The sequence below is a fragment of the Pinus tabuliformis genome, chromosome 4_1, assembly GCF_031772625.1.
Source record: "Pinus tabuliformis cultivar Carrire ecotype Pingquan chromosome 4_1, CPIR1, whole genome shotgun sequence".
NCBI lineage: Eukaryota > Viridiplantae > Streptophyta > Pinopsida > Pinales > Pinaceae > Pinus > Pinus tabuliformis.
The window spans coordinates 238,609,373-238,681,461 of NC_142303.1; the positions used below are offsets into that span (position 1 = coordinate 238,609,373).

The 72,089-nt window shown below is 35.6% G+C and overlaps 2 pseudogenes; both read right to left on the reverse strand.

Moving 5' to 3' along the window:
- Window positions 1-11,505: 11,505 nt before the first annotated feature.
- Window positions 11,506-56,215, reverse strand: LOC149175143 (pectinesterase 2-like; annotated as a pseudogene).
- LOC149175144 (protein DETOXIFICATION 33-like) lies at window positions 13,099-21,030 on the reverse strand (annotated as a pseudogene).
- Window positions 56,216-72,089: the final 15,874 nt, after the last annotated feature.

Below are 72,089 nucleotides of genomic sequence, written 5' to 3' on the forward strand. Positions count from 1 at the left end.
ATCAATTTTCTAAAAAAACCGCAAAATAAGAATACATTCACTTCAATGAATTCGTCTTGCAGAACTTTCATTTATCTAGGGTATCGGAAAAACACTTTCCCTAGGGCTATGTTAATGTAAATTTATTCACCCTATATCACAACGTTGAATGCCCTAGATATAGCATTCAATGTAAAAATTACACATTTCTAAAAATAGTGAAGTGCTCCAAATTTATAAATTTTAATGTGCAACACTAGTAAATCTGTCAAACTTTGAATTGTCGAAGGGGATGAGAGCCGAGCGACGCAGATAGGGTTCCTGCGTAACCTTGGCGTCCTTCTCCACGGTGCTCACTGCTACCCAGACTCTGTGTCTCTGCTAACGCCGACTCCATGAATCCGCCCTTCGGAGGGGCGGGTAGGACCCCATCTCCCCCCACCAGTCCCTCTTCTGACAAATCGGTAGGAGTAGGAACACAAGCCAGTCCCGGTTCAACCCCACTGGCCGCGCATGACATCGATCCTGCCCTCAACAGTGATGGTGACTTTGCTGCTGGTCCAACGACCGCCAAAGACAAAGGCACTGACCAGAATGCCTCAACGTCAAGGCCCAAAGCGTCCTCTGCAACATGCATCCCCAGGTCTGCAGAAAGAATCAAAATAGATCTCCCCAGTCACCGTATCAATAGCCAAATCCAATATATGAGGGATCATGCACTCATAGGCAAGTTTCTTGGATTCTGGCCAACTAAAAAGGCCTTGCAAGGATGGATTGCCTCCAAGTGGAAGCCTAAAGGACAAGTTACCCTGCAGCTCGGTCCTAAAGGCTTCTTCACTGCTACTTTCAATTGTCTGGAGGACAAAACTCGTATCTTCGAGGGTGGCCCGTACTTCTTCAACTCTGCAGGCCTGTACCTTCATGATTGGATTGAGAGGTTCAATCCAGATAAAGAAGACTTCAACTGGGCTCCAGTATGGATCCGGATGTACTCTCTTCCCCTGGAATACTGGAACGAGGAAACCTTAAAGGACATAGGCAATAGCCTAGGGGTTTTTATCAAGGTCGCTGAGGAAACAAAATTCCGAAGATATACCTCATATGCCAGGATCTATGTACACATGCATCTAGGCAAAGCTCTCACGAACTCGGTAAGTTTATTTCTTGACGATTTTGAATGGGTCCAAACAATAAACTACGAGCATGTTCGAGGTTGGATGGAGATAATATCGGCTTCAAAGACTTCATCCACAGAAATCAGTTAATGGACCTACAGACTTCCAATGGTACATATACATGGACCAATAAAAGAAGGGGATCACAACAAATAGCCTCTAGGCTGGATCGATTCCTTATGTTCGATAATTCCATTCATCTGGGGGGGGGGGGACTTTCATGCCTCCATCATGCCTCAATTGGGCTCTGATCAATGGCCCATAATGTTATAATGGTTGCGTCTGGGTGCTAGGTGCAATAGGCCCTTTCGCTTCCAATCTTTTTGGTTTTCACATCCTAACTTCAAAGATGTTGTTCTCGATGCATGGAAATCTTTCAGTCCCCTAGAAGGATTCAAGATGTTCCAGTTTCAACAAAAGTTAAAACATCTCAAACAAGCTCTCAAATCTTGGAACCGCTCTCAGTTTGGAAACATTTTTTACCATCAGAAAGAGTTGGGGAAGCAAATGAACACATTGCAACAATGCATTGTCACTGAGGGAAGAACTGAAGATTATGCGCAACAGGAGAAGACCCTCCTAACCAAGATTGAATCACGATGGCAACAAGAAGAGACATTGTGGCTTCAAAAATTCAGGGTCAAATGGCTTAAGGATGGGGAGAAAAATACCAAATTCTTTCACATGTCCACTATTCAAAGGAGAATGCACAATTACATTGCCTTCATCAATAATAGGCAAGGAGAGCGTCTGGAGGTGCATGAAGAAATGGAACAAGAATCCAAAGAGTACTTTCAGGACATTCTTCGAGAGCCTCCAGGTTGCAGAACTCAGGCAATACGTTCTATCACGCAGCATATACCAAAGATCATCATGGAGGACCATAACAATATGCTACTCCAATCAATCTCTATGCAGGAAGTGGAGGACATGTTGGCCCAAATTAAGGATGGCAAAGTGCCTGGACCTAATGGCTTCACAGCCAATTTTTTCCACGCTTTCTAGGAGCACATCAAAACAGAGGCTTGGGAACTCGTGCAAGAAGCGAGATCGATGCACTAGATCCTCCCCTCCCTCAATACGACCTTCATAGCGCTGGTACCTAAGGTGGAAGAGTCTAGCACTCCAGACAAATACAGGACCATCGCTCTCTATAACGTAATCTAGAAAATCATCTCTAAAGTCTTGGCGAACAGGCTCAAAGCTCTTCTCCTTCTCCTTATCTCTCTTGAGCAGACATGCTATGTAGAAGGGTACCAGATTCTGGATGGTATTGTTCTTTCATATGAAGTGATCCATTCTCTCAAGGTTCTTAAAAATCTAGGTATGATTCTCAGGTTAAATCTTTTTAAAGCATTCGATAAACTTAGCTGGACCTACATCAATCAAATGCTATTAGCTTTTGGCTTTAGTGCTACTTGGACACGATGGCTCATGAATCTTATTACCTCCCCCTGTTTCTCCGTCATTCTGAATGGTTCTCCTTCCTCACCTTTTCGACCTTCCCGGGGCATTCATCAAGGTGACCCTCTCTCTCCGTTCCTTTTTGTTCTCATGGCAGAAGGTCTCAATCAACTTCTTCATTCTGCCATCTCTTCTCACTCATTAAAAGGAATTTCTCTTCATGGACAACCTCCCATCTCTCACCAAAAATTTGTTGATGACAATATGCTTTTTGGCCACCCTTCAGTTCAATAGACCTCTGCCTTCCTATCCCTACTCAATCTCTTCTCAGAAGCTTCGAGCACCACCATCAATGCCTCTAAATCCCCACTCTTCTTCTTCCACACCCCCATCCTCACTCAGAGAAATATAGCGAGGATCTTGGGCTTCTCGATAGTTGTGCTTCCATCGAAATTTCTTAGAGCTCCCCTGGTAGACTCAATCATCAAACATGCCTCCTAGAGAACCCTCCTTGACAATTAAGAAACCAGGCTCTCTTCCTGGACCTACCGCTCGCTCAACATCGCCAGCAGGCTCATCCTAATCAAATCCGTTCTCCAAGCCATGCCTCTGTATTTATTCTCCATATTGGCAGCTCCCAAATGGGTTCTTAAAAAAATTCACAATCTTCAAAGAAATTTCCTATGGGGTTCTTCGGGTCTCAACAGAAAATGGGCACTTGTCAAATGGACTTAAGTCTATCTTCCGAAGTCAGCTGGTGGGCTTGGTCTAAGGGATCCCCTCCACAACAATAACACCATGGGCACCCGTATCTGGTGGAATTGGGTCTTCAAACCATATTCTCCTTGGGCTCATCTCTGGCAAGCCAAATATGCTCTAGGAGGTCCCCTAGACGAGCTCATCTATATAAGTACTACCACCACTGGCTCATTAATTTGGAATGCAGCCAGGCAGCACAGTGCCTTTATACAAGCGCACAGTTTTTGGGAAATTCATTTGGGCACCACAACAATATTTTGGGAAGACCCCTGGCAGTAGCTTCCCAAACTCGATGCTCTCTTCCACAAACCCGAATGGCAGGCTACTATGCAGCACAATGATCAAATCCATGTTCATCAATTTTGGCAGCAGCAATCCCCTCAAGGCTTTCAACTATGGAGATCAGTCGATACCTGGTAGGCCAGCTGGCAGGAGGAAACTTATGAAGAGATCGATCAAGAGCTCAAACTAAGGAAAATTAAATTCTCTGATCAGAGGGACAAAGTTCGATGGGGATACACTCCCAAATGGATATTCACTACCAAGGAAGCATACCAACTTCTCTATCATCCAGAACAGATAATTAAGGATCAGCTATGGGATAAGGTTTGGCAACCAAGAATCTAGCCTAAAGTCTCTACTTTCCTTTGGCTTTTAAGAAAATAGCGGATCCTCACTTGGGACAATCTTCAAAAGCGAGGATTTATTGGGCCTTCCAGATGTCCCAATTGCAACCTCCACATAGAGACCATCTTGCATCTTTTGGATACCTGTCCATTAGCAGCAGAACTCTGGGAGAGAATAGCACAGTGCAACATAAGAACAGGCAGACGTGTGGGAGACATTATAAACACCATTAAGAACTGGCCTCGGCATCCTTTCCAAAGTCTTGTACTCAATTCCCTCTGGAACCTTCTATCGGGCTTCGTTTATTGGATCATCTGGAAGGAGAGAAATAACAGGATCTTTAAAAATCTCCATTCGCCCCTGGACTCCCTTTGGCTTCTTCTCAAACAGAACCTTCAAGAAACTCTAGCCCTGAAACAATGGCAAAACTCGGACTTGCCTGCATCTCCCCAAGAACACCTCATTCTGGAAAATTGGAATCTGAACCTCACTTTCTCAGCTCACGTCAAGCACAGTCCCTCCATCCATTCTTAGTCCCCCCAATTCTGGTCTCCTCCTCCCTCTTAGTCTTTTAAGCTGAACTTCAATTGTGCTACCAAGGGAAATCCGAGGCCGGCGGGTTATGGTGGTATTTTCATAAATGTTGAAGGCTTAGCTCTGCATATATATCATGGTTCGCTTGGAAGAGACACCAACAATGCTATCGAACTTGAAGGCTTATGAAAGGGCATCTACATAGTAGAAACTGAAATTTTTTTCCCTCTAGTGGTAGAAGGGGACTCACAAATCTTAATAGAGGCAGCTATACAGATCCATTCAGGTACCTCAGCAGGAAAGATCGCTTCGAGCTGGTGGCTTCTAAGTAGACTAGAGAAAATTGAAGAATGGCTCAAGGCTCCCTGCAGCATTACCTTCCAGTACATTCGACAATCAACCAACAAGGTAGCGGACAGACTCGCAAATCAAGGATCTGATCAGCAATTCCCTTTATTCTCCGGTCCACCGAGCAGTTCTAATGATGAGCAACTTAAACAAGACCGCACTCTTCTCGTGCAACAAGATCTATCCCTCCCGGATGCAGGTGTGTAGTACAGATCATGGTACGAAGATGACTGGATGGGCTGGCACATGGTTCACTCCCGACGCCATCTGGCCTCACATGCTGCCAGCCTTCATTCTCTCTGAAAGCTCCTTCAATGTTGCGTTAATGCATCTCGACATCCCACACCGGCATTCTGGCTCTTATGTTATGGCGCTCCTCCAATTCTTCACTGTTCCTCCCCCACGAATGTTTTGCTTCCTCGTTGCCGCAGCGCTCTGCTCTCAAGTCAGTCCAGGAAGTCTGCGCTCAGGAATGTGGTGTTGATTCTCAGCTGAGACTTCTGGCTTTCCAAAGTCCTTCCTGCAACTTTAAGTGCAGCTTGTCCTCTATCATTCTCAGCGCTCCTTCACGCGAGGTTGCTCTCCCCCTTTTAGTCTCTCCCGACCTGCAAAGGTTTGCTGCTTGTTCTGCTCCTTCTGCTCTGTTCAACATGCCTAGACTGCGCCAAAGAATGGGCTGCAAAAGGGGAAGATCCCGTGGGAGACCCTTCCGCCAACCATCCTCCTCAACCACGGACTCCTCTTGTTGCTCCTTAGGCTTTGGCTCTGATCGCCATCCAGCTACTAAGAGAGGTCATGGACGAGGTCGGGGGCAACATGTTTTACCGTCAATCTCTCACAGTACTCATGCTCATATGACCCATTTTAAAATCCTCTGCACTCTCAGTAATCACTCTTTCATTGCTTCTGTTACTATTGAACTATGCAAGGGTACGGTTGGTTTGGTGGCTGCCACTCTAGGAGCGACTACGGAGACCAGGGCGGAAGATTCACCTGGCTCTTCTCAGTTTCACAGCGAGCAGAATAAGGCTCCAGGTGGTATTGCTTCCAAGATATGCAAACTCAAGCGAGTCCAAGTGTTCCAATTGAAGGTAGTTCCTCAAGAAAAGAGGGCCATCCCTCCGACGATGATGATCCCTTCAGTTTTGGATGTCGAATCGTGGAAGAAGTGCCTTCCACCGCTCATGATGCATAACCAGGTCTTCGTTCTTTGGTTGTAGTTTCCATGTTTATTCAAAGTTAAGGGTATAGTTGCTTAATGACTTAGATTACAGATTTGACCTGGGCAGCGCTCCCATGTTCATATGTATAAGCTCAGTCAAGTTGTTTTGGTCCTCTGGTTAGTCTACAGTTTTGACAATGCTGTATTCTGTCTCTATGCACTAGTCATGGTCCTGGTTCTATTCAGTCATTAGCTAGTCTTTTTGGGTCAATTTTCAGCTATGTAATGTGAGTACGCCGCCTCTCTGGGCTAGACTTCTCGAAGTCGCTGCCTCTATGTAAAAATATTTCGTATCAATATAGAAGTAGACTAATTCAGAAGAAAAAAAATCTGTCAAACTTTAGTTTATTTAGGGCATTGTATATGAGTGGGAGTAAATAAATGTGCTCTAATTCAGAATCAGTCACAAATTGTAAACCCTATTGAGCGGATGTGCTCTTTATCTTTTGTCATCTGCGCCAACACCTCCTTATGCTCTTTAGTCTGCCATTCATCTTCACATACTCCAATAGAGTTGAATTTCTCTCATGGAAAAACAAAATGAAACATGACCATGGTTAATCACAGTTTATTTCCATATAGAGACAATATTTGTCACAATGTCATGTTGGACCATGAATGACCATAATTGACCATGGTTGACCTTGATTGACCATGGTTGATAATGGTTGATTTTCAAATTTATATCATCTTTGTCACAAACCCAAGGGATTTATACTATAAACCCAAAGGATTTAAGCCCTAAGAAAAGTATTATAAACTCCAAAAATTAACATCAAACCCTAATGATTAACCATGACTGACCAAAAATGCCTACGATTGACCATGATTAATAATTGTTGATTTTGATACGGAGACAATCATTGTCACAATGAGACGTTGGACCATGGTTGAGCATGATCGAACATGGTTGACAATGTTTGATTTTCATATTGAAATAGTGTTTGTCAGAAACCCAAGGGATCAATATTATAAACCCAAGGGATATAAATCCTAAGATAAATATTATAATCCATAAAATAAAAAATTAAACTCTAACATTAATATGATATACCTTAGCATTAATATTATAAACCAAAAGGATTAATAAACCCAATGGATTAAACCCTATGGTTAATATTATAAACCCAAAGGACTAATTCAACTAAGGGACTAATAAACCCTAGGATTAATGCTATAAACCCTTGTATTAATATTATAAATCCTAGGATTAGTATTATAAACCGAGAGGACTAATAAACCCTAAGATTAACATTATAAACATTATTAATAATACTATATTCTAGGAATATGAAATCTTAGATTAATAGAGCCAAGGGATTGATATTATAAAGCCAAAGGACTAATGAACCCAATAGATTAATACTAAAAACCAAAGGGACTATAAACCGAAGTGAATAATATTAAACCTAAGCAATTAATATTATAAACCCAAGGGATATAAACCGTAAGGTAAACGTTATAAACCCTAATATAAACATCAAACCCTAATATTAATTTAATAAACCCAATGGATTAATATTATAAACACACGAGATTAATATTAAAAACCAAGGGGATTATAAACCCAAGGGAATAACATTAAACCGTAGGATAGATATTAAATCAAAGGGATTAATATTGAAAGCCCAAGGGGTGAATATTAAAAACCCAAGGGATTAAACCCTAGGATTATTATAATAAAGCCTATAACTAATATTATACACCAGCAATATGAGCCTTTAAATTAATAAGCCAAAGGGCTGATATTATAAACCCAAAAGACTAATGAACCGAAGAGATATAAACTATAAGGTAAATATTATAAGCCTAAAAAACATTAAACTATAAGATTAATTTTATAAACCTTTGGATTATTATTATAAACCCAAAGGATAAATAAAACCAAGGGATTAATATTAAAAACCTAAGGGAATAACAATAAAACCTAGGAATATTAACCTTAAGATTCATGAAATGAAGGGATTATAAAGTCAAGAGATTAATATTAAACCGTTCGATTAATATTATAAACCTTTTACTTAATATTAAACCCTAGGAACATAGACCCTACAATTAATGTTATTCCCTTGGTTTTATAGTCCCTTAGGTTTTAATATTAATCCTTTGGGTTTATAATATTAATCACAAGGTTGATAAAAATAATCTTAGGGTTTATAATATTTGTGTTACGACTTATATCCCATGGGTTTAATATTATTCCCTTGCATTTATAATCCCTTGGTTTTTTAGTATTTATCCCTTGGGTTTATTAGTCCTTTAAGTTTATAACATCAATCTGTTGGCTCTATTAATCTAAGGGTTCATATTCCTAGGTTATAATATTATTCATACGGTTTATATTATTAATCCTAGGGTTTATTAGTCTTTTGGGTTTATAATATTAATCAAAGGGTTTATTAGTCGTTTGGGTTTATAATATCAATCCATTGGCTTTATTAATCTCAAAGTTCATAATAATAATTCTAGGACTTACAATAATAATCTAAGAATTTATGATATTAATCTAAAGGTTCATATTCCTATGATATAATATTATTCATAGGGTTTATAGAGAGAGAGAGAGATGTATTTCCCTAAATAATAAGATTATATAATGTTATCCATAATAACACGATGCATGATCAACAATGTGTAGCAGAGTTGAGTTGCCAAGAGAATGATAACTAATGTTTTTACATGCATTTTAAAATGTATATATATGTTTAGCTTTTTTATAATAATAATAATAATAATATAACATAGTTGATTTTATTTAAAATGTATATATATGTTTAGCTTTCTTATTCTTTTATATAATTAATAATAATAATTTAAAATAAAATTATAACATAGTTGATTTTTATGAATTTTTTTATTATCTGAAATGTCAAATCTATCATAGGTTAAGTTTTTTAATATTTATTATGAATTGATAATTATAAATAAAAATGATCACCAACAATTTAATTTATATATTTAAAATAATAAAATAAATTTAATAAAAAACAATACCTAAAATTATTTTTGACTCATATAAAAATAAATAATTAATATAATAAATGATATGAATAATATTATACCCGAAGAATAAGAACCCTTAAATTAATAAGCCAATGGATTGATATTATAAACCCAAAGTACTAATCAACCCAAAGGATTAATATTTTAAATCCAAAGGATATAAACTGTAAGTTAAATATTATATGCTAAAAAAGCATTAAACTATAAGATTAATTTTATAAACCTTAGCAATAATATTATAAACCCAAAGGATAAATAAAACCAAGGGATTAATATTAAAAACATAAGGGAATAAAATTAAACCTAGGAATATTAACCTTAATATTTATGGAACGAAGGGATTATAAAGTCAAGAGATTACTATTAAACTCTCTGATTAATATTATAAACATTTTACTTAATATTAAACCCTAGGAATATAAATCCTGCAATTAATGTTATTCTATAATCCCTTGGATTTTAATATTAATCCCTTGGGTTTATAATATTAATCACAAGGTTGATAAAAATAATCTTAGGGTTTATAATATTTCTGTTATGACTTATATCCCTTGGGTTTAATATTATTACCTTGCATTTATAATCCCTTGGCTTTTTAGTATTAATCCCTTGGGTTTATTAGTCCTTTAAGTTTATAACATCAATCACTTGGCTCTCTTAATCTAAGGGTTCATATTCCTAGGGTATAATATTATTCATAGGGTTTATATTATTAATCCATTAGTATTTTGGATTTATAATATTAATCAAAGGGTTTATTAGTCGTTTGGGTAATATGAGTCCATTGACTTTATTAATCTAAAGGTTCATAATAATAATTCTAGGGTTTACAATAATAATCTAAGAGTTTATAATATTAATCTAAAGGTTCATATTTCTAGGATATAATATTATTCATAGGATTTATATTTATTTTCATATCAATTTCTTTTGAAAAAATAATCCCCTTTGTTTAGAATTGTAAAATGATTTAATCATTCACTTCACTTAATAAAAAAGATATGATATTTCATCTTCTATATAAATATAATATTTTTTTTAAAAACATTATAATTCTCACTTTTATTTTAGAAAAAAATATATTATTTAAGATAAAAATTAAATTGAAAAAATATTTTTAAAGTTACAAAATTCTTATAAATTTATTTTATTTTAATTTCATTCATATATATATATATCCCTAATAATAAGAGTATATAAATTAACTTAATAACTTTATGCATTAATAACACTATGTATCAACAATATGCAGAAAAGTTGAGTTGCCAAAAGAATGATAATTAATATTTTTATATGCATTTTAAAATGTATACATATGTTTAATTTTTTTATTTTTTTTTATATAATTAATAATAATAATTTAAAATAAAATTATAACATAGTTGATTTTTACAAGAAATTTTATTATATGAAATGCCAAATCTATCATAAATTAAGTTTTTTAATGCTTATTAAGTATTGATAATTATAAATGACCAACAATTTAATTTATATAACTAAAATCATAAAAAATCAATACTAAAATTATTTTTTACTGGTATAAAAATATATAATTTATAGATTTAACTGAAATTCTGATCCATTTAAATTTAATTATCATTATAATATTGAAATGAGAATGACCTAGTACATGAAAATAAATAATTATTTTACTTTAAGTTTGTTCGGTTTTCTTGACTTTATATTTCTTTCCAAACTGTTCAAACTCTCAGCACTGTGAAAAACTCCTGGGACTGTTTGATTGTGCAGAAATTATCTATCAAACTTGAGATTTCAATAAATCGCTATCGAATTTTGACCAGAAAAATTCACGAAAAAAAACTTCCAAAAAATCTCTTAAAGACATCACAGTGCCTTAACGCCTCAGCCCTCGATATCGACTAAGACGAAAGATATACCTTCCTTCGATATCGACATATTCATTCTAGGATTTATCGACTAAGACGAAAGATATACCTTCCTTCGATATCGACATATTCATTCTAGGATTTATGTGGACCGTCGATTAAAATAAAAAATGAAAGTCACCGCTTATTTTAATGAATTGGTACGAAAGTCATCGCTTACCAATAATAATACTTATAAAACAAATGCATAACATTACGAGGAAACTTATTTTTAAGTGTCATTGATATCTCTAGATTTTCAACAAGTTTGTAGAGTGCCGCACGACGGTCATGGAATTACGCTGAAGGTTTCGGCCAAGAGAACATGTATGAATAGACTTGAATCAAAGGCTTTAACGTAGATTATTTACGGTTGCATCGCACTCGAATGCTACATTGAAATCAATAAATAATTCTACAGTTGAACTGATAAAGAATGCTACACTTGAAATTAAGAAACAATGAACGTCGGAGATAATTCGAATGCTAGTCTTGCTGTTGCTGAATTTTGCTTCAATCCTGCCAAGCAGCTCTTAGTGACGAGTAGAAGAAAACATTGTCATTCTTGTTAATCTAAGGCTGAATCGAAGGGCACGTCTTCTATCCATGCATCACCAGAAATGAAATTAGCCACTGTGAAATTTTGAGCATTAGAAATATTCATGGTGTGATATCCATGCCATTGAACTCGCTCTGTAGTTCCTGCTCCGGGTCCCGAATTCATATATTCGCCATAACAGAGCGTCGTCAAAGCAAAGTCCCCCGACCATTCCAGCCAACCCGCAGGATCGACGACATCATCTATATATGATTCGATATAAACCGTACGAGAGTAATTTTTCCATGGCCTTCCCAAGAATGTTTGGAAAGAGCTATTCACCGGAGCGAGATCAGGCGCAGCAGAGACGTTGCAGTTTTGAATAGAGATTCTAGTGTTTTGATTTGGATCATCTCTTCCTTCAGCCGTAAAACAATTCTTTTGATTATCCATCGGTTTTCTACCCAATAGATTGCAGTTTTGAAACACAGCTGCAGCGTTGCCGAAGATAAAGTCAACTGTGCCATAAATGTCGCATTCCGTGTAGAACTGTCGAAGAGAGTGTGCGTAGAGAGTATCTTGGTAGCCTTTAAAGCTGCAGCGGTAGAATGCTGATAGATCCGACCCAACTCGGAGGGCGACAGCCTGATGCTTCTCTGGTCCCGCAGTGTTCTCGAAAGTGATGTCCCGAGCGATAAAGCCTTGCCCCACGACAGCTGCGATCACAAATATTTCACGAATCAACGCGACCATAAAAGAAAACTCCAGCCAAAGGGACTGTATAGTAACGGATGAAGACAGCGAAGTTGTAATAAATAAAGAAGAAGCTACACTAAGAATGTTTACAAAAGTGGCATATCCTTCTTAAATTCCATGATACGCAAATTCAAAAATTCTTAACTTTGACCGGATTATGGGAATATTTTAGAATTTGAGAATTTGAAGTTAAGGATGGGTTAATCGTTTGACCCCTAGCGTGACTATCAAATTCTGGGATATTCATCGAATCTACAATCTACATATAAATACCCAACTTATCTAGCTTTTAAGTGTCTAGACAATATTTAGGAAAAGACCTCGTTAAACAATTATGACCTCAGGAAAATATTCTGGAATCTGAAAAAGGTCCAGACTATCAGATTCTAAGAATATCCCAAATTCTAAAAATATCCCAGAATCTGAAATCCACAATTGACCTCTCGAGACAGCCAGATTCTGAATTATTCTGGGATTCTGCAAGGATGTCCATGATGTTATTGAACATAAGCCAGGTAATTCTCAGAGTGATTAATAAAAAATAGTCAGAACAGAAAACGAGGAAATGTAAGGAGGGATTTGTTGGATTCATGCAATATATACATAACACATTTGTCAAAATTAGCAACACCTCAGTCTCACACGAGGGCTACATCGCGACAAAGGAAGAACTAAAAACATAACCAGAGAAACGAGTAAACAGCTTACCAACTGTTGCAGAGCGAAATGTTGTCCATCCGTCCACAACGCTCCTACTTCCAGTGATCACAGTGGAGTTTATGCCATCTCCCACCAAACTGTGGTCTCACTCTTTCTCACAAAACATATATATATCTATGAGCAGGAGGTGATGTTGCGACAAATAACCTATACGACTTTCAACAACTCCGGAACACTGCGCGGATCGATTACCGATGCCATATCAACTGAGGCGGCACGTATCTTACATCGCCTTGGGCGTCTTCCACAGAGGGCCCCCCCAAGGGACAGAAATTGTGGCATCCACGCGACAGAATATTTGCTCTCAAAGTAGAAGATTCTGGCCATATCCACAGCCTTGACGCAGGTGGATGGATGGACGTAACTTGCAGCCTGTGGGGAGTATCTTACGCCTCGTCCAGTTGACCTCTTTTACCTCAACCAAATATGGATTGCGCAGCCTAGCTATTCTAATTCCGTTGAGGTCGTACACTCATCCATTTGACGTTTTAACGCGGCATCGCCGATAGAAATTTCGCGTCTAACGAATTCAATTATAAAATAGATTTTATAACACAATGCAGTACATAGTTTAGAAGGCAGAATTTGCCAAAACCAGACATGAAAATGCAGGGAAAGGGTATCTCTGTAAGTAGCCGCCAACCTACGTTGAATTCTCTCATTCCCTAAAGAACTCTCTAAAGCGACATTAGCCTGCCATTTATTCACCAAATACTTTTATAATAACATGTTGACCACAGTTTTAACCTGCCGAAAAAAGAGGCCACCGAAACATCCCCGAACGATAATCAAAAGTCAAAAAACGCGGAATTTGTGATCACTCCCTGTAGGTATTGAGTCACATGTTAGTCTTTGATCCTACCTTGCCATAAGCATTTTCAAAGATGAGACATTAATTAAGTAATAGCATTTTTAAAGATACACATATTAAGTAATGGAAATATATTAACTAGCAATTGTTCCAAAAGGTGCAAAGAGAGGCGGATAAGATTTTTAAATTGAAAAAAATGTATTTTGGTTTCCATAATCGAGTATTAAATGAACTTTGATTTGGAATACTGAATTTTGAATGATGCAATTTTCTTTGACCTTCACATTGAAGGTAGCAAAGCATATGTGCAGGTGTTCATAGTACATCGTAGATCACTTTACTCAAAATCATAATACAGAATAACAGATAAAGGATTCTATCCATGAGATTAGAGATTGATAATGAAAAATAACACATAAAATATTATATCCAAGAATTTGACAATCTTCTTGACATCTAAACAAGTTTTTCCAACCTAAATTTACTTTTCTTGTTTTGTTCTTTTGGTCGTTCTCTATGTAATCTATGTACATCATAAAGATCATATGCATGTAATTTGTGTACATTTTCTATAATACAATGTCTTCTAAGTTACCAACATAAAACACACTATACAATATAATATAATTGATAATATTTATTTAATTTTACAAAAACATTCTAACGATATGCTTCTTATATACACTAAAGAAATACCAAAATTTTCCACTAAATCCCCATGTAAAAGACAAAAACATAATCAAATTTCAATATAAAAAAGAAAAATATAATACGAATTCAATTTTTCTTCAAATCTTAATTGATTTAATTAATGGAAATATTAAATTTATTCCCTAATTAATTATAATTTTTAATCTTTCTGAGATTCGTAAACTTTAAGCTAAAATCACCTATATAAATTTAATAATATAGAAAAAGTATTTTTACCTTTCTTACCTTCATGGAAAATGAATATTTCCTAATTTAAAAATATATAAAATAAATTTATAATATTTTTACTGTTGGAGCATCTAAATGCAATTGGAGAAAAATCAAGGGATCATTGTAGAAAATTCCTACCCTTATCTATAGAAACATGTTCCAACATAACTCACAAGCACACTAGCGATCAAATACTAGAGTTGTTGAAGAATCCAAGCCATAAATGCTCTTGTAGATCATAAGCTAACTTGCAAAAATCTCATGGAAAACTTTCTAAACTCTTTCCTGGCCACCTCCTAGAGGCTAACTATTTTCAACCTAGAGGGGGTGTTTCCAGTCTTCTAATGTGGGATGCACATAGACCCTACAAACTTAAAAAGCACATTGCTGATAAAAAGAAAGAATCATAAAAAGAAACCCTAAAAGTTATGTTTTGTCTTGCATCTTTGCACCTTTCTTTCAGATTTTAAAATTACAAGTACTACAACCTTGATAGGTGTCACCATGACCTACTGTCACCGTAATCCGTGTACAAGGATAAGTAGCTACATATTCTAGAAGAAATCAACCCCTAATAGTAGTGGAGTTCTAACAAGGTGGGTGGCTTAGACTAAAACTTTCTGAGCATTGTTGGATGCCTTTGATGTATGGTTTGGAAATTTAATATGTTTATAATATATGCGGATTTAATATATAATATTTATACTGTTGGAGCATCTACAAAATGCAGTTGGAGAAAAAGCAAGAGATCATTGTAGCAAATTCCTACCCTTATCTATAGAAACATTTTCCAACGTAACTCACAAGCACACTAGCGATCAAGTACTAGAGTAGTATGCTATATCCATGGTTACAGTTGCTACTTATACAGATTCCAAGGCAAGGAAAATCATATCCACTTCCAATGTCAAAACCCCTTATATATCCGTGTGTAGTTGGAAGGAGTCATTCTGCAACTGCCTTGAGATCTTCGGAACTATATTAGGATTGAATAACAATGGTGCTTGAGACCTATATATTTTGCAGACTTCTTAGTTGTTGGCAACTAAACTGTGTGTACTCCTTTGTAAGTCATAAGACAAGCTATAAATCTAGCCATTTCGATTAAAAATGTGCTTCAAGTAATGTTAAGAATCACGGTGTTAAGAAAGTTAAATATGTATCTCTCTGGAATGATGGTCCTATGGGAAATGAAACTTCAAGTGAAGAGCTTATAAAGGTACGTGGCATATAAGCAGCCCCTAAATAATTTGGTAAGGATGAAGGAACACATGCAAACATTCAGAAGAGCAAAAATGATATCAAATCCAAGAATTCTACGGAATTCAGGAGTCAGTATGATCATATGACAGATCAATGCTTGTCATTGAGTTAATCATGAAAAATTCCACAACTTCAGATCACATGTATATTCCAAATTTTAGACAGCTGAAGAACCTGCAAACCTGTTATTCATTCTCCAAGTCCTAGGAGTTGATTGGTTCTTGACGGCTAACTTACCTAGAGTAATTTACTAAATGAAAAAACTCACGACTCCTATAGATATTGCATCAAGAAAACTTCAAATTCAATTTGGGTAATGCAACACTCATATATGACCAAGCGGGCTTCTATGGTTTAGCATTGTTACTTTTCATAAGGCTCACTAACTAGTTTATATGGTTTTCTCAATAATTATGCTTTAAAGGCAACACCAAGGGAATTAAGAGAGAAGAACAGAAAAAATGCATTGTTTTCATTCAAACGTACAACTACTGAAAAAAAAATTTAAAAATGTAGAGACTCTTTAAGGCACGTGAAATCCCCCAAGAATCTCAGCTATACATATCTTGACAGACAGGATGGCCGAAGCACATTAAAAATGACAAATTTTATGGTGTATCATATATTAGAGCTACAGAAATATTAATCATGCTTTGATTTATCAAGCTTTGATTATATTCCTGGTGAATGGATTTGTTTTAGGGTAGTTTCTAGTCTATTTTATTAGATTCCAACTTTATGGAATCGTGGTGAATATTTTTTTTGCAAGTATTAACAGTTTAAATGTTTCTGCCTGAAGTCTTGGTTGGTCTATCACGTGCTGATAAATAAGTTTTATTTCACAGATGTTTGGGTGTTGGGATTTTGATCATGAGGATGTTTCCATTTGTTTTGCCTAGAAAGGAAAAATTAGAAATGGAGTTTCTTGAAGAGTTTCATGATTTGATTTTCTCAATCAGTGGTGTAGGCTTCTCTAAATCTATGGATGTCATTTTTGGTGCAGTCAATTTTATGGAAAGACCAGCATTTGCTTAAGAAGCACTACCCAGTTGCATGAATTATACAGTTTGCCAGAGCCTCATAGTGACAATGGTATGCACTGTCCATTGTGAAAATGCTGCAGGGATTTACGATTCCAACTGTGAAGGAGAAACTATTTCTGAAGGAAAAGGTGACCCACTTAATAGGGCCAGCCTCATGTATAGGTCCTTCAACAGTTCTCTACATTCAATGGAAGAAGATAGAACTCAGGCATTTGAGGAGGTCAAGGAATCTTACATAGAATTAGCTCACAACCAGAATTTGGCAATATTTGACAAGGATCCCACATAACATGTTGCAGAGGGATCTGAATGAGTTTCCGAAATATATTACTAAAGGTGAGTCTCCCAACAATGATGAGGATAGTTGGGTTGATGTAAAGCTTTCTGATTCCCTTGGTTTGGATTCTTCTTATGAGGCTAGAGCTGCATCTTGTCTTGAAATATTGAATGATAGGAGAACTATTGAAGGTGTAATGAACAAGAAACCAACAATATCAGTTGATGAGGATCATTGGAAGATCAAAGATCTTAATGATAGGACTGGGCATGAACATCCTAATAGTAACATATATTTTCAAGTGCATTCTCTAGTAGAGAACATGGGAATAGTAAGCACAGCTGAATGTTCAAAAGAAAACAAGCGGGTTGAAGAAGCTAGACAAGAGGTTAATTCAGTCCCTCCTTTTTTTTGCAAACAATTTAGGGCCGGAAAAGACATTCTACAAGGCAAAAAGTGAGATATTAAATGCTAAGTCATGAATGTCTCTAACTTTTCGGCTGCCATTTGCTCAAGACAAACATTTTGTTGAAGTTGAAGAAATATGTATCCATGCCATCCCTATTGCAGCAGTCATGGAAGGAATGGAACATATGGGTTTCAGCAGTCAGTTTAATCCTTTTGGTAGCTTAGTTGGAGGATCTTTACTGGCAATGCTTGTTCCAAGTATTTTACAGATGTCACAGGTTTTGGATAAGTGGTGATCAGGTGCGTGGTTAAGGCATTCTTAGATGTTAATTCACCCGTTCAATTCCCAGCCTTATTCGTGTGTTATTTTTAAACATGACTATGATGTAGTCTCACCATTGCCAAAAAGAAAAGAAAGTGATATATCACCACTGAGAAATTCAGTGCACCTAATAAAAATAGAATCAACTCTTAACAATATAATTGATTGTCATGGGATCATAGCTGAGGAAGACCTTGGAGGAAAGAGGTGGGGCATTGGGCAGATTGAGTCATAGTTTGACTAGTGGGGAAAGCTGAAAAAAGGTTCAATGACTCTGAACTAGGAGATTCAGAATAATTTTTCAAACAAGGTAAGTATGATGCAGAGCATCCATCACCATTCTATAAAGCTCTTCGCAATCAGTAGATTACACAATGCATCCCTAAATGCCACATTCTTGCAATGCAATAAGACCCATTTATCAGTATTATTTTTATAAGGGGAGGTAGGTAGTAGTAGTAAGTGGGAGGCTCAAGAACATTGTAAATACACTCAGAGGAGCAAACACTTATTCTCAACCCAATAGTCCCTAAGTTCTATATTATCTCCCTAATTACCATTGAAGCAAGCATAACCCCCAATAAATGGGACCATGAAGGTATTTCAATGTTCATCCATCTTGGTCTCATTGATTACCAGACCTAGCCAATTAGTAGTTAATAGGTACCCACTGGCATTACTGATTGTATAGACATAGCAACAACACCTTGGGATTTATCTTAAGATGTTGTAGCGTGTGAGTCCTCTTCCTTACCACTGTGAGAAACCTAACTATTCTTACTGAACTATGCTTGTAAGTATGTGTTGAACAAAATGACTATTATAGTTTTTCTTCAATATCACTAATATAGATGGGGTCAGGAAAAGGTTTTCTAAAAATGGATCTCATGGCCAGTAATTTTATTATAAAAGCATAGACTACATCTCTGTTATACAGAATGTAAAAAAAATTACTCAGAAAATTAATGATAGGAAAAAACAGAAAATCCTCAATACAGTCTCAAACCAGTGGACTCTGTTCACTTTATACATGTTGCACTATGCAAACAGTATTGTGCAATTCGAACAAGAAGGATAGGAAAATAAATTATTAAAGATCTTACGAGATAGAACTGGCTGCACACTATTGAGAAGCATTGACAATGTAAGCAAAGTTGCTAGCTTGGATATTGCATGCATAACCACCTTGTTATTCGTAAAAGCCACTGGAAATTCCTTTCTGGTACCGAAAATAATGATCATACATGTTATTCCTATCATTAGTGAGGTCAAGGTCACCACTACTACTGCAAACTGTCTAGCCTTTGGGCACCCAACTCCAAGTTCATTCGACACTCTCACACTATAGCAGAACAAACCGAATACAGATAGAGATTGTCATACTCTGGGTTTTGGGCACGACTCAAATGATTTTATTCAATTCAACAGACTATCATAGGGAAGAACTGGAAACACCCAACATACCTGATAGCAACATTGAATCCAAGGGCTATCATCATTTCCCATCCGTTCAAATTCATACTTCAAAGGCATAATGGTTGCCAGTAAGATAATTACTATACTCTGTAACTTTGATGTACCAATAAAGAATATTAGATACAGGAAATGATTTTGCAAATTATCATACCAAATGGAGATTGAGTCTACTGCAATTTCTAGATTTTTCAGGCGCCCAACTAAAACGATCAATATCATAAGATACCAGAACTCCAGGTTGCCAATTAAAGAGTACAGGATCAGAACGAGTATTTTTGCTAAGATTTGAACAAACTAAACAGTATAACCAGAGAGCATAGCAATAAATGATCGAAGAAAAAAAAACGTAGCATCACAGCAGAAGCCAAGGAAAGCCTGATGAAGGCAGGAAAATCCTGGAATGCCAACTGTGACATTCCAGTCCATGAACTAGGAAAGGCACCCAACATTATATATATCATCTACCCCACATCAACTATAACCCATGAAAGGTTGAGAGTTATGGCTACTCTTGGCAAGCCCCATCCCAGCTTCAAAATAAAGAGCCAGCTCAAGAAAATGTGTATGACTAAAGCCACTGCAGCGATTCAGGCCATGGCCATGACCTTTCTCTGCGATTGAAGGAACTTATGCATTGGAAAATTTAGTGCGTAGGCAAATAACTGAGGAAGCATCCAGATGGCAAACTTGCCAGCCAAGTCAAAAATCTCATAAGATTTCCCAAAGAACTTCAATATGGGCGGTGAAAAAATGTAAATGAGGTTTAAGCTTGATGCTGTGACAAGAAGTATAATCCATGACCTCTGCATATACACTCCCAGCATGTGTATCTACCTTGCTCCAAAGGCTTGACCACACAGTGTCTCTAGTGCACTACCCATGCCAAGCTACAATTCAATTCAAGTCAAACTTTACAAAATTGAAACAAACAGAAAAAATACCAATAGAAAATAGTTTTTAGTTTGGCCCACCATAGTTTTGAAGGCTGACCCTGCTATAACAGAGTTCTCGGTAACCTCTACATCTAATTCAATAGTACCCAAATGCCCAGCAAAGGTCTCGGTGATAGCTCCCAGCGAATACTGGCATAGAGCAGTGAAAATCACAGGGCCTGAAACAGCCCATAGCTTTTTGGATTCTATCCAAGTTTCTCGTGCTGACTCGTCATTTACATTTCATCATAATGTAAATGCACTGAACTTGTTGATCGTGCATGGTATAACCAGGTTTTAGAGAGAGCTAAGGAATAATGCCACCAAACCAGACGTGGAGAAACCCAGAAAAATGATGCCTGTGGGAAACAGATGTCAAGCGGATAGAGAAAAAATTGTGCCAGATGTTAAACAGTAGAAGGTCCAAATGTTAATCATAGGATAGAGAAAAAATTGTGCCAAATGTCAAACAACAGAAGATCAAGATGTCAATTATGGAATGAAAGTGTAGACTACTAAACTGATTCAAAGGAAGGCCTATTGACCTAATTAAGTAATAGCATTTTCAACCATACAAACATCAAGTAATGGAAAGACATTAATTAAGTAATAGTAGTTTGGGGATTACACAAAGCTAGAAATTTTTTTTTATTTTTTTATTTTTTGGTTTTTTCTTTATTTTCACATATATCTTGTATTTCATTTTCGGCAAATGATAGATTTTATATGGATTTTACATGCAATTATTCTAGTGTATCTTGTATTTCATGTTCAAGCAATGATAGATTTCATATGGATGTTATATGTGGTTATTTTATTATTATTTGCACTAAAATATTTAAGGACACGCCCATACTATTTTGGGGTTATTTTGACCCTTGGAATATATATACAATAGCATTTGAAATAGAGGCAGAATATATATGAACTCTCTACTTGATATGAGATGAACTTTTGAGTTCATCTTTGAAATTGCATGTTGATTTCCAATCTGTTGTATTGAGTTTATAAACATCTACTCCTACAACATTTGTTCCTCCACAATTATGGATATGGAATCGGAAAATAGAAAATCTTATCCTTGCCATTTATAGACTTTACTCCAATGAAACCACCCACTCATCTATCAAAACGCTCTTCCATGTTCAATCGCAAACCAAAATATCCATGGTTCGGGTCCTTCCCTGATGCTATTGAGTACAAATCAAACCACTTTGACTGATCCTACAAAGATATTCCTGAAATTGTAGTATTTCATTAAAACTTGGTAATGCATCATCATACTACAAACCAGAGATAAGGCAGTGGGGATGACTTTCATACATAATATAACTATAAACTTTTCATCTGTAATACTAAAATCTATTGAAGCTTATTATTTTGGCAAAGAAAATGTTTCGGGAATTCTATGCATGTTCCTTTATTGTTAGCTTACATATTGCAAATTCCTTCATAGCAAGCACAATTTTGGAAACTTTATGTTTCATGCCAACACCATTATAAGGAAACATCACAGAGTGGTGCAAATTTTCCAATGGTGTTGCTAATTAGAAACATGACTACTGCAATAAACTAGTTGCCGCAATCTCCACAATCTCTTCACACTTTACTCCAAGCTCTAGCCTTCCCCCAGATGGAGTAAATTGTGCAACATTGCTTAGAAAGATTCTTGTGTAACACATGCCACAAAACCCTTGAACTAATTTTACTCAAGCTAAACATTGCAATTATGCCAAACAAGACAACACATATCAATAATAAAATATGACAGTCTAGAATGTACCTAATGTTTGAATAACCATGTGCTCATCCCCAATTATGTGGTATGTCATAAGAAGGTTCTAAATCATAGGTTCAATATTCATCTTAAAAGAGATTTTATTATGGAATAAGTGATCCTTCAAGCCACATACCCAAAAAAATCACAACTTGTAGTAAATAAAAATCTTCCATATGGAGCTACAATGACCCATCTTCCCCTTCGCTTGTAGTTATTCACAAGTGCCTCAAATCATTAGGAAAACTTTTGACACTTTCTCATCCAAGTTATTTTACATGTTATTGCACAATTTTTCTAAGATGATAGCCTCTAATTGGCCCATCAATCAACGAGTTGGAATGGGGATTTGACTATGGATGTCTATGGATCAACTCTATTAAACATTTTTTGTAGAATAACTCAAAAATATGTGGCTTGAGCTTATATATTATGTCAATAATTCTTTGTATCTCTTGACCATTGGAGTGGCACAAATAAGAGGGAACCTTTGTGATTGCAATTGCAATTGACATATCCATGCCATAAATATCTCGACATTGGGGCAACCAAAAGTTTGTTTGCATGAATTATTAAGTTAGAATCTATCGTAATTGTCACTCATGCTCACTCCAAAACCCTATAGTACCTAAATATGTTTGACCCTTTACATGAAGGGGACCTCCCATCTCCACTCTCCCTCTCCCCTGATGTAGAGTGGGCCATATATCATCACCATTGTATTTTAAGAGCAAGCTTTAAATTTCTTTAGTTTTCTATAACTCTAATGATACTTTAGCAGAGTACAGGTATGCAGAGGAGCAAAATAGTATATTTAAAAGAAGTACAAATAAATATATAACTAAAACAATTGTTAATGAATATGTGTTAAAATACATGCATTATATAATAAAAGATACAAAGGGACAAGAAGGAAAATATATATTGCCTATCATTTATGTTTTGTCTTTTCTTGAAGCCTGCAATGTAAAACATTGAAACAGAAATGATAGACCCCCATGAGAAATTTGTGCTAATGAGAATTATGACATGGAAGTATTTTAACAATATTACTTAATCGATCTATGGAAAAAAATATTCTCTACCACAGAAGTGACACTGAGAATTACTTTTTACGAAATTATCTTATATTCCGAGAGTCGTGATTTCCCAAAATGTCTGCTGTTGAGAGATCAAAGGTTACCAACGCCTTTTACAAATTCCTTTAATGTGATATATTCTATATATAAATAAATTATAAATAAATATTTAATATAATTGTGTCATTACTAATCTGAACTATTGAAAAGCATGAAAACATTGTGCGAGATATTCAAATTCTGGTGAGGAAACCCTGAGTACTTAGCAAACACATGCCTTAACCACTCGATCAAAGAGACCTTAAAATGTTCATGTTATATAAATACTTTCTTTGATGACACCCCTCATATACTTCCTAAATCAATTTAGAAAAAAGTATAGTAGAGTCTTCTAATGCTAATAAACAAATCATTAATGCTCATTAATGTGTTTTTTACACATCATGTGGCACACGAAAGGGATATTCATGTGAACTAATAATTATTTTCTCATAATAAAACATTTAGACACTATACAAATCAAAAACTTCTAAATCAATTTGGAAAAAAGTATAGTAGAGTCTTCTAATGCTAATAAGTATATTGTTAATGCTCATTAATGTGTTTTCTACCGATCATGTGCATGTGGCACATGAAAGTGAAATTCATGTGAATAAATATGTATGTGATCGTAATAAAACATTTAGATAATATATAAATAAGAAAGGAATGTGAGAAGAAGGGAAGAAAAGCTATTTCACACTAGTAGAATTATTTATGTTCTTCCACTTCTAGGTTGTATGCTAAACCTGTTATATATATCCCATATGCATACACGCTGAGATATAAATTAAAATAAGATCTTCTATGTGATGTTATCATTTTAATCAATTCTTTAACTAACACTTGGATTACGAGATCCGAGGATTTTAATTTCATCCCATATCACAGGTGAACCAATAAAACTGTGAGGTAGTTTCAATCTAACAAAGTAAAATAAATATTGTTTGCCTCATCGATCTTGTTGTAGCTAAATCTCGCACCTGTAGCAGGAGAGAAAGAAAGCTCCCTAGAGACATGCTCCAGATTTATTCTAGACTAGTACCCAGGACATCTTAAATAGAGGAGTGCTTGTAAGGTAGTATGTGAGGGGTTATCAACACTCCAATTGTCACATAAAAATGTAATAGGAGGGGATTGGTTCAATAAGCTTGTTGGCATTATGATATAGGTATGATACAGGTGTTGTCCTTGATGGCAACTCACTCAAATGACAGATCATAGTACAACTAAAATGATCAGAGAGGTATACGCAAGTTCTTTGTGACAAGGATGTGTATACACACGGGTTAACTATATACAAGGGCACGTATAATGTACACATGCACTTTCACAGAAGGAAAGGTGCGTACATGTCGGAAAACTAAGTTTTGGTCCGTGGTATTTGGTCCATGGTATTTGGTTCGAGGTATTGACCCCAGGTATTGGGTCCAAGGTATTGGTCCTACGTGGTTTTGAACCATGGTATTGAGAGAAGCCTAAACCTATATAAGGAGAATAATAACATTAGGCCAAAGTGCAAGGGTGCAAGGATTGAATATCTGATGAAGTGTGAGATCTAGTATGCTGGTTATGGGTTTATGATGCTTTGCTTGATCTGAACCAAGGATGCACCTATGCGGTTGATGATGGATGATGGATCAGGATCATAAGGCTTGGAATGCATTATCATTATGTGGTTTGATCATGGATAGACTAGATCTGAATTATTGATGCATGTTCTATTGTATAAATGTTATGATTTGGGTATGACTGATGTTTGGAATAGCACCAAAGTTATGAGAAAATATTTGCAGATATGTACACGGGTTGACTTTGGTAGAAGCACGTATACACTTTGGTTTGGTTCATCATAGTAGCGTATACATTGTGAGATATGATATTTGAAGTTGCAGTTGGATCTGGTTGTTGTTGCAGAGTTCTGTGTTCTGCTCTGTGTTCTGGTGACTGTGTTTTGTTGACAGGGTTTCAGTGATTCAGTGTTCGGTGATTCAGAAATGAATGATGCAAGTGTAGTTGATGGTTGTATTGCAGTGGTGATTGTATTTGTGCTTCAATTTTGTTGATGGGTCCAATATGAAAATTGGATGAAACGTGGCCTTCATATTATGGTGTTGTGATGAATCAAGAAGGTTGTAGCCTTCAGTAGGCCGGCGCCTATGTACTAGTAAATGGATCAGCTAGTACAAGAGCTAGGGGGTTATAGCTCTGTTCCAGTAGTAGCTGGAGAATGAGAGAAGGTTGTACCCTTCTGCAGGTGGGTGCTTGCGTACTGGTATGAGTCTGCACCAGTACAAGATTGTAAACAGGTTTTTCTTATCTTAAAGAAAATAGCAGCAGGTGGTTTTTGTCCCGCATTGGGTTTCCACCTTATATCATTGTGTTCATGTGTGCTTCCTATGTGTGATGATCTGTTCTATTTTACTACACCTGTTTACTGTTCATATGGTTAATGAAGTTCTGATGCACTAATTAAAGATCAACATATAATGGATTAACTGAATCATAAGTTTACTGGATATACATTAGTTGCATTAAACAAAGTTGCATGTACACGCAGGTTCCCTTAACTGAAGTGGCGTATATGAATCTAAGTATGGAAATGAAAAAGTTAGTGATTTGCTAATACTGATTCAACCACCCCCCCCCCTCTGAGTATTATTTCCAACAAAGCCTTCATTAAGGTAGATTCAAGCCAACTCATGGATCCAAATGTTGGGTGTACATTGGGGTGATCTCTAAGAGAAATGGCATCTTCCTCTGGTGGTCGACACACGGAAATGAGACAACTTAAAATTGAAGTTGTAGTAATGGTGGAGAGAAGGAGAGGAAGGAGGGAAATAGATGCATAGGGTTGTAACAAACATAATCCTAGGCATCAGTGTTCCAACAGAAAGTGGAATTCGATGGATAGGGTTGTAAACAACATAGAATCCTAAACCATGGTTTTCTGATGAAATGATAGAAATAGAGGAGTGCAAAAGAATGTTTCAGATCAAACATGACATGGGTATCATTCTCTACCAAAAGCTAGTGTAGAGCTGGTATGGTTGGTAGTTGTAGGAGTGCTAGGGTATTGATCATCTCTCCTTTGGAAAATGACATATTCAAATAAAAACTTTTGAACATAACATTTAATACCTTTCTAGAATAAGACCTTCTTAATACAATGATAAGTCTTGAAGAACCGTGAATGTCCCCTTGCTGTAAAAATGTGAAATTCCAAAAGGACCTTCTATTTAAGTTGGAATTCTTGAATAATTATATGTGGTCATGATACGGCAACAAATCATTCCTCCACATGAATTTATCTAACACACTTAGATCCTCCTATAGCTGTAAAGTGATTTTGAATTTCTTCTAACATTGCTTCCATTTTGTGCTTACTTTTTCCACCTAGTATAATTATGGAATGGAAATAGTGGATAACAAACCCTCTATGTCTTCCTCTTTTTCTTAAAGTGCATATTTCACAATCTTTTATTTTCCTTGTTTTAGATAAATTTAAAGTCATAACCTAGCATCTTTGTAATTCCTTTTTGTTTCAGTTCAAAAGATAATTATTATTCTAAGAAGTACTTCAAACTATCATGATCTATTTTTACTTTCAAGTATCTCCCTATTAGGTATGTATGTTATTTCTTAACAAAGTATGGTTGTTAACTTAACTTTTTTTGAATTCCTTTCACCTAATTATTAAATAGAACCATAATATTCTGAAGTAACATTATCTCTGTAGGATGTAGTTATTTCTAAAGGCTAATTACTCAATGGCAACTTTTAAAATAATAGGATAACATGCTAGAAGAGTTAATCAAATTTGTCATGTACATAATTACTTAGTTTAACATCCCATGACAACTTTTAATCATATAATACAAATGATGATTTATGTTACAATAAAAAAAAAGTAATTTTTCAATTATAACCATATATCAACTTTCTTGTACCTCTCCTAAAAACCTAAAACAATATTGAAATAAAAAAATTGTAAAGATTCATCAAACCAATTTGTAAACAATAAATACATCAAAGCTACAACATGAACACAAACTACAACACAAATCAATAATTAAGTAAAATTCAATTAAGAAATGAGTATCATTACATAGAGGTCCCTCCCCATTCAGGTTTCATTGTAAGAAACGTTATAGACCCAACTTAACTTAGCACACTTCTTTAGAATTTAAACATATGAAAAACATGAATCATTGTGTTTGTACTAAATTATTCAAGAAACAAAGTAAATAATTTTAACAATACTAAAAATGAATTCCTAGATAGATATATTATCATTAATGTTTAATAATATTTTTCATAAAGCATTAAAGTTCTTTCTAAACAGGTCTATCAATATCATTGTCATCCCAAGCCTACAAATTACAAATTAAACACAACTATAGAACAAAGTATTTCTAAAAATAAAGAAAAATATTTCTTCAATTTCCTTCATAATTGCACAAAATCATTACCTCTGTTATGAAATTTATGATTGGATGATTCAAATCCATAGATAAATCTTTGAGGTGATTCTATAATAAAATCTATGCAGATGTGGTACATTGTATTTCCTTAAATTCCCGTTGTCTTAGGCTACACACAACCATAGAATATAATGAATCTGCCACAGACTATGCTATAAAATAGATGACCACTAGAGAATCACATATTATTGTAGTGACTTACTAGTAATTTTATAACCTAAATTATACATTAAAAGATGAAAAATGTATGGAAATAGACAATTCACCTTGTAATTATTTATTGGTATCTTATCTTGTAAATGGAAGGCATGATGACAAAATGGAGTGAAAATGTGGTATGGAACATTAAATGTTATAGGTTCATAAGACAAAATTGTGGAAAAAAGAGTGATGAAAGTCTTGAAAATGACGACCCAACATCTCCACCATATGGAAGGTGTTTAATTTCCTCATACAACAAAATTTCTTATTTTGTCCCAAAAATACTTTGTCTTTCTCTACAAAACTTTCAAAAATTCATTATATCAAGACTTCAAACATGTTATGAAGAATTAACTATAACTTCCAAGCAAGATGTTTCAACTTTCTTCTTATGTTTTTGTATATTCATCTTAATATTAAGTTTCTTGTTTCCTATCTTTATTTTTTGGATTTTCTTGTACCATTTATTGGCTTATTTAGATAATTATTTCATTTATGCTTCTGGTTGTTCCTTCTCTCTTTATAACATTTCAACATTACTTTTGAGCATTGTGTTTTGATTCTTTAAGTACATGTGTGGTAATTCTAGCTCCTGAGTCTATATTTTCAGTCATTTAATTTTACTTGTTTTATGTACCTCTGATGTAGTGGATAAAAAGTCTTCTTGCTAAATAGGTTCTTCAACTGGAAAATCTCCAACAAGGTCTTCATTTGTAAATTTTTCTAGAAGGTCTACTACTATAAAATGTTTAGGTTCTATTACTCTATTTTCATGAATATGTTAGGTCCCTATAATATTAGTGATCCCCCCATTACTATTGTCGGTGTATCCCTTATTGTTATTATTGTAAACCTATTGTCCCCATATTTTTATTATTGTGCCCCATAGAATCTCTCTATTGTTATTTTTCTGCCTTTATATTATTATTGTTAGGTCAGCTTGGTTATATTGTGACCCCGTAGACTCCTATATGTAGAAAGGAGGTTTTGTCATTTGAATCATACAAGAATTTCTCATTTGTGTAATGTAAAGGAGGTTACCCCGTCGAAGAGTCTTATTCCTAAGGCATTGATCTATCTTTTCTATCTTTTTTTGAGCTGGTTTCATAGCATTTTGTATCAAAGCTTTGGATTCTAGGGTTTCGCTGCTCCGAACAGGTCATCGTGGAATTTTCACTATAACTTTTTTCTGCAATGTTTCAAAGCTACAAAAACAAAACCATTAGAGAATAAATCTTGCTAAAGCTCAGGTCCGAATTTCAGATCATGTCTCACTTTATTTCGAAGATATGATCTGAGGAAGTTACGGTTTTTTCAAGCTCTAGAATTTCATCTAAAACAGGTCATTGTCGACGTTTTGCTATAAATTATTCGCTACGAATTTTCAGAAGTTGAAAAAAACCCATTTGAGAAGAAAGTGGTTTGAACATCAGGTCTGAATTTCAGATCTTGTCTCGCTATATTTTTGGAGATATAATCTGAGACATTTAGGGTTTCTGCAGGCTCTTGAATTACATCCTAAACAGGTGACCTTGGGAAAATCGTCATAGCTTTCTCTGTAAGCATCAAATTGAAATTTCGTAAGAAGTTGTAGAACGAATATGGACTGTAGTTTTCGATGTATTGTTTTCAAATCCTAAGGTTGAAACAGTGACATGTGGCACATCGTACCAGTTCGCTCTACTGAACTATTCTATAATCAAGTCAACGTGGGAGATTTGGCATAACTCTTCGTTGGAAAATCCAATTTCGATCAGACTGGTGGCATTTGAAAGAGGACGTAGAGAGCTACTGCAAGTAATGATTTCATAACTGGGAGATCCAAAATTTAGAGGTACATCAGATTCAATATCGAGCTCCTACAAAGAAAAAAAGAAGGTGTGTAATTTTTTTAAATTTTTGCTTAAGCTTGGTTTGAAAAATTAGTTTGAAAGAATTCAAGGGGCATAGTGAAGCATTATTATCGGTAATTGATGCCTTGAAAAAAAATGGAAACACCTAGTAAGCAACCTGAAAGCTCTAGCATGACTCATGAAGAAGAGGAAGAAATGCAACATGATATATCAATATTATGAAACCAAGTGCAACAAAGTTCACTCACACAAAAGGTAACAAAACATAAGATGGATGGTTTAAAGAAAGGATGGATGGCGTGGAAACTAAGATGGATGGCATGGAAGATAAGATGGATGATGTGGAAGCTAAGAGGGATGATTTAAAGAAAGGCATGGAATATTTGTAAACAAATTTGAAGACAGATTTGACAAAGCTTCTACAAGGAATGCTTACTAATTGTGAAAGGGTAGTAAAGGAAACTCAAGATGAGAACAAAATAAATGTTAATCATGATTTCATAGACTCTAATGTTGGATCGAAGAACCACCATGTTCCAAAGATCGATATGAGGAACTTTGATGGCAAGGATCTCGGAACATGGATACTACAGATGGAGCAATTTTTCGATCTCCATAATGTGCAAAACACACAAAAGGTACGCATTGCAACTTTATATTTGGAACCAAATCAACTTTTATGGTATCGATGGCTTTTCTCTCATAAACAAATTGTCACTTGGGCTATTTTTATGGATGAAATGATAACACATTATGAGGATACAAAAAGAAACACTTTTTTTAGCCAATTGATAAATCTCAAACAAAAGGGTTCAATGATGGAGTACATTGAGGACTTCCAAAAATTGAATATAAGGGTAAAATATATTCCATAGGAGCATAGGATCGATGTGCTCATAGGGACTTTGAAAGATAACATCCAACATGAGGTTCACCTTTGGGAACCAGATTCATTGGAGAAGGCATTTAGGTTGGCAAGAAAAATTGAAAGCAAAATTATGGCAACAAGGAAGCCCACCTGTTAAAATTGGCAACTAGGGCCAAACACCATGTGGGTCATATTATTTATGGCAGCTAATATTTTTATTGGGTCCCTCTCATTGAGAGGTGTAGGATTGATCTAAAGATCATCTGATTTCGATAAGTATTTATGAAGTTATGAATTTATTTATGTTATGGACAAATTGTTAAGTCAGCAAGCAACTTATGTAGGCTCAAAAGCCCAACATTCATGTCTATTCAACCTCTACGTTTTAGTATAAATAGAAGAGGACTTCAAGTCATTTCTACACACACTTGGATCTCTTCCTCTCTCTACTTGTCTTTGGGTTTTAGTAGGAAGGAGAGATCCTAAGGAAAAGCCAGAAAAGCTAGAAGCCAGAACTGCCGGAAAAGCGGAAAAACCAGAATAGCCAGAAAAGCCAGAAAAGCTAGAAAAGCCGAAAAAGCTGGAAAAGACAGAAAAGTTAGAACTGACAGAAAAACCGGAACTGCCGGAAAATCTGGAACTGCCAGAAAAGTCAGAAACGCTAAAAAATCCGGAAATACCGGAAAGGCCAAAAAATCCTTAAAAGTTGGAAACGCTGGAAAAGCTGGAAAAGTCAGAAAAGACGGAATTGCCGGAATTGTCAGAAAAGTCAGAACTGTCAAAAAAGCCAGAACTGCAGGAACTGTCGGAAATGCCAGAACTACCGGAAATACTAGAAAAGCCAGAAAAGATGGAAAATCTAGAAAAGCCGAAAATGTCAGAACTATCAAAACTGCTGGAAATGCCGGAATTGCCCGAAAAGCCGAAACTACTGGAATTGCCGAAACAATCGGAGCATCTGTCTTCGAAGGAAGGCGGCATGATGTATGAGATGATGGGCAGCATAATAAGCAACATGATGATATGAGCATCAGTAGCATATTGATGCATGATGATATGAGCATGGGCAGCATAATGATGAATGATATCATGAGCATGGGCAGCTTGATGATGAATAAAACCATGGAAGATGCAGCATGATGAGCAGCATGAAGATGAGAGCAGCTTAGTCATTAAGGTTCAACACATGTGACAGTACAACAAGGTGTCACACAGTAATGTGTAGCAAATAGACGATATGCAGCCCTATGATAGGTGAATGAGTCACCTTAGAGAATCAGTTGAAGCAATATGTCTTCAACTGATCTCATGCCGATATCAAAAGTCAAAGTGATTGACTTCTATTGTAAATGTACTCTCTCCCTCACTTTCTCTGCTGAACTTTGAAGAACATAAAATAAGAATTGATCAAGGGTTTCCCCACATTGGGGTTTGTCCCTGGCTAGCACCACATCTTGTGTCCTCTTGTCTTGGCTTGTCTTCTGCAATTTATATTTATGTTCTATCTACAGTTTACTTTATGCTGATGTGATTCCTAATGTGGAAAAGAAATTGAAATAAATTTCTCTAGCATAGAACATACCTAAAATTAACATGGTATCAGAGCTGAGGTGAAGACAATGCCCAAGCAAGAGTGAAAGAGCAATCACCAAAGACAAAAGGATCAATGGGTTCCACATCTCTCTTCTAAGTTCACAAAGGGTGAAGTCGAAGTAGAACATATTATCAGAATGGCATAATGGAAGTTTCTAATGGCCCATCTAAAGATCACTTCATTGGGAAATTCAGATCTAAGGGTGGAAGGAAAGGTGAATGCCTTGGTTGCAATAAGTTTGGCCATTATGCGAAGAAGTGTCTGAAGGTAATGTAGGTCATCAAGGAAATGGTCGACTCTTCAAAGAAAGCAAGGAACCCCGAATCACTTTTATGTACCTGATCGCAAGAAGAACCCGGTGTCCATCTCGGAAATGGAAGTCAAAGGTTTCAAGGTGGCACTCATCGATGGAAAGGTACATGTTTGGAAATAGAATTTTCAATGTTTTTGAGTTCAGGGTTGTATCAAATTGTAGGAAGTCCATTGGGGACGATGTCCATTGTCACGTAGCACCGAAGGTCTGTGATTCAGATGGTGACAGGGATGCCTAAATTCAAAAGGAGCATGAGAGTACATGTCTGATATGTACCAAAGGAAAATCTTACAAGGGGGCCATTCCCCTCATGTAGCAGGTCCACAGGTCTGGAATAACCCAAGGGGTCTGAGATTGATAATTAGGAATCTCACATATGCAGGTGGAAGAAAGCCCTCTATGGCTTGACGCAAAACACCCCAGGCATAGTATGAGAGGATCGATAACTGTCTGATAAAGCTGAGATTCACTAGGAGTGAAACGGATCCAAACCATCTGAAGGTTGTGGATGATAGACCTCTCATACCAACACCTTATGAGGACAACCTACTTCTAACAGGTCTAGACCCTCTCATTTGCAGAAGTAAGAGGGGGTTGGATTCCAGATGTGGAATGGTGAACTGCAAGCTTGTGACTACCTCGAGGATCTTAACTTTCAGGAGTTATATGGTACTGATGTCGGACCAGATTTGGGAAATGCCTCTCAGTCTCATAAACTAATTCGCGTTGATGTTCTTGGTGAACTTCTGTCTGGACATATGTTTTGCAGTTAGCATGGTGAGCTCATATTTGGTTGAACCTCACTCGATTGGTGCCAAGAATATTCTAAGATGTCTTCGGGGCACAATCTCTCATGGATTGGGATACACTGCTGGAAATATGAAACTGCATGATTATTCAAATGCTGATTGGGCAGGCAGTGTGGAGGATCATTAGAGCACTTCTTAGTGTTGTTTCTCTTTGGATTCTGCTTCGATATCATGGATGAGTAGGAAGCAGAAGTCGGTTGTTGTAAGCATTGCAGAGACTAGATACATATCTACGAGTATGATCTCGTATGAAGCTGCTTAGTTGGGGAAGCTCTTCAAGTGAGTTGTTATACCACTGTGATTCTCTATGACAACCAAGAGGTGGGATTCGATTATTGAGGAATCTCGTATTCACGATTGCTCTAGCAGATAGACATTAGATACTACCTCATCTGGGATATGGTAAGTCTATGAGCAAGGAAGCTCCATCACCATGAGATGATGTACAGGTCGCTACACTTTATTTAAGCCCCGGGGGAAAGATCAAATTTGTGATTTTCCCGAAGGACTTGGAGTCGTCAAGAGACACTTGTACAAGGGTCCTGCATGTTGTATACATTGATCTCTGGGAGCTCTGGGGGCTTGTGGTTCTTACTGGAGCAGCATATGACCATAGGGTGACTCATCCTCCCCTGGTGGTGTGCACTAGGACAGGATGATTCGCTCTCCTATGGATAGGATGATTTGCTCTCCTGTGGACAAGATGATTCGCTCTCTTGTGGGACAAGATGATTCGCTCTCCTATGGACAGGATGACTCGCTCTCCTGTGAACAAGATGATTCGCTCTCTTGTGGGACAAGATGATTCGCTCTCTTGTGGGACAGGATGATTCGCTCTCCTGTGTAACAGGATGATTAATTCTCCTGTGAGGTCTGGATGATGTGTTCTCCATGACGATTATGTAGCAGGATGATTAATTCTCCTTTGATGTATGCATGATGTGTTCTCCATGATGATTGTGTAGCAGGATGATTAGTTTCCTGTGAAGCTTGGATGATGTGTTCTCCATGACGATTGTGTTGCAGGATGATTAGTTCCCTATGATGCCTGGATGATGTGTTCTCCATGGCGATTGTGTAGCGGGATGATTAGTTCTCCTATGAGGACAGGATTGATTAAGTTCTCCTGTCGAGGCATCCTACCCATGCAGTCTGGGACTCATGGGAAGTACCTCTCATCTGATCAATGAGCAGGGAAATGAGGATAAGGACCATAGTAGTACTGATGGATGCATCGTTGTATCTACCATACTCCCTATGCTAAGATGACCTTCATTGATCTGTGATCAATGATACTGGTCCGGGATCAATGATACTAGTCTGGGACTAGTGGTAGGAGTTGTACCCACTATGACACTGACTTCGGGTCTATTGAGGACTGGTCTGGGACCAATGGTACATACTCCGAGACTGACTTCAAGTCAGTAGAGTACTAGTCTGGGACCAGTGGTAGGAGTTGTACCTACTATGACACTAACTTTGGGTCGGTTGAGGACTGGTCTGGGACCAGTTGTACACACTCTGAGACTGACTTCGGGTTAGTGAAGAATGGTATGACACATTCTCGATCAATTCTTCTTCTTCTTGGTTCAGTAGAGCTAAGTTGAGTAGAGCAGAGCCAGCAGAGCTGAGCAGAGCCAGTAGAGCAGAGCAGAGCCAGTAGAGTTGAGCAGAGCAGAGCAGAGCTAGCAGTGCTGAGTAGAGTAGAGCAGAGCCAGTGGAGCAGAGCAGAGCCAGCATAGATGAGCAGAGTAGAGAAAAGCCAACAGAGCTTAGTAGAGCTAGCAGAGCTGAGAAAAGCAGTGCAGGGCACTGATAGCAGAGATAGTACAGTTGGACATATGGATCAACAGATGGAGTTCTCCCTAGTTGAGAGAGAGTGCTAAAATTGGCAACTAGGGCCAAACTCCATGTGGGTCATATTATTTATGGTAGCTGATATTTTTATTGGATCCCTCTCATTGAGAGGTGTAGTCCATTGATCTAAAGATCATCCGATTTCGATAAGTATTTATGAAGTCATGAATTTATTTATGTTATGGACAAATTGTTAAGTCAGCTAGCAACTTATGTAGGCTCAAAAACCCAACAATCATGTCTATTCAACCTCTACATTTTAGTATAAATAGAAGAGGCCTTGAAGTCATTGAAAAGTTGGAACTGTCAGAAAATCTGGAAAAGCAAGAAAAGCCAGAACTGTTGGAAAAGCTGGAAAAGTTGGAACTGCTAGAAAAGCTAGAAACGCCAGAAAAGCCAAAAATATCGGAAAATCCAGGAAAGCTGAAAAAGCTAGAAAAGCCAGAAAAGTTGGAACTGTTAGAATTGCCGGAAATGCCAGAACTGCAGAAAAAGCCGGAAACACTGGAAAAGCTGGAAATACTGGAAAAACCATAAAAGCCAGAAAAGCCAGAAAAGCCAGAAAATCCAGAAAAGCTGAAAATGTTGGAACTGTCGGAACTGCCGGAAAAGCCAAAACTACTAGGAACTGCCGAAACAACCAGAGCATCTGTCTCCGAAGGAAGGCAGCATGATGTATAAGATCATGGGAAGCATAATAAGCAGCATGATGATATGAGCATGGGTAGCATAATGATGCATGATGATATGAGCATGGGTAGTATAATGATGAATGAGATCATGAGCATGGGCAGCTTGATGATGAATATGACCATGGAAGATGCAGCATGATGAACAACATGAATATGAGAGTAGCTCAGTCATCAAGGTTCAACACATGTGACAGTAGAACAAGGTGTCACATGGTAATGTGCTGCAAATAGAGGATATGAAGCACTATAATAGGTGAACAAGTCACCTTATAGAATTAGTTGAAGCAATATGTCTTCAAACTGATCTCATGCCGATATCAAAAGTCAAAGTGATTGACTTCTATTGTAAATGTACTATCTCTCTCACTTTCTCTGTTGAACTTTGAAGAGCATAAAAGAAGAATTGATCAAGGGTTTCCACACATTGGGGTTTGTCCTTGGCTAACGCCACATCTTGTCTCCTCTTGTCTTGGCTTGTCTTCTGTGATTTATATTTATGTTCTATCTGCAGTTTACTTTATGCTGATGTGATTGCTAATGTGAAAAGAAATTGAAATAAATTGCTCTAGCATAGAACATACCTAAAATTAACACTACCACTCACAATCATAAAGATGGAAGTGTTACTTCCCCTAGCCATCAATAACCTACAAGTTTGACACCACAACAATTGGAAGAAAAAGGAGCAAAAGGGCTTTGTTACAGTTGTGATAGAAAATACACTAAAGGTCATAAGTGTGCCAAGAAGAAATTATTTTACATAGATTGTGAAGAGGAGGAAGAAAAGGAACAAGAAATGTCAAAAGAAAAGGATATACACCAGGAACAAACCCCAGAAAAAGAAGAAATGAATCTGACCATATATTGTAATGCATTGGCTGGAATTACCACTCCTCAAACTATTAAGATAGTAGAGCATATCAAGAAGAAAAAGGTAATAGTGTTGATTGATTCGGGAAGTACCCATAATTTTATTCATTGTAAGATAGCCAAGGAATTAAATTGCTTCCTATATCCAACACCAGACTGTCAAGTGATGGTTGCAAGTGGAGGAACCACAAATTGCTCAGGAAAGTGCCTCAATATAAAGCTACCCATGGGAGAATATGTATTGAATAGCCCAATTCTTTCCATTCCAATGGTTGATGTTGTACTAGGAGTCCAATGGCTACAATCCTTGGGTACAATAGCTTTTAATTTTCAAGAACTTCTCATGAAATTCTCTTCAGAAGGAAAGGAAGTTGAATTAAGGGGTATCGCAGGGAAACCGAGAAAGATAATCAACTCTAACGGAATGACAAAGCTTCTAAAGAAAGAACAACGAGGCATAATTGCACAATTATGTTCACTAGAGGTTCCCACATCGAAATCATCCATTTCTCCAGATCTCCAAATAGTCTTGGACAACCATTCCAAGGTATTTGAGATTCCCAATGGCTTCCCACCTATTCATGATCATGATCATGCTATTAATTTAATTCCGAGAAGTGTTCCTCCAAACATCAAGCCTTACAGATATCCCTATGTCCAAAAGAGTGAAATTGAACGTATGGTTGCAGAAATGCTAGAAGTTGGTATAATTCAACCTAGTCAAAGTTCTTTCTCTGCTCCAGTAGTATTAGTTCACAAGAAGGATGGATCATGGTGCATGTGTCCAGATTATAGGGAGCTCAACAAGCTCACTATTAAAGATAAATTTTCCATTCCTGTCATTGATGAATTATTGGATGAATTTCATGGATCAATTTACTTCACCAAGTTGGATCTTCATTCAGGATATCATCAAAGCATAATGAAGACTGAAGACATTCCAAAAACAACATTTAGAACTCATGAGGGTCATTATGAATTTTTGGTCATGCCTTTTGGCCTTACTAATGCACCTTCTACATTTCAAGGTTTGATGAATTCCATTTTCAAACCCTTCCTTAGAAAATTTGTGTTACCATTTTTTCATGATATACTAATCTACATCAAGTCTTGGAAGGATCATGTCCAACATCTTGACATTGTGCTCAAACTATTGGAGGAGAAACAATTATATGCAAAAATCTCCAAATGTTTCTTTGGAGTACAAGAGGTGGAATATCTGGGTCATATTGTATCTCACGAAGGTGTTAAGGTAGACCCTAGCAAAATTAAAACCATTAATGAATGGAAAATCCCCACATCCATAAAGCATCTACGAGTATTTCTCGAGTTGACAGGGTATTATCGCAAGTTTGTTAAGAATTATGGGAGAATATCAGCACCTCTAACAACATTGTTGAAGAAAGATGCATTTTCATGGACTCCAGAAGCAATGAAGGCCTTTGAACATCTTAGCTACACCGGACTTCACAAAAACCTTTATTGTTGAAAGTGATGCCTTAGGAAATGGAATTGGTGCTGTTTTAATGCAAGAAGAAAGACCCATTGCTTTCGAAAGTCGTCCAATCAAAGGAAAGTATTTACACAAAGCTATTTATGAGAAGGAAATGTTGGCAATACTACATGCACTTAAGAAATGGCGATCCTACCTAATGGGAAGACACTTCAAGGTAAAAACAGATCATGATAGTCTTAAATACTTTTTAGAGAAAATATTATCTTCAGAAGAGCAGAAAAAATGGGTCACAAAGATGTTGGGTTATGACTTTGAAATCATTTACAAAAAGGGAAGTAAAATGTTGTGGCAGATGCACTCTCAAGAAAGGATGAGGATGTGGAAGCATTTCTTTGAGCCATTTCTATTATCCAACCAAATTGGATAAACGAAGCAAGGGATGAATGGAAGAATGACGAGGAAGTGTGGGCACTCATTCAAAAGATATAACAAGATCCTAGTACATCTGATACATTTATCTTGGAAAAATGATTCGTTATGGTACAAGGATCGTTATACCTATGTAAGAATTCCCAACTCAAACAAAAGATTCTTAGGGAATTACACACCTCTCCCTTAGGAGGGCACTCAGGATTTCTAAAAACGTACCACAGGGTTAAGAAGGAATTTTTTTGGGATGGCCTTAAATCAGATTTTCAAAAGTTTATGGCAGAATGTTTGGTTTGCCAACAAAATAAAGTTGAAACAATTAAGACTCGAGGACTACTACAACCTTTATCCATTCCAAGCCAACTTTGGGAGGAGGTTTCAATGGATTTTATCATAGGTTTACCCAAGTCCAAAGGAAAGAGTGTTATCATGGTGGTAGTGGACAGACTTACCAAGTATGCACAACTTTGTGCATTATCTCATCCATTTAAAGCGAGTACAGTTTCTACTTCATTTATGGAAACAATTCAAAAGCTACATGGAAATCCCAAGATTATTGTAAGTGACAGAGATCCCATTTTCACTGGAAATTTCTAGACAGAATTATTTTCTTATCTTTGTACTCAGTTAGCTCATAGTTCATCTTATCATCCTCAATCTAATGGGAAAACTGAGATAGTAAACAAATGTTTGGAAGGATATCTTCATTTCTTTGTATCTAATAAATAGACACAATGGGTCAAATGGTTGCCTCTGGCTGAATGGTGGTATAACACTTCCTTCCATATTGCAACAAAAATAACCCCATTTATGGCACTTTATGGATATCATCCACCATCCATCACATCATATTTAAGAGAAAATTCAAGGTTCAAGTAGTGGAAGATCACATCGAGCATCAGCAAGAAGTTCTCCAACTCTTAAAGGATAACCTCACCTTGGCACAGAATAGAATGAAACAACAGGCAGATCAACATCGTAGCGAAATAAGTTTTGAGGTAGGTGATTGGGTATTCCTATGGCTACAAACATATAAACAAATGTCCCTCAGGCAAGCTAAGAAGGATTATGGTCTATACAAGGTGTTGCAAAAGATAGGTACTATGGCACACAAATTGGAGCTTCCTGCAGCTTCTCAAGTGCACCCAGTTTTCCATGTTTCATGCTTAAAGAAGGTTATAGGTGACAAGCTTCCATTTCATACAATATTGCCATAACTTTATGAGGAAGGAAAAATCATATTGGAATCTGAAGCAATCAAAGAAACAAGAACTAGACAGCTATGAAATCGATCAATTTTAGAGTATCTCATCAAGTGGAAGAACTTACCCATTGAATTTTCCACATGGGAGGATGAGAATTTTATACAGAAGCATCTAGAACTACTCGCGCGTTGAGGACAACACTTTTCTAAAGAAGAGGAGCATGTTAGGTTCCTATAATAGTAGTGATCCCCCCATTAATATTGTCGTTGTATCCCTTATTGTTATTATTGTGCCCCTATTGTCCCCATATTGTTATTATTGTGCCTTTATATTATTATTGTTAGGTCATCTTGGTAATATTGTGACCCTGTAGACTCGTATATATAGAAAGGAGGTTTTTTCATTTGAATAATCCAAGAATTGTTTATTTGTGTAATGTAAAGGAGGTTTCCCCCTCGAAGATGCTTATTCCTAAGGCATTGATATATCTTTTCTATCTTTTTGTGAGATGGTTTCATAACACAATATCTATTGTCATATATTTATCAAATCCTCATGAAGTGTTTGAAGTAGAATTTGTCGTGAATTTATTCACTAAGATTTTCATAAATTTATCACCCTTTTATGCCTTTATGCTCCATTACTTCGAAAAACCTTCAATATCATTACCCTAGTTATCTTAGACATATATTTCATCATTCCTCTATTTTCCCCTATTTCTCAAAAAGCTTCTTGTTTCACTTCATTTAATAGAAGGAATGGCATCAAAGGGGTATTTCTTGCTTTTGGTTTTAATTACTTCTTTGTTTATAGGATGGGGTTTAAAACACTTATTTTCTTCTTCTACTATTGATTTCAAATCCTTGGCCTTTTCCTTTTTGACTTATAGTTTTTGAAATATTTGAAACATTTATCTCCTCCTTAGGTTTCAAATCATTGTTCTCATTTTTTGGCTCAATTTTTTAACTTTTCCTTTTTTGACACATTGTTGCTTTGTTTTTTTGGTTTTGAAACGTCAGATATATTAAAACTAGGGTTCCCATCTTGTCACTATGTTTCGACAAGAAATTTTTTAAATTGAATTCTTACAAAAAATATCCTCCCATTTTTCACTTTTTCTATGTAAATAATCTTCAATTATGACTTTTACTAAGCCAAAATGATATTAAATTATTTTTCGATTCCTAAGGTTTCTTTGAATTCCTTTATCAATTTTCTATAGATTACTCAACAGATAAAATAGAAAATAGATCTTCTTGTTTGCCTAAAAGTGCGTCAATAACCTCATATGGTAAAAGAAAATAAGGCCATTCCTTCTTTCACAAGTTATTCTTTTGGAAGATGAACTTTATGAATCACCATTTCCTCTTCAACAATTTCCTTAGAATACCCTTTATATAGCTCATTGCTTGATCTTGGTTTTTAAACAATTATTTCAAATAGTATTCCTTTATTCTCTCATTATTAAACAACTTTCCCCCTATTTTTTAAAATTATGTAGCTCCAACTATACATATTTTGTCACTTGTAACCTTAAATCACCAACTTGTGCCCCAATTCCATTAAAGAAATTGTGAATTCTAACATGACTTTATCATTACCACCTATGAATTTATGGAAAAATGGAAAGCATCCTATATTCTCAAATATTTAGCCTGTCTTTGGATATTCCTGTAATACCTTGAAGTCATCTAGCTCATATCCATCATTGGACCCATCTTTGTGACCTAGAGTGCAAGAGGAGATACTTAGTCTTGTAATTTTATTTCTTTCCACAACTTATCGAAACAATTTATGAAGTCTTGAATTAGAATGGTGTTAAGAGGATAAGACATCTCTCGATTTACATGAATCCAATTTTTTATGTTGAAAACTATAACCTATGGAAGATGATAATGTAGGGTCATCACATGAGTTTAGGTGTTGATGTCTTCTCTACTGTGGTATCTAGATATGGTGTTCCTCATGTTCTTTCTTCAGATACTGATGACAAGAAGAATTTTCAAAACAATGCCAAAGCCATAAATGACATCATTGCAGCACTTAGTGACAATGAGTTGATACAAGTCATGCATTGCAAATCAGCTAGAGGAGTTTGGGACAAACTTGAAAATAACTATGAAGGTGATAAGAAGGTGAATAAAGTGAAACTCCAAACCTATAGGAACTGGGTTGAGAGCTTGAAAATGAAAGAATATGAAATTATTGAAGAATATTTTCGAAGATTTGAAACAGTGAATATCTGATCAAGAGCATTGATGCAAAATTTTAAGACAAAGTCATTATTCAAAAGATATTGAGGTATTTACTAGAAATATTCAACCCCAAGGTCTCTTCTATTGAGGAAATATTTGATTTGAGTACTCTCACTATGGAGCAATTTCTTGGAATTCTTACCACTTATGAGATGTGTATTGTAGAAGAGAAATTTGAATCTAGGGAAGCTACATTCAAGGCCTCTAAGAAGGTCAAGGGTATTACCAAAAATATCAAGAAGCTTCCAAATAAAATTAAGGAAGAAGAAGAGTACTCTAGTAGTGAATCTGATGAAGATTTTTCTAAGTGTTCCAATAATTTAAAGAGAGGTTCCAGAAAATATAAAGGCATGCTTCCTTTCAAGAGTTACAAATGTGGAGAAGTTGTGCACTTTGATGCAAAATGTCCACACACGAAAATCAAAAAGGAGGAAAAGAAGAAGGATATGAAGGGCAAGGATAAAACTCAGAAATTTCGAAAAGTTAAAGCTCAAAAGAGAAGTAGTTACTACTCCAAAGAATAAACTACTACTTCAGATGAAATTAGTGAGAAATATTCATTAGAAGAAGAAGAAGAGCACATTGAATGTGTTCTTATGGAATTTGTGTCCAAAGATGAATCAGATTCTAAGGATGGAGATATTGATTATGAAGGTGAGCTCATTAATGCACTTAATGAGATAAGAAAATCTAGAAACAAAAATAAGCTACTGAAAGAAGAAATACGCAAGCTACAGTAGAATAAACCTTCTTTGGTTAATAATTATTTGAAGACCCAGTTGGATGAGCTTAAGAAATTCAAGGAAAATTTGCTGCAAAAAATTATGGTTAAATGAAATAATCTAGCTGAGTTGGGTGAAGAAAATGAATATTTGAACATATTGGAGGAGCTCCCATTGCATGCACCCATGAAGAAGACATAATATGTTTAAAGAGAGAATTGGAAGAAGCAAAAAGGAAGGATAATGTGCTCACCAATCAGCTAGAATAATCTAAAGAGAATTGTCACAAACTTGAGGAAGAAATTGTTGCATTAAGGGCCAATCTATCAAAAGAAAAAACTAAAGCATGCCTAAATTATAAATTTGTCAAGGGATATGAAACCTTACAAAATATCCTCAACATGGAAAGGTCACTGGATGACAAAATTGGTTTGGGGTTTAAGCCTCCTCTACAAAATGTTAAAGATCAACCAAGTACCAGTTATGCATATGATTTGAAAGGAAAAGAAAATCAAATAAAAATTGTTGAAACTAGCAAGAATGAGCAAAACAATGAAGCTGAAGTCAAATCATAAAATCAACAAGTGAAGAAAGCAAGATCCTAAAATTTCACTCCTCCATCATGGCAACAAAAGGTCTGTTATCCTACATTATTTTATGGTTATTGTTTTTCATGTAATATTTTTGGATACAAAGTAATAAATTGTAGGTTGAAGATGTTTCCTAGAAGATATGTTGATACGCCAAGAGTTGCTCAACGTCCAAATATTTTGCATGCAAATGGAAATAATTATTTTGCTCCCCTAATGAATGAGATCGAGTGTTTCATATGCAATAAATTTGGTCACAGAACTAGGGAATGCATATCTAGCCTTCCAAATTCCTTCATGTAGCACACTCAAGAGAAAGTAGGGCTTTTTTTAATCAGGAAGGTGTATTGGGTTCGTATTGGTAGGGGGTTAAATAATTTGATTTTTAGAGGTATTTTCCAATATGTAGTCAAACTAAAGGTATTTTTTAGTATTCCATGAGTGCATGTGATATGTTATAGGTTCATTGAATGAATCCCCGAGGCCTTATACTAGACATACTTTTAATTTTTTCTTTCCTTTCCATACTAAAACTATGTTGTAGGAATGTAGGCTTGAAGACATGCACCTCATGCTGTATGTTCTCCACTAATGTGCCCAAAAGAGATCTAACCAATTATCCTTTAGAATATCATTGACGCTAAGAATAAGCTTTTTTACTTGTTGAATGTTCCTTGTAATTAGATTTTTGTGAAGGATTTATCATGTACTAAATAATGTGTTGTACTTAATATCCACATAATCTTCTCTTAGTTCATCCATAAAAATGGATCATGAGAGACCGAGACATTTTTTTATATAAAAATCCATTGGTATGAAACAAATTGATTAGGTTCCAAATACAAGGCTACAATAGTTATTTTTTGTAAAGTTGTCACCTCTTGTGGATCAAATAATTGTTCCATCTAGAATATCCATGCCATAGGATCTTTACCATCAAATTCCCTCATATTAATCATGGGATTTAAGTAGTTCCTTGCTCCTGCATGGAACCTCTAAACTCAGAGATAAATATTATAAACCCTAAAAGAAACATGGCTGAGCATGGCCCATTTTCATTTTGAGACAATCTTTGTCACAAGGTGACGTTGGACCATGGTTGACCATGGTTGACCATGGTTGACCATGATAGATTTTCATATCAAGATAATCTTTTTCACAATGAGACGTTGGACCATGGTTGAGCATGGTTGATTTTCATATTGAGACAATCTTTGTCATAATGTGACGGTGGACGATGGCGGTCACAATGTGACAATATACCTTGAGACAATCTTTCATATAATGTGACCGTGATTATTGACCATGGTTGACCATGATCGATTTTCATATTTAAACAATCTCTCACACAATGCAATGTTAGACCATGGTTTACCATGGTTGATTTTCATATTGAGGCAATATTTGTCACAATGTGATGTCAAACCATGGACATCCATTGTTGTCACAATGTGACGTTGGACCAAGAGACAATCTTAAACCATATGAATATTAAACCTCACAATTAGTATTAAAACATATGAACCCCACCATTAATATTAAACCATACGAATATAAACCCTCTAAGGTTCATAAACCCAAGGGATTATTATTAAATACCTAAGGTATTTTAAACTTAAGGTTCTAATATTAAACCTGAAGATTAATATTATAAACAATGGGCTTAAAATTAAACACTAGGAATAAAAACCTATGATCAATATTAGAAACCCTAGGATCATTATTAGAAACCTTAGGATCATTATTATAAACCCAAGGATCATTATTATGATTAATATTTTAAACCTTATAAATAATATTATACCCTAGGAATATGAACCCTTAAGTTAATAAACCCAAGGAATTTATATTATAACCCCAAGGGATTTATACTAAAAAGCCAAGGAAATAATATTAAATTGAAGGGATTAATATTATAAACCCAAGTTACGTAAACCCTAAGATAAATATTATAAACCTATTGAGACAATATTTGTCACAATGTGACGGTGGCCCATTGTTAACCATGGTTGTCACAATGCAAAATTAGACCTTGAGAAAATATTTCTCACAATGTGACAATGGTTATTGACCATGGTTGACCATGATTCACCATGGTGGACCATGATTGATTTTCATATTTAGACGATCTTTCTTACAATTTGACGTTGGAGCATGGTCGACCATGGTTGACCATGGTTGATTTTCATATTGAGACAATATTTTCCACAATGTGATGTGAGACCATGGATGACCATCGTTGTCACAATGCGACATTGGACCAAGAGACAATCTTTGTCACAATGCGATCATGATTATTGACCATGGTTGATTTTCATATTGAGAAAATATTTGTCACAATGTGAAGTTGGACCATGGTTGTGCATGGTTGACCATGACTAACCATGGTTGATTTTCATATCAAGACAATCTTTGTCACAATGAGATGTTAGACCATGGTTGACCATAATCGACCATGGTTGACCATGGTTCATCATGATTGGCCATGGTTGAGAATTGATGACCATGGTTGACCATGGTTTATTTTCATATAGACAATATATGTCACAATGTCATGTTGGACCATGAATGACCATAATTGACCATGGTTGACCTTGATTGACCATGGTTGATGATGGTTGATTTTCATATTGATATCATCTTTGTCACAAACCCAAGGGATTTATGCTATAAACCCAAAGGATTTATGCTATAAACCCAAAGGATTTAAACCCTAAGAAAAATATTATAAACTCCAAAATTAACATTAAACCCTAATGATTGACCATGACTCACCAAAAATGGCTACGGTTGACCATGATTAATCATTGTTGATTTTAATATTGAAACAATCATTGTCACAATGTGACGTTGGACCATGGTTGAGTATGATTGAACATGATTGACAATGGTTGATTTTCATATTGAGATAGTATTTTCCACAAACCCAAGGGATCAATACTATAAACCCAAGGGATATAAACCGTACGATAAATATTATAATACCTAAAATAAACATTAAATTCTAACATTAATTTGATATACCTTAGGATTAATATTATAAACCAAATAGATTAATAAATCCAAGGATTAAACCCTATGATTAATGCTATAAACCCTTTTATTAATATTATAAACCCTAGGATTAATATTATAAACCTAATGGACAAATAAACCTTAAGATTAATATTATAAACCTTATGAATAATATTATACCCTAGGAATATGAACTCTTAGATTAATAGAGCCAAAAAAATGATATTATAAATCCAAAAGATAACATTACCACAAGAAACTTATTTTCAACAAATTTGTATCGAGTGCAGCACGACGATCATGGAATTAGGCTGAGGTTTCGGCCAAGAGAGCCTGTACGAATAGACTTGAATCAAAGGCTTTAACGTAGATTATTTACAGTTGCATAACACTCGAAATAAATAATTCTACAGTTGAACTGATAAAGAATGCTACACTTGAAATTAAGAAACAATGGACGGAGATAATTTGAATGCTCGTCTTGTTGTTGCTGAATTCCGCTTGAATGCTGCCAAGTAGCTCTTAGTGACGAATACAATAGTGATGAATACAACAAGATATTGTCATTCTTGTTAATCTAAGGCTTCATCGAAGGGCATGTCTTCTATCCATGCATCACTAGAAATGAAATTAGCCACCGTGAACTTTTGAGCATCAGAAATATTCATGGTGTGATATCCATGCCATTGAACTCGCTCTGTAGTTCCTATGCTGAGTCCCGAATTTATATATTCATCGTAATAGAGCGTCATCAAAGCAATGTGCCCCGACCATTGTAGCCAACCAGCAGGATCGATGACATCATCTATATATGATTCAATATAAACCCTACGAGAGTAGTTTCTCCATGGCCTTCCAAAGAATGTTTAGAAAGAGCTATTCACCTGAGCTAGATCAAGCGCAGCAGAGATGTTTCAGTTTTGAATAGAGATTCTAGTGTTTTGATTTGGATCATCTCTTCCTTGAGCCATAAAACAATTCTTTTGATTATCCATCGGTTTTCTAGCCAATAGATTGAAGTTTTGAAACACAGCTGCAGCATTGCCGAAGATAAATCAATTGTGCCATAAATGTCGCATTCCCTATAGAATTGTCGAAGAGAATGTCCGTAGAGAGTATCTTGGTAGCCTTTAAAGCTATAGCGGTAGAATGTTAATAGATCCGACCCAACTCGGAGGGCGGCAGCCTGATGCTTCTCTGGTCCCGCAGTGTTCTCGAACGTGATATCCCGAGCATTAAAGCCTTGCCCCACGACAACTGCGATCACAAATATTTCACGAATCAGTGTGACCCTAAAAGAAAAATTCCAGCCAAAGGGACTGTATAGTAACCGATGAAGACAGCGAAGTTGTAATAAATAGAGAAGAACCTTACGAAGCTAGACTAAGAATGTTCATAAGTTCCATGATACACAAATTCAAAAATTCTTAACTTTGAACAGATTATGGGAATATTTTAGAATTTGAGAATTTGAAGATTACGATAGGTTAATTGTTTGACCCCTAGTGTGATCATTAAATTATGGAATATTCATCGAATTTGCAATCTACATATAAATACCCAACTTATCTAGCTTTAAGTGTTTAGACAATTTTTAGGAAATTATGATCTCTGAAAATATTCTGGAATATTGTTTGACCTTTCCAGATTCAATTGACCTTTCCAGACTATCAGATTCTAAGAATATCCCAGAATCTACAATCCACAATTGACCTCTCTAGACAGTCAGATTCTGAATTATTTTGGGAATCTGCCTTATAACATAAGTATGTCAGAGTGACTAATAAAAAATAGTCAAAAGAAAAAAAGAGCAAATGTAAGCAAGGATCTATTGGATTCATGAAGTATATAGATAACATATTTGTCAAAATTAGCAATACCTCAACCTCACACAAGGTCTTGATCGCGACAAAGGAAGAACTAAAAACATAATGAGAAAAACGAGCAAAATAACTTATCGACTGTTGCAGAGCGAAATGTTGTCCATCCATCCACAACGCTCCTATTTAAAATGATCATAGTGGATTTTATGCCATCTGTTGGGAATTTTCTGGTAAATTCCAAAACAAAATGACTGAACAGAGAACAATGCTCTGTTTTGAACACAGGATCTTAACACAGCGAAAACTAAAAAAAATTGTTTTGCTGGAGAAAAAAGTTTTCAACAACACACAGAAAACTTTGTATTCATTAAAATACTGTTGTTACAAAAGGTTTTGTCTTCCTCTATCAGAGGGATTACAACAACACTACTGTGTAAAACTTTTCTTTACGTTGATGTGTTCTGCACCGCTGTGCTCTTACTCTCATAAACTCACCACTAACTTCCTAACCTCTTGTTACATTGTTGTTCTAGGTATATATATGATCTATTAAAAAAAATATCTTTGCTAGGTTATGCGTGGAGGTGTCATAATGGACCACCAACCACATTTACAATCTAACATGGTTCTCTGATACAAATCGACATTTTCTGGTGCTCTGCGGTCCTTCTAGGGTAGACGCAGTAAAAAGTAAATGAAACCCATAACCTTTCAATGCTTTTGGCTGCTCGAGGCTCGTCCCTCTTGTTCTCGGCCATTCTTCTTTAATGTTGTTGGAGAGAAGTTATGGCGCAAAGCCTTCTTTCTTCTTCACGAACACAAAAATAGGTTAAAACATAAATGAGGCACGGCGGTGGTGAACACAAGCAAGAACAAATCTCAGTCGTCAGATCTACAGATGAATGGCAGGATCGCATCACAAAAGAAAACATTATCGAGGGATGAGGTGAGGTGAGAAGCGACGATGTGCGATGTTCAATGATATCGTATCGCAGTATCGCAATTAGCGGATACAAAAGCGGAGGGCTTAATGCTCAATGGGTGAAAGTTGCGATATGCGATCTGCGATCGCATCGCAAGATCACAATCGCAAAAAAAAAGGTCGTAACAAAAAAGCAACAGGGCATGCAACGATTTGCGATATGCGATAAGATCGCATCACAAAGGAAGAGAAAAACAGTTTGTTGTCGCTATTTAATTTTTGCTGTAGTTGAAATTATCATTTCAACACTCCCCTTTAATTTCAACTGCTGGGTTATCAGTCATGCACAGACATTTCCTCAAATACTCAAAACTTTTATGTTCCAGTGGCTTTTTCAGAATGTTTGCAACCTGTTCTTGAGTTCTGCAATGTTTTAAAATGATTTCTCCATTGTTTACCAATTCCCTGATGTAGTGAAACCTTGTGTCAATGTGTTTCGTTCTCTTATGAAACACAACATTCTTGGATAATGCAATAGCGGAGCTATTGTCACAAAAAATCACAGTTGCATTTGTTTGCTCTTGGTATAAGCTCCTTAGCATCCTTCTCATCCAAACTGCTTGACATGCTGCTACTGTAGCTGCCACATATTCTGCCTCTGCTGTAGACAACGCTACAATAGGCTGTTTTTTAGAAGCCCATGAAATGGCTCCTGAACCCATGTGAAAAACATAACCGGATGTGCTTTTCTGATCATCTACACTTCCAGCCCAATCACTATCAGTGTATCCAACTAAATCTGAACATTCTGAAGTAGTATATAAAATGCCAAATCTTATAGTACCTTTAACATACCTCAGAATTCTTTTTGCTGCCTGCCAATGTGTTTCTTTTGGCCTCTCCATGAATCTGGAAATTAAACTAACAGCATGCATAATATCTGGCCTAGTTGCAGTCAAATACATTAGGCTGCCAACTATGCTCTTGTACAAACTAGGATCAAAATCCTTGCTGCTGTCCTCTTTGCTGAGTTTTAATCCCGTCACTGTGGGAGTGATTGCTGCCTTACTGTCCTACATGTTGAATCTTTCCAATACTTCATTAACATATTTTTCTTGTGAAATAAAAATTCCATTTTCATTTTGATCTACTTCTATTCCTAAGAAGTATCTCAGCAAACCCATGTCAGTCATTTTAAATTCCACTTTCATGACTGCTTTGAAACTTTCAATGAGATATTCATCATTACCTGTGAAGATAACATCATCAACATATAACACAACAATTAGAATTTTACCATCCTTTTCTTTGATGTAGAGAGTGGGTTCTCCCTCACATTTTTCAAATCCATTTTCCAGTAGATAGGAATCTATCCTACTGTACCATGCTCTTGGTGCTTGCTTTAGCCCATAAAGATCTTTCTTCAATCTGCACACTTTGTGCTCTTGACCTTTTCTTACATAGCCTAGAGGTTGCTCAATGTAAACCTCTTCCATTAATACTCCATTTAGGAATGCTGACTTCATGTCCATTTGGTAAACTTTCCACTTGTTTTGTGCTGCTATGGACAGCATTGCTCTCACTGTTTCCATTCTAGCAACTAGTGCGAAAGTCTCCTCATAATCTCTCCCATACTGCTAATTATATCCTTTGACAACCAGTCTTGCCTTGTGTCTTTCTATTTTGCCTTCAACATTGCTCTTGGTCTTGTAGACCCATTTAACTCCAATGACTTCTTTTGCCTTTGGTAGTTCAACTAAATCCCATGTCTTGTTTCTTTCTATGGCATTGATCTCCTCATCCATAGCTTCTATCCATTTCTTATCCTTAATTGCATCTTCGAAATGAATAGGGTCATCAACATGACAATATAAAGCAAACAAAGAATTCATACCTTCATCATAAATATCAGTTAAATTTCTGAATTTCTTACCTCTTTCATTTGGTGTACAAGTGCTTGAAGAAGCACTTGAATTTCCTCCTTGTGGTGTGCTTGGAGAAGCACATTCATTTCTCCTCAAGGGTGTCCCTTGCTGTCCTTGTGTTTTTGGCGCTGCTATTTGGGGATGTATTTCAGCCATCTCCTCATCATTTTCATCATGAGACAAACATTTTTTAACATTCATTGTTTTCTCTATGCTTCCATCCCAAGCTTCCTCCTCAATGAATTGAACATCTCTGCTCACAAAAAACTTCTTGGTAGATGGGATATACAACCTGTAAGCTTTGGATTCCTCACTGTATCCAATGAAAATACATTTCTCCCCTTTGCTGTCCAACTTCTTCCTTAGCTGATCTGGAATGTGTGCATAAGCCACACATCCAAAAACTTTCATGTGGGTGACTCCTTGCTTTCTCCCACTCCATGCTTCTTTCGGCACTCTGTTCATGACTGCTTTTGTTGGGCATCTATTCAAAATATATACTGCACAGTGTACAGCTTCAGCCCAATAATCATTTGGCAAATGCTTTGCCTTTAACATGCTCCTCGCCATGTCCATGATTGTCCTATTCTTTCTTTCAGCTACTCCATTTTGCTGCGGGGTGTACCTAGCTGTAAATTGCTTGTGAATTCCATTTTCTCTACAAAACCGTAGGAATTACTTGGAGATATACTCACCTCCTCTGTCAGTTCTTAGAACTTTGATATGCAGCCCGCTTTGATTTTCTACAAGTGCTTTGAAATTTTGAAATTTTTCAAACACTTCACTTTTGTTCTTAAGGAAATAGACCCAAGTTTTTCTGGTAAAATCATCAATGAATATTAGAAAATATTGGCTACCTGCTAGTGATGGTGTTTTCATTGGTCCACATAAGTCTGAGTGGACAATCTCTAAGGGTGCTTTTGCCCTTATGCTTTTCCCAAATGGAAAATTTCTCTATGTTGTTTCCCCAAGATACAACCTTCACAAAGGTTGTCTGGTTTCTCTATCAATGGTAATCCTCTTACCATTCCTTTTCTGCTCAACAAGCTAAGACGTCCAAAGTTGAGATGCCCAAATATCAAATGCCACAACCAATTTTCATCCTTTGGTATGCTTTGGAAAGCCTCTTGGGTAACTGCTGCAATTACTTCTTTATTTTTCAAATCTGCCCTTCTTCTGAGAGGGAACATTCTGTTCCTCGTCATTTTTACTTCAGCAATACTACGTTTGCTGGGTGGTCTATCCATGATGGTGCATACATCATTCTCAAAGAAAACATTGTAACCCTTTTGAACAAGTTGTCCAATACTTAAGAGGTTACACTTCATTCCAAGAACATAATAGACATCTCCTATGGTTTTCTTTTCACCTTTCTTTGTAAATATTTTTACTTCTCCTTTTCCCATAACATAAATTTTACTATCAGTCCCAAGTGTGACTTGTGATTTCACACTCTGATCTAAAGCAAAAAATAGGGCTATGTTTCCTGTCATATGGTTACTACAACCGGAATCTAGAAACCATATATCTTCACTGTTTGTTTCAGCCATATTACAAGCTAACAACACATTATCTTGGCTGATATTTTCTCTAGTGATATTTGCACTAGATCTATTGTTCATATCATGTTGCTTCTTCCTACATTCATTTGCATAATGCCCATATTTGTTACAATAATAACATTGGACATTGGATTTTTCATACTGTTGTCCTTGAGCATGATGTTGTCCACTTTGTTGGCTGCTGCCATGGCCTTGGTTCGGATTTGGATTGCTGCCCCTTTCTTGAGCATTTGTTGGGCTGTTTCTTCCACCTCTGTTTTGGCTTCTGCCTCTTCCTCTCTTGTTTCCTCTGCCTTGACCTCTTTCTCTTCCAAAGGACATCTGGGTCTTGAAGGTTTGTTCTAGAGATGAGTTTTCATTTCTACTCAACCTCTGCTCATGTGTTATCAGTGATGCATGTAGTTCATCAACTGAAAAGTTTGTGAGATCATTTGTCTCTTCTATGGTGGTGACAATCACATCGAACTTTGAGGGTAGGATCCTCAACGGTTTCTCCACAATCCTCCTTTCTTCAAGAACTTCTCCATGAGTCCTTATCTGTGTGACCAGGGCAATCACATGTGTGAAGAATGAGTCAATATTATCAGACTCCTTCATGCATAGATCCTCAAAATCTCTCCTTAGCAACTGTAGTTTTGTTGTCTTCACTTTCTCCATGCCTTGATAGGCTGTCTTGAGAGTTTGCCATGCTTCTTTGGATGTCTTAACTGCTGCTAACCTCGGAAACACGCTTCCATGCACTTCTTGATACAAGAAGAAGAGGGCTTTTGAATCCTTCTTCTTGTAGCTCTTCAACAGATCCTTCTCTACCTGAGTTAGACTATTGAACTCATTTTCATTTGTTGGTTCTTTAAAACCATCTTCTACTATTTCCCATAAATCTTGGGAAGCAAACAAGGCTTTCATTGTTATTGCCCAATAGTCATAATTTTTTCCATCAAATAGTGGGAGCTGCATACCCATGCTATTGCTGGTGCTGGTGCTGGAGCTAGCCATTCCTGCACTCTAAGCTAGGCTTCAAATACAATCAAGTATTTAAATAACTGGCTTGAGGAATACCTTGGATTTTTTACTGAGTCTTCACTCTGCTGGAGAAGCTGCTGTAGCAAAAAATCCTTCCTTCAGCTTCTTTGACACCTTCAAAGAGCCTGGACAAGCTTCGATACCAATGTTGGGAATTTTCTGGTAAATTCCAAAACAAAATGACTGAACAGAGAACAATGCTCTGTTTTGAACACAAGATCTTAACACAACAGAAACTAAAAAAAATTGTTTTGCTGGAGAACAAAGTTTTCAACAACACACAGAAAAACTCTGTATTCATTAAAAGGCTATTGTTACAAAAGGTTTTGTCTTCCTCTATCAGAGGGATTACAACAACACTACTGTGTAAAACGTTTCTTTATGCTGCTGCGTTCTGCACTGTTGTGCTCTAACTCTCATCAACTCACCACTAACTTCCTAACCCCTTGTTACATTATTTTTCTAGGTATATATATGATCTATTAAAAAAAATATCTCTGCTAGGTTATGCGTGGAGGTGTCATAATGGACCACCAACCACATTTACAATCTAACATGGTCCTCTGATACAAATCAAATTTTCTGGTGCTCTGTTGTCCTTCTGGGGTAGACGTAGTAAAAAGTAAATGAAACCCATAACCTTTCAATGCTTTTGGCTGCTCGAGGCTCGTCCCTCTTGTTCTCGACCATTCTTCTTTAATGTTGTTGGAGAGCAGTTATGGCGCAAAGCCTTCTTTCTTCTTCGGGAACACAAAAATAGGTTAAAACATAAATGAGGCATGGCGGTGGCGAACACAAGCGAGAACAAATCTCAGTCGTCAGATCTACAGATGAACGGCGGGATTGCATCGCAAAAGAAAACGTTATCAGGGGATGAGGTGAGGTGAGAAGCGCCGATGTGCGATGTGCGATGATATTGTATTGCAGTATCGCAATCGGTGGATACAAAAGCGGAGGGCTTAACGCTCAATGGGCGAAAGTTGCGATATGCGATCTGCGATCGCATCACAAGATCGCAATCGCAGAAAACATAGGTCATAACAAAAAACAACAGGGCATGCAGCGATTTGCGATATGCGATAAGATCACATCGCAAAGGAAGAGAAAAAGAGTTTGTTATCGCTGTTTAATTTTTGTTGCAGTTGAAATTATCATTTCAACACCATCTCCCACCAACATAATATTTGTTTTGCATTTGGGCACCTCAATGTATTCTTGGTAAACTCCCTCTGTAACATGTATCACATATCTATCTTAACTTTTGTTTGGAGCAGCATTGAGTGTGTCAGTAATTGTGGTATAATTACCACTGCCATCCTAAGCCATGGTGACAACATTCTCGTCTAAAGCACCGTCATATTCTTCAGAGGTTTGAAGAAGGCTCCTTTTGTCTGAAGCAGACAAGCATGAAGGGAATCCATCATTAACGACTCCATAATGTGAAAGAAATTCATCATCATCGACTACATCAACTTGATCATGACTCTTTGGATTGGATAACAGGTGTCGGTTGTGGGCAGGAGGAATCTTGGAATCTTTACCAACGACATAAATGTTTTTGACAAGAGCCAAAGCATTGCTCACAACTCGCAACATAATAAGCACCCACTTAGTCAAAATATTTTGCAGGCTTCCACTAGCCTCCTCAAGACTTTGGGGGCAGGTAGCTTGATTAGTAAGAGCTACACTAAGCCAATTCTGAATGTCAACTACCTGCCTTCATTTCAAAGAATTAGGAGTAACATTCGACAAGGAATTGCTCAGGTCGTCCAACGTTAGATCATACAACTGCATGCAATATTCAATAGCATCGAGTTGCTTGCCTTTGAATGCCAATCGTGGCAGACGAGAAAATATTTGTAACACTTTTTGTCCTTCAGTAATGCCTAGCTTGAGAGCCATCCTACCGAGATCTATGGAATTTTCTTGCAGTGATCCAGTAAACAGGCTCGACATTGTCGAAACACAGAATTTTGGATCCAATGTCACGTCGCTAGTAGATTTAAGAGAACCGCGATGAGGCAGTTCATCGCATTCAATCTGGACAAACACGAGACATATGATAAAGAAAACCAAAGCCTTAAACCTAAATCTAAAAGCCATTGCAGAATGAATTAATTTTCTTTTAATTGCAATGTAATGTATCAACAAACTGTTGTCTCACTCTCTCTCACAAAACACACAAACACACACACACACACATATATATATATATGCAAGAGGTGATGTTGGAACAAATAACCTATATGCTTTTCACCAACTCCGGATCACTGCACGGATCGATTACCGATGCCACATCAACTGAGGCGGCACATATCTTGCACTGCCTTGGGCGTCTTCCATCGCCACATCCATGGCCTCCACACATGCCCGTCCATGCGTCAGAATATTTTCTGACAACGCAGAAGATTGTGACCATATCCATGGCCCCCACACAGGTCCCTCCATGTGCCAGACGCAAGTGGATGGATTATCTTCCACCTCATCCAGTTGTCTTCTTTTACCTCAAACAAATATGGATGGCGCAGTCTACCAATTCTACTTTCATTGATATCGTACACTCATCAATTTGACGTTTTAACACGGCATCGCCAATAGAAATTTCATGCCTAACACATTTGCCAAAACCAGACTTGAAAATGTAGAGTAAGGGTATCTGTATAAGTAGCCGCCAACCTACTTTGAATTCTCTCATTCCCTAAAGAACTCTCTAATGCGACATTAGCCTGACATTTTATTCACCAAACACTTTTATAATAACATGTTGACCACCAAAACATGCGGGAACCATAATCAAAAAGTCAAAATATGTGGAATTGGTGCTCACTACCAATCGATACTGACTCACATGTTAGTATTTGATCCTACCTTGCCATAAAATGTATCTTGACATTGGGGCAACCAAAACATTGTTTGCATGAATCATTGAGTAAGTTAGAATCTATCATAATTGTCACTCATGCTCACTACTCATGCTTACTACAGTACGGAAATATGTTTGGCCCTTTACATTAAGGGGACCTCCCATTTCCACTCTCCCTCTCTCCCGACGCATTGTGAGCCATATATCATCACCATTGTATTTCAAGAGCAAGACTTAAAGTTATTTACTTGTCTATACTTCTATTGAAACTTTAGTAACAAGTATGCAGAGGAGCGAAATAGTATAATTAAAAGAAATACAAATAAATATATAACTAAATTAATGGTTAATGAATATGTGTTAAAAGACATGCATTATATAATAAAATATACAAAGGAACAAGAAGGAAAATATATATTTCCTATCATTTATCTTTTGTCTTTTCTCGAAGCCTACAATGCAAAACATTGAAAAAGAAATGATAGACCCCCATGAGAACTTTGTGCTAATGAGAATTATGACGTGGAAGCATTTTAACAAGATTACTTAATCAAAATACAAAAAACAATATTCTCTACCATAAAAGTGATAGTGAGAATTACGTTTAACGAAATTATCCTATATTCCAAGAATTGTGATTTCCCAAAATATCTTCTTTTGAGAGATCAAAGGTTACCAACGCCTTTTACCAATTCCAATAATGTGATATCTATATATAAAAAAATAATAAATAAATATCTAATATAATTGTGTCATTACTGATCTGAACTATTGAAAAGCATGAAAACACTACATAAGAGATTCAAATTGTCACGAGGAAAACCCATGTACTTAGCAGACACATGCCTTAACCACTCGACCAAAGAGACCTTGACATGTTCATGTTAGATAAATAATTTCTATGATGGCACCCCTCATCTACTTCCTAAATAAATTTGGAAAAATGTATAGTAGAGTCTTCTAATCCTAATAAATAAATCATTAGTGCTCATTAAAGTGTTTTTTACACATCATGTGGCACATGTAAGGGATATTCAAGTGAATTAATATGTATGTGCTCATAACAAAACATTTAGACAATATACAAATAAAAAACTTCCTAAATCAAACTGGAAAAAAGTATAGTAGAGTCTTCTAATGCTAATAAGTAAATTGTTAATGCTCAGTAATGCCTTTTTTATAGATCATGTGCATGTGGCACATGAAAGTGAAATTCATATGAATTAATATGTATGTGCTCATAATAAAACATTTAGATAATATACAAATAAAAAAGGAATGTGAGAAGAAGGGAATAAAAGCTATTTCACACTTGTACAATTATTTATGTGCTTCTACTTCCAGTTATATGATAAATTTTTTATATATATCCCATACGCATACATGCTCGGATATAAGTTAAACTTAGATCTGCTATGCGTTGTTATTATTTTAATCAACTCTTTAACTAACACATGGATAACAAGATCTAAGGATTGTAATTTCATTCCATATCACACATGAACCAATATCACTGTGAGGTACTTTCAATCTAACAAAGTAAAATAAATCTTGTTTGCTTCACCGATCTTGTTGTAGCTAAATATTGCATGTGCAGCAGCAGACAAAGAAAGCTCCCTAGAGATAGCCTACGGATTGATTGTAGACCAGTGCCTAGGATATCTTAAATAGCAGAGTGCTTGTAAGGTTATATTTGAGGGGTTATCAACACTCCAATTGTCACGTAAAGATGTAATAGGAGGGGCTTGGTTCAATAAGCCTTCATTAAGGTAGATTCAAGCCAACTCATGGATCCAAATGTTAGGTCTATATTGGGGTGATCTCTAAGAGAAATGGCCTCTTCCTCTGGTGGTCGACACACGGAAATGAGACAACTTAAAACTAAAGTTGTAATAATGGTGGAGAGAAGGAGATGAAGGAGGGAAACAAATGCATAGGGTTGTAACAAACAAAATCATACACATCAATGTTCCAACAAAAAGTGGAATTCGATGGATAGGGTTGTAAACAACATAGAATCCTAAACCATGGTTTTCCGGTGAAATGGTAGAAATAGAGGAGTGCAAAAAATGGTTTCAGAGAAAACATGACATGGGTATCATTCTCTGCCAAAAGCTAACATAGAGTTGGTATGGTTGGTAGTTGTAGGAGTGTTAGGGTATTGATCATCTCTCTTATGGAAAATGACATATTCAACTACAAACTTTTGAACATAACATTTAATACCTTTCTAGAAGAAGACCTTCTTAATACAATGATAAGTTTTGAGGAACAAGGAATTTCCAAAAGGACATTCTATTTAAGATGGAATTCTTGCATAATTATATGTGGTCATGATACGACAACAAATCATTCCTCCACATGAATTTATCTAACACACTTAGATCCTCCTATAGTTGTAAAGTGATTTTGGATTTCTTCTAACATTGCTTCCATTTTGTGCTTACTTTTTCCACCTAGTCTAATTATGGAATGGAAATAGTGGATACCAAACCCTCTATGTCTTCCTCTTTTTATTAAAGTGCATATTTCACAATCTTTTATTTTCCTTGTTTTAGATAAATTTAAAGTCATAACCTAGCTTCTTTGTAATTCCTCTTTGTTTCACTTCAAAAGATAATTGTTATTCGAAGAAGTACTTCAAATTATCATGATCTATTTTTACTTTCAAGTATCTCCCTATTAGGTATGTGTGTTATTTCTTAACAATGTATGGTTGTTAGCTTAATTGCTTTTGAATTCCTTTCACCTAATTATTAAATAGAATCATAATATTATAAAGTAACATTATCTGTGTACGATGTAGTTATTTCTAAAGGCTAATTACTCAATGGTAACTTTGAAAACAATAGGATAACATGCTAGAAGATTTAATCAAATTTGTCATGTACATAATTACTTCGCTTAACATCCCACAAAAACTTTTAATCATATAATACAAATGATGACTGAGTTTACAATAACAAAAAAGTAATTTTTTCAATTGCAACCATATATCAACTTTCTTGTAGTTCTCTTAAAAACATAAAACAATATTGAAATAAAAAATGTGTAAAGATTCATCAAATCAATTTGTAAGCAATAAATACATCAAAGCTACAACATGAACACAAACTACAACATAAATCAATAATTAAGTAAAATTCAATTAAGAAATGAGTATCATTACATAGAGGTCCCTACCCATTCAAGTTTCATTGTAAGAAACACTATAGACCCAACTTAACTTAGCACACTTCTTCAGAATTGAAACATATGAAAAACATGAATCATTGTGTTTGTACTAAATTATTCAGGAAACAAAGTACATAATTTTAACAATACTAAAATGACTTCTTAGATAGATATATTATCATTAATGTTTAATAATATTTTTCATAAAGCATTCAAGTTCTTTCTAAAACTGATCTATCAATGTCATTGTCATCCCAAAGCCTACAAATCTACAAACTAAACACAACTATAGAACAAAGTATTCATAAAAATATAGAAAAATATTTCTTCAATTTCCTTCATAATTACACAAAATCATTACCTCTATTATGATATTTATGATTGGTTTATTCAAGTCCATATATAAATCTTTAAGGTGATTCTATAATCAGATCTATGCAGATGTGGTACATTGTATTTCCTGAAATTCCTGTTGACTTAGGCTTTACCTGATATCTTCTACTTATCTATTTACTCTAGAAACTAGCTGAAGAACACATGTCCATCTTCATATCATTTATGATCTCCTCGAAGATATTTTCTCTCCTTCGGATATCCGCAACCATAGAAGATAATGAATCTGCCACAAACTATTTTCTAAAATAGATGACCACTAGAGAATCACATATTCTTGAAGTGACTTACTAGTAAATTTTATAACCTAAATTATACATTAAAAGATGAAAATTGTATGAAAATAGACAATTCACCTTGTAATTATTTCCTGGTATCTTATCTTGTAAATGGAAGGCATGATGACAAAATGGAGTGAAAATGTGTTATGAAACATTAAATGTTATAGGTTCAGAAGACAAAATTGTGGAAAAAAGAGTGATGAAGGTGTTGAAAATGAGGACCCAGCATCTCCACCACATGGAAGGTGTTTAATTTCCTCACACAACAAATTTTCTTATTTTATCCCAAAAATACTTTGTCCTTCTCTACAAAACTTTAAAAAATTCGTTATATCAAGACTTCAAACATGTTCTGAAGCATTAACTATAATTTCCAAGCGAGATGTTTCAACTTTCTTCTTATGTTTTTGTATATTCATCTTAATCTTAAGTTTCTTGTTTCCTATCTTTATTTTTTGGATTTTCTTGCACCATTTAGTGAATTATTTAGATAATGATTTCATTTATGCTTTCAGTTGTTCCTTCTCTCTTTGTAACATTTCAAGATTACTTTTGGGCATTGTGTTTTGATTCTTTAATTACATGTGTGGTAATTCTAGCTCCTAAGTCTATATTTTCAGTCATTTAATTTTACTTGTTTTATGTACCTCTGATGCAGTGGATAAAAATTCTTCTTCCTAAATAAGTTCTTCAAATACAAAATATCTAATGGGGTATTCATTTGTAAAGTTTTCTACAAGGTCTACTACTGTAAAATACTTTGGTTCTATTACTCTATTATCATCAATATCTATTGTCATATATTTATCAAATCCTCATGAAGTGTTTGAAGTAGACTTTGTCCTAAATTTATTCACCAATATTTTCATAAATTTATCACCCTTTTATGCCTTTATGCTCAATTACTCTAAAAAACCTTCAATATCATTACCCTAGTTATCTTAGACATAGCTTTCATCATTCCTTTGTTTTCCCCTATTTCTCGTAATGCTTCTTGTGGCTCTTCTGTCAATAGAAGGAATGACATCAAAGGGATATTTCCTATTTTTCGTTTTAATTACTTCTTTGTTTCTAGGATGGGGTTTAAAACACTTATTTTCTTCTTCTACTGTTGATTTCAAATCCTTGGCCTTTTCCTTTTGGACTTATAGCTTTTCAAATATTTGAAACCTTTATCTCCTCCTTAGGTTTCAAATCATTGTTCTCACTTTTTGGTTCAATTTTTTAACTCTTCCTTTTTTGAAACTACGTTTCTTTTTTTTTGGTTTTGAAACGTCAAACATGTTAAAACCAAGGTTCCCATCTTGCTGCTATGCTTCAACAAGAGTTTTTATAAAGTGAATTCTTATAAAAAAAATCCTCCCATGTATCACTTTTTCTATGTAAATCATCTTCAATTATGACTTTTACTAAGCCAAAATGATATTAACTTATTTTTTGATTCCTAAGGTGTCTTTGCATTCCTTTAGCAATTTTATATAGATTACTCAACAGATAAAATAGAAAATGGATCTTCTTGTTTGCTTAAAAATGCATCAATAACCTCATATGGTAAAAGAAAATAAGGCCATGCCTTCTTTCACAAGTTATTCTTTTGGAAGATGAACATGATGACTCACCATTTCCTCTTCAACAATTTCCTTAGAATTCCCTTTATATATCTCATTGCTTGATCTTGTTTTTTTAACAATTGTTTCCAATAGTATTCCTTTATTCTCTGGTTATCAAACCACTTTCCCCCTATTTTTTAAAATTATGTAGCTCCAACTATACATATTTTTGTCACTTGTAACCATAAATCACCAACTTGTGCCCTAATTCCATTAGAGAAATTATGAAGTCTAGCATGACTTTATCATTACCACCTATGAATTTATGGTAAAATGGAAAGCATCCTATATTCTTAAATATTTAGCCTCTATTTCGATATTCCCGTAATACCTTGAAATCATCTAGCTCATATCCACCATTGGACCCATCTTTGTGACCTAGAGTGCATGAGGAGATACTTAGTCTTGTAATTTTAGCCCTTTCCACAACTTATCGAAACAATTTATGAAGTCTTGAATTAGAATGGTGTTAAGAGGATAAGACATCTATCATTTTTTATGGATCCATTTTTTTATGTTGAAAACTATAACGTATGGAAGATGATAATGTAGGGGCATCACATGAGTTTAGGTTATAAGGTCTTCTCTGATGTGGTATCTAGATATGGTGTTCTTGGTGTTCTTTATTTAGACACTGATGAAAAGAAGAATTTTCAAAACAATGTTAAAGCCATAAATGACTTCATTGCAACACTTGGTGACAATGAGCTGATAAAATTCAAACTTGAAAATAGCTATGAAGGTGATCAGAAGGTGGATAAAGTGAAGCTCCAATCCTATAGGATGAGGTTTGAGAGCTTAACAATTAAAGAAGATGAAATTATTGCAAAATATTTTCGAAGAGTTGAAACAGTGAACAATATGATCAAGAGCATTGATGAAAAATTTGAAGACGAAGTCATTATTCAAAAAATATTGAGGTATTTACTAGCAATAGCTAACCCCAAGGTCTCTTCTACTGAGGAAATATTTGATTTGAGTACTCTCACTATGGAGCAATTTCTTGGAATTCATACCGCTTATGAGTTGTGTATCGTAGAAGAGAAATTTTTATCTAGTGAAGATACATTCAAGGCCTATAAGAAGGTTAAGGGTATTACCAAAAATGTCAAGAAACTTCCAAAGAAAATCAAGGAAGAAGAAGAGTACTCAAGTAGTGAATCTGATGAAGATTTTTTTAAGTTTTCCAATAATTTAAAGAGAGGTTCCAGAAAATATAAAGGCATGCTTCCTTTCAAGAGTTCCGAATGCGAAGGAGTTGTGCATTTTGCTGCAAAATGTCCACACACGAAAATGAAAAAGGAGGAAAATAAGAAGGATATGAAGAGCAAGGATAAAACTTAGAAATTTCAAAAAGTTAAATCTCAAAAGAGAAGTAGTTACTACTCCAAAGAATAAACTACTACTTCAGATGAAATTAGTGAGAAATATTCATCAGAAGAAGAAGAGAACACTGAATGTGTTCTTATGGGCTTTGAGTCCAAAGATGAATCATATTTTGAGGATGGAGAGATTGATTATGAAGGTAAGCTCATTAATGCACTTGATGAGATATGCAGATCTAGAAACAAGAACAAGCTGCTGAAATAAGAAATACGCAAGATAAAGTAGAATAAACCTTATTTGGTTGATAATTCTTTGAAGACCCGGTTGCATGAGCTTAATGAATTCAAGGAAAATTTGCTACAAAACATTTTGGCTAAAAAAATAATCTAGCTGAGCTAGAGAAAGAAAATGAATATTTGAAGTAACATATTGGAGGAGCTCCCATTGCATGCACCCATGAAGAAGACATCATATGTTTAAAGAGAGAACTGGAAGAAGAAAAAAGGAAGGAGAATGTGCTCACCAGTCAGCTAGAATAATCTACAGAGAATTATCACAAACTTGAGGAAGAAATTATTGCATTAAAGGCCAATCTAACAAAAAAAAAACTAAAGCATGCCCCAATCATAAATTCGTCAAGAGATATGAAAACTTACAAAATATCCTCAACATGGAAAGGTCACCAGAGGACAAAATTGGTTTGGGGTTTAAGCCCCCTCTACAAAAGGTCAAAGATCAGCCAAGTACCAACTATGCATATGCTTTGAAAGGAAAATAAAATCAAACAAAAATTGTTGCAACAAACAGCAAGAATGAGCAAAAGAATGAAGCTGAAGTAAAATCATAAAATCAACAATTGAAGCAAGCAAGATCATAAAATTTCACACCTCCATCGTGGCAACAAAAGGTCTGGTATCCTACATTATTTTACGGTTATTGTTTTGCATGTAATATTTTTAGATACGAAGCCATAAATTGTAGGTTGAAGATGTTTCCTAGAAGATATCTTGATAGATCAAGAGTTACTCAATGTCCAAATATTTTGCATGCAAATGGAAATAATTATTTTTCTGCACTAATGAGTGAGATTGAGTGTTTCATATGCAATAAATTTGGTCACAAAACTAGTGAATGCAGATCTAGCCTTCCAAATTCCTTCATGTAGCACACTCAAGATAAAGTAGGGGTTTTTTAAATCGGGAAGGAGTATTGGGTTCGTATTGGTACATGGTTAACTAATTTGAGTTTTAGAGGTATTCTCTAATATGTAGTCAAATTAAAGGTATTTTTTAGTATTCCATGAGTGCATGTGATATGTTGGAGGTTCATTGAGTGAATCCCCCTAGGCTTATACTAGACATATTTTTAATTTTTTCTTTCCTTTCCATACTAAAGGTATGTTGTAGGAATGTAGGATTGAAGAGATGCACCTCATGCTATTTGTTGTCCACTAATGTGCCCAAAAGAGATCTAATCAATTATCCCTTAGAATATCATTGACACTTAGAATAATATTTTTTACTTGTTGAATGTTCCTTGTAATTGGATTTTTGTCAAGGATTTATCATGTACTAAATAATGTGTTGTACTTAATATCCACATAATCTTCTCTTAGTTCATCCATAAAAATGGATCATGAGAGAACGAGACATTTTTTTATATATAAAAATCCATTGGTACAAAACAAATTGATTAGGTTCCAAATACAAGGCTACAATAGTTACATTTTGTAAATTTGAAACCTCATGTGGATAAAATAATTGTTCCATCTAGAATATCCATGCCATAGGATCTTTACCCATCAAATTTCCTCATATTAATCATGGGATTTAAGTAGTTCCCTTCTCCTGCACGGAACCTCTAATGATGTGGACCTATAGGTGATGAATAACCATGGTTATAAGATTCACTATTTATGTCCTACAAATGTTCATAATTTCCTTACATTCATATATCTCCTTTATGGAATATGTCTTTTATAATACACAAGAACCCGAGGGACATTAACATTTTCAATTCTTTCATATTTTTTGTCCATATAGTCAATATTTTGATCCATATTTTTATCCATTTGTTCCTTATTATCATTCAAATCATTAAGTTGTATTGACCTAACATTCAATTCATTAAATTGCTTCTTTGATTTGGCTAGCTAGTGAAAAATATAGTTTCTTTCTTCCTAAGTCATGGTTGATATCTGTAAATGTTTATCAAGAGTATAATTTTTTTTAGCACCCTTTACCATGTGAAATAAGAATAATCACAATAATCCTCTTTTTACTCTTGATCACATTTTTAAGGAGAAAAAATAGATCTTCTAATCAAAACCTACATTGAAGGTAATTTACATATCTTTAAAAACCTGATTTCGAGATTCTTATGAAGCTAAAATTTCTCTTGATTTATCTCTAAAATTTATGGCTTTCTAGGTCTATAATTTTTCCCAAAAATACTTGAATATGCCATCTCTACAATACCATAGGTCTAGACAAACATTTATGTTCCAATTGAAATTTATGGTAACTTCTCAAGGCTTGTTGATTCTTGGCCCTTTCCAAATAGTGAACCTGTATGGACTGCCACTTGTTCAATATTTCAAATATATTTATGTATTTTTGACGTAAAATATTATACTACATATTTTATTCAAATTAACCAATGGAGCTCAAATTTCACTTTCTAAGTTCTAGATACATAATAGTTTTACCAAGAACATCTATTTGAGACTAGGTTTTGGACTAGTTACTAAGACCCTAATTTCCACAATTTATATTTAAGAAAGTATAGCATCTTAGAAAAATACATTTCTACCATATGTCCTTAGGTATGTTTTATTAAAATTTTGAGATTTCAAAGTCTATATATCTGCATTAAAAGAATGCTATAGCATAAATTTTCAAACAACTCATTTCATACTAATTTTAGGACTAGTCAAGAGTGTGAACTTCCATAAATTATATGTTACAAGGTACACCGAAACAAAACCTAATTTTTTATCACATGGGATTTTCTATTTCTACTCAAGATAATGAAATATGACAGTTTGAAATTTTTCATAAAATATTATCAACAAAAATTTCAAGATGGCTATTGACATTGATTTCAAAAGTAGTCACAAATCTCAACATTTACAAACTATATCTCAAAAAGTATAATCGATCATGAATTGAAATTTTACCACTTGTACCTAGATATTTATCTTCATTTTCCCCCAAAAAAATATATTTGAAGATTTCCAAAAAATTAGTTGTAGTGAAAATTCCAAGGTAGCTTGATTGAAAGGGCTTTGTTTAGAGCTTAATATCATGCTTCAAGATCTTAAGGAGCTATATGGTTTCTATATAATTATTAGTTATTATTTAAGAAGTATGTCGTAAGTTATGGAAAATGTGTTACCTCCTTAATAACCCCACTATAAATTTATTCCTTTGAATGCAGCAAAACCACTATGTAGGCATTGTCAACTTTAGAGTATAACATATACACTTCTCTAGTTTAAGTAGTGTGTAACTTCACCAAGACTTTTGTCTTGGAATGTGATGCCTTTGTAAAAGGTATAGCATGGTGGTGATCCACAAATGACATCCATCTGCATTCACTAGTAATTAGTTGTGTGATTGTAATTTGATAGAATATACCTACGAGAAATACATGATGCCATCGTTCATGCAATTAGACTTGTCACTCATATCTCATAGGAAGGAACTTCCAAATCAAAACCAACCATTGTAGCTTGATTTTTTTCTAGAACAAAGGTTATTGTCCTTAGAGTAGCATAAGTGGGCCATGAGTATATTTTAATATGATTATGGGATCATGGATAAAAAATGTAAATAAATACAATGGTTGATGCCTTTTCAAGGAAATATGAGGAAGAATCCATCTTTTCCTTATCCTTCCTTATATGAAATTGGTTCAATGAATCTCATGATGAATGGCTAGTGTCTGGTGAGGAGGTAACTCCTCAAATGAGAATATGTTTATTCATTTGGGATGTTCATAGTTATATACATGAGGGAGTGACTCTTGAGTTTCATCTCCCGATGACTCTTCTTTTTCCCTTACTTATTATTTACACTATTGACAAATGTTTACCCAATCCCTATGATTAGGTGTCAATAGTCGCCCCCTTAATCTAAAGGGATGTTGGTGAGTCCAAGCATCATTATGAATGTTTCAAGCTCTTCTCTTCCAAGCCCTTTGGTGAAGATGTCTTCAATATTCTCATCAGTGGAACAATGGCGAAGATGGATTGTTTTGGCCTCAATATAATGTCGAATAATATGGTATTTTGTATTTATGTGCTTCATTCGATCATGAAACTTTGGATTCTTGGCCAACTTTATTGTAGAGGTGTTTTCAATCATGAGTGGAGTTGAATGTACTTGTTTTACCTGCAAATATTCCAAAATTTTCTTGAGCCACACAATTTCTTCTGTTGCCTCAGTTACTTCCACATATTCTTCCTTTGTTGTGGAATTCGTTGGAACTAATTTTTTGTGTGATCTCCATGAGACAACTCTTGATCCAAGACTCATAGCATAACCAGAAGTAGATACCCCAGTTTCTTTGCCTCCATCAAAGTCTGAATTAGAGTATACAATAAAAATAAAATTTCCCACCTATTTATACTTGAGTCCAAAGTCTTGAGTTCCCTTCAAGTACTTTAGAACACTTTTTACGGCTGACCAATGTCCCTCACAAGGATTTTTCATAAACCTGGAGAGGATTCCAACAACAAACGAAATGCCTGGTCTGGTAGTAGTCAGGTAGTTGAGACTTCCTACAAGCTGTCTATACTTTGTTGCATCCTCAAACTATTTTCCTTCAATGGATGTGAGCTTTAAGTTTTGTTCCATTGGATTAGTTAGAGGATTGCATTCAGTCATACCAAACCTATTCAACAACTCTCCAATGTACTTCTTTTGAGAAAGTAATATAGACTTTAGACGTTGAGATACTTCAATACCAAGATAGTAATGAACATAGCCCAAACCAGTCATCTCAAAACCTTTCCTGAATTCCTTCCTTATGGATGCAATGCAGCTCTCATTGTTCCCTCTCATCAAAATATCATCTACATATACCACAATGTTGGGTTGTGTTATATTCTTTCCACGTAGTTAATAGGGGGTTTGAAGGGCACCCGTAACCCCATATGTTAGGTTGGGCAGACCCACCTATGGTTTTGTGCATGATTTTCGCACATGTTTTTTGGATGTGATGGTTTTCGGTCCATGGTATTGGACGCGATGGTTTTCGGTCCATGGTATTGGATGCTTCAGCATGTATAAATATGTATTGTAACATTGAAAGGAACATAATGAAAAATCAAGCTGGTAGTCCCGGTTTTGGGATCCAGGGAAAAATCTCTGTGCATATGTGTTTTATGGGTTATGATCTCGCATTGTTTATTTTCTTTGTTTAAGAATTCGTATGCAGGTAATTTCTGTACAGGGTTCAAACCTACACACAAGATATACAATCGTTTTTCCAACATTCTTGACAAACAAAGTTGCATCATCAAGATCATAATTTTTGAAATTGAGTTTCAGAAGATGCTCAATTAATTTCTCATACCAGGCTCGCGAAGCTTTCTTGAGGCCATACAAGGATCTCACAATTTTACATACTTTATTTTCATGTCCTTTCATAGCAAATCCTTCAGGTTGGGACATAAAAACATTTTCTTTTAGATCTCCATTCAAGAAAGCAATTTTTACACCCATTTGATGGACTTTCTAACCATTCTGAGATGCTAGGGCAATGAGTGTCCAGATGGTAGCCCATTTTACTGTGGGGGAAAATGTCTCCTCATAATCGACCCCTTCCTTCTGTACAAAAACATTTTCCACAATCCTAGCTTTATGCTTGTCAAGTGATCCATCAGGGTTATACTTGTTCTTGTAGACCCACTTGCAGCCAATTGGTTTTGTTCCCAATGGACGATCAATCAGCTTCCAAGTTCCATTCTTTATTAAGGCATCATACTCCTTTTGCATCGCTCCTTTCCATTCATCACGAGAAGCAACTTCTTTGAAGGAATTTGGTTCAAAATCTGTAGACAAATTCAATTCACAACCATAAGAAACATCCATATCAACAGGTGAATCAGAGTCATCTAAATCACCTCCATTTTTCCTTGTTGATTTTATTGTTCCTGTCTTTCCAACCTCATCAAGATGAACACTTTCAAGTGTCTTTGTCAGCCACTTTGGGGGACCTTTCTGAGATGGTCTAGGCTGCTCATTTGATTGAGTTGGGACTAAATCAAGATTAAGTCTCCCAATTCTGTCAATCACATTGCTCAAAGTATCATTAGTGGTTGGATTTTCATGTGGGGAAGAGAGTGCTTTAGAAGAAGATTCCACAGGTTGATCCAGTATAGGAATCCCCCCTTCAAGATGTGGAATCTGATTAGAAAATTATTGAAATGTTTTCACATTTGTGAACCTATCAAAGAAATCAAGTTGTCCTCAACAACATTATCAGCTTTGGACGATTCAAGAAAGATTACATCCCTAGATAAAAAAAAATAAAAAACAAAAATTGACTTCATCACAGAGACGGTATGCTTTGGAGGTGTTCGAATATGACAAGAAGAAACATTTATGACTCCTTGCACCAATTTTGTTTCTATGTACCTTTGGTATCAATGCATAAGAGGTGGAACCAAAGACACTGAAATGTTGTACCGAAGGAATGTGCCCATACCACATTTCATAAGGTGTCTTGTTTCTAATAGCATTATATGGACATATATTCTTTACATATACAACACATAGAACTGCATCAACCCAATATATCATTTTTACATTCTTGAAAAACATCATGGAGTGCACCATATTTAAGATTGACCTATTCATTCTTACAGCTACTCCGTTCTATTGGGGATCATAAGGCACAATTGTTTGATGTTTGATCCCATTTTGGCGAAGATAGTTTTAAAATTCATTTGAAGTGTATGCTTTTCCATTATCGGTGTGAATAGAGCCAATATGAGATTTTTGTTTGGTCAATTTAGAGTTTCCTAAATTGCTATATTAATTGTCAATCTGGGAGTTGTAAACTATTGAAGTGTGGTGCACTATATGTGCAAGATAACCTACTTCTTACTTTTTGTCGTTTTTGACTTTTTATTTTGTTTTGGGGGGTTTTACCTTTGTTTATCTACTGATGTGGAATGGAAATTCTAAAAGACAAGTATGGATATGAATTTTCAAGGTAATTATGTCCTTTATAATGATTTCCCAAAACCTCAAACTTTAGAGGGTATTAGAACATACTAATCCATATACATACAAAAGAAATGAATTAAGCTATTGTACTCAAATAAATCCAAAAAATTGCAAGTAAAGTAAAGCTAAAATCAAATTACATCAATTCATATTCTAACCCCTCGCCAGTTAGTCTCGCTATGGCTTTTGGAGGTAATCATCAACAACTTGAGCAATCTGATATCTAATTGCAGAAAAGTAAACTAATATCAAATTACACACTCATACTTCAATCCCTCGCCATTAGTCTCGCTATGGATTTCGGAGGTAAATGACAATGATATGAGCAATTTAATATCTAAGCTAACTAATAAAGCCAATGAACAAAACTAAAATAAACAAAACAGAACTGAAATTAAAAGCTAAGAAAAGTAAGTCAACAGAAAGACTGATTCCATGTCATTAGTCATTGTGAAAACTTTATGCAAATTCCCGGGGTGGCTACTGTAATCTGGAACATAAACACTGATCAGCATTAACAGCAATGTACAAAGCATGTAAAATTATGAACAAGAATGAAGCATTAGTACCATGGTAAATGAAATGTACATAAGTGAATAATTGTGGAATATATGTAACAGAGTTAAAGAAACACTACATGAATCTGTACAACAACAAAAGAATAAAACCTCAGCATGTGCAGGGGCCCTCTGCACAACCTCGAGCAACAGCTATCAATCAAGAATTATGCTTAGAAACAAAGTCTTCTCATTTATTTCAAAACGCAGTCATAACAATGAAACTAGTGTCACGGCACAGCGGGTTTTTTAACAGCAAAAATATATTCAAAAGCACTAACTACTATGCATATAAAAATGCATTATTTATAGAAAAAGTTTACATAACTGTTTTCCTATAAACTATGCTGACAGAGGACACATGAATGACAACGTCCATGGATATAGCATCATGGCTGTCGAGGTGATGCAATCTATTGAAGATAGCTTATTGGACTTACATCGTGGGCAACCTACAGGTGTCAGCGTGTCTCCATAAATCTAGAAACGGCCACGAAAATCTTTCACGTGCTTGGAAACGGAGTCTTGTTGCCGTAAAGGGCTCTTCTGTTTGACCACCGCTTGACCACTGTTGACCATGGCCTCCTCTGATGAATCCGACTGAGCCAATAGGACTTGGTCCATGTCCACGTCATTTCCAACTTTCCCATGTGGCTCACTTTGCCTGAAGACACCTGCAATGTAGACTTTAACAAAAATGACTGTGGAAAGTTGAAGCAGCTGTGGAAAGTGACAAGATTCCAGAGCTCAATGAGCAAAAATCTAGTTCAAACAGCAAAGACAAAACATAGTTAAAAACCACTTTAAATGTTGTTTTATGATTAATATGCAATGATGTTGATAGCTTAGGAGGTCCAGGTGAATGGAAAGAGTCTAGGAA